General features: G+C 34.7%; 1 protein-coding gene across 1 annotated transcript; it reads left to right on the top strand.

The window, feature by feature from the left end:
- The first annotated feature begins 1,202 nt into the window (after nt 1–1,202).
- Nucleotides 1,203–52,227, top strand: LOC149529285 (uncharacterized). The gene is made up of 4 exons (XM_089809503.1): nt 1,203–2,006; nt 21,962–22,064; nt 38,767–39,208; nt 51,607–52,227. Exons 1-4 carry the CDS (start codon nt 1,707–1,709, stop codon nt 51,680–51,682), a joined length of 921 nt encoding a protein of 306 aa, XP_089665629.1. The 5' UTR covers nt 1,203–1,706; the 3' UTR covers nt 51,683–52,227.
- The last annotated feature ends 19,862 nt before the right edge of the window (nt 52,228–72,089 follow it).

Raw genomic sequence — 72,089 nt, forward strand, 5'->3', positions numbered from 1 at the left:
CTTGAAATGCTAGAATAAAGTGATTATGCCTTTGATTGATGATGCAATATTTTTTAGAAAAGTCATTTAAGTGTTGTTGCAATAACATGATAGATCATAAAAAATTCCATCACAAAAACAAATTTGGAGACACCTTCCTATAAGTCAATGCTCCTTGAACTTAGATATGGTCTTTGATAGAAAAATATTTTCTCTTGAACTGGAATGATAGTTTATCAAAGAATGAGATGACCATAGGAATGACACTCTTATACAGGGCTGTCAATGTTTTTTTCTTTTACATTTTGGCCAGCTAACAATAGTTACTTCCACAAATCAAGACATGAATTGATAATGATAAGATCAACAAATTGCTCTCCTTAAATTTTAGACCAAAAAAATAAGAGTATACCATAGAGATAATAGGACCCTAATATTGGATTTAGAATGACTCGTGGAATATTGACATTTAAGTTTGGAATAAAGTGTCTTCCAATTTGAAAGAGGAGAGAACCCCAAATAAGATTGAAATGATATGTGAAAGGAGATAGTGAAACAAGGAGATCAGAATGAAGTGTGAAATTGTAAGAGATTATTTAAGACACTACAAAGTTTATAACTATTATTTCAACTTTTGGATACTTAGGTCAAACACAAAAAACATTCATTATACATGCAAGGGTAAAAAAGTGGTTACTTCAAGGTGGCATGTGGTACATCCTCTCTTTTGCCTTGCTAATCATTTACTTTGACCACTATAAAATTTGGATAATTAAATCAATATTTAAGCACAAATAGCCCAACAATTGTACACTTTGAGTGCTAAGGAAGTTGCACAATTTATTTAATGAGTAATTTTTTTTCTCAACTAGTGAATATATAAAGAATGATTAAGCTCAAATATATTTCAACGAACAAACATTGAAACATAAATAATTATTAAACTTCTTCTCCCTCATATATTTCTTAATAGGAAAAAAATTAATTACATCCAAATTGTTAAAAGACTATAATTTAGGAATAATGTCTTATGGCTGGCTAATTATGGTAGCCATGTTATTATTTTGCATATTTTCTACATCCAGAGACAAGTGGGCCAAATTCCATATTTATTTAAATAATTAACTTCAAACTCCAAAAGATCATAAATATTAATACGATTTCTAATTTAATAACAAATTAAAATTAAATTGATAAAAAAGACATTACGCCGCTGCCGCTGTAGACACCAGACACCAGAGCAAATCTTCGATGTTGCTGGGAATGAAGTCGATCACTTTCTGCATGTACACAGTCCAGTATAAAGCTGAGGTTGAGGAAAGAAGGCAAGAGGGTTTTTTATGAGTAAATAACTCAGGAATCAATGTAGGCAGAGAAAAAATCGTGGGTTTAGGGCATAAACTACGATGCAATCGCGACATCCATTTCTTTCAGCGTTTTTATCTCGTTATAATGGTAAATTGTTGGAGATAAGGCAAAAATTCCCAGACAGATTTTATGGATAGATCGTGATATTTAGCTCCAAAAGTTATTTTGCAGATCGACTTTTCTTTGGCGAGTATTGTAATGTGGAAATATCCGATGGCTGGTTTACGAGGGTTAGCGTGTTAAATTTTGGGGACACGTTAGTAATCTGTCTCGTGACTTCTTCTTCTCTTACCCTTGAATGATGAACTAGTAAATAATACTGGTAATAAACAGGTGCTTTTATTAAAGAGCCGTTGATAATGGCAGAACCCGCAAACGAAGAAGATATGCTGCTTACTCAAGTGTCTCAAGTTTTCGGTGGTCAGGACACAAATATTTTGAAGACGACTGCCGTAGCAGATGCTCCAAAGGAACATGGGCAGGACAAAAATGGGAAAGATTTGAAACACCGGGGAGGGAAAAAAACAACTAGAAATATTTCTAATCGTCGCTGGTCGAGGTATAAAGCCCCAAAATGTTTGTCGACGCCGAACTCAATCGTTAAAGAAGTGAATAACGAAGCCGAAGCTTGGCTTGCATCCCGTACAGAAGCACAGTTGGTAAGTAAATATTCACAAGTGCTTGCTTCCATAAAAAAATCTACCTTGAGACATATTTTCTTTATTCTGATATTTCTATTTTTATTGCTTTGGTTTTTACTGTGTTACTAGGTTGTAGGATGGTATAAAAGGTTAAAAAAATGCAATGTCAGAAGACGTATGAACTGATCACAACAAAATAAACTATTTACATGATACGATAACAAATCAAACTATTTTCCTATCTTAGTGATCAACACCTAACATATCTAATACAAAAAAAAATGTATTTGTGCCTGTAATACACGATGCTGTGATTGTAAACTGTATCCACTATTGCTGCCGTATATAAATATGATCATCATATACAATAATGGTGGGTGAGTCAACTCATTACCAAATTTGTCTACCCATACCACCCAGCCAAGCTGTAGCTCAATCCATCTGATAATTTTATCATCACGTATCTGTTGCACATATGGGTGGAACACTCTCAGCCACAGGAAACTGTTGCGGGACTGGTGGATTGACATCAAGTGGGACAGCTAACACTGGATCTGGATCAGCTCTACCGTGCCTCTCTCTGCTGGTTCAGCTCGGCCAAGAAATTCTCAAATGCAATCTCAAACTGTGTTCTTTCTTCTGTGCACCTAATCCATGCGGGTTCATGAGCAATCTCCCAGTGACACGATCTGACCATTCCATGCTTCAGCAAGTCCTCAAACTTTTTCTTTTTCAATCTGATGGTAACAGAAAACTACAATTCAATGCTATATACAATGAGTCTCCTTTGAGGCTCAGTAAGAGCTCTAACCCTGCGGTTAAAGCACGAAATCTTTCCTATATTTACAAGTGATCCAAAGTACTTCAATAGAATGACAAGCCATGAAGAAATTACAATAGCTCCTAAGGCTTAGGACACATCCAGAAACCAACTCAAAAGCACTGATACTGCCATTGATCACAAAAACCAAACAGATTCCATGTTGCTTTAGCAAAGACACAGTAAAAAAATAGAAGTTTCACAGTCGCAGGGACTCTGCAAAGAGAGCAAGTGTTGAAGTCTTTAGTAAGCTTTTGAAGGGGAAGACTGTGGAGAAGTTTCCACAAAAAGCACTTCTTGGGCTCTACAGGTCTGCCCTGCAGTGTATCTAATAGTTTCTGCCAAGAAGAAAGGTCCATATTACCATCCAGCAGCATTTCAAATGTTCAATGATGTTCTCATTATCAGTCAAAAGGGAGTATATGTATTTAGCTTTAACATTGGGTAGGGGTGAACCATTAGGCGATGTGTAATTCAGCAGGTCATCATCATTTGAGATGCACTGTTGAGGGAGGGAAAGATGTTCACAGACATTTTTGGGAATTGAATATGTTCTCCACTAAGTTTGAGGAAGACTTGCTTGCTGACACATCTCTTCCCAATCAATTAATTGGCCATTACAGATAATATCTTCCATCTTATTGATACCCTTGGCTGCCCAGCTTTTAGCAGAGCAGCCCTAAGTAGAGAAACTGGTTTCCTTTCATTTAAAAGGTTCCAGCTCCATAAATTCTGTTGGTATTTGAAGCCACACTGTAATGTGAGATGAACTACCTAACCTGATACTACCCTTTCCATAATGCTTTAAACAAATTGGAGCCAAATACTTTAACAGGGAAGGGTCCAGCCGCAAGGTCGGATAGATGTGAGCCTTTCCAAGATGATCCTTTGCAGGGGCACCCCCGTGTAATATTGTCTGATTAGCACTTCACAAGGTTCTTGCTCCTGGAGTGCCTTAACCACCAATTTGAAGCAATCTCTCAATAAATAATAAAGCGCATCTGCTGCTATCACAAACAGGGCAAGGGCATGAGGGCCTTTGGATTGGCAGCCATTAACTTCTCTTGCATTGGCATCGGTCATTAGTACCTTAATCATCTATTGGAAATGAGAGGGAAAAACAAGGCAGTCCATCATTAGCCAAATAAATTCCCATTCAATCTTGTCATAAGCCTTTTCACTATCTATCAAGAGCATACTCATATCTTGTCCCAAGTCTTTGGCCCAATTCATTGACTCCCAGAGAGTGAGAAGATATTCAAGAATGTCCCTCTCCTTAACAGACCCAGTTTGCATTAGATTATTGATCTTAGAAAGGATGTCTTCAAATCTTTTGACGAGAATCTTAGCCAAGATCTTGTAGGAGACATTTAGCAGAGTGATTGGTCGCAAATTTTTGATAAGAGTTTTATCCCCTTCTTTAGGAATACGTTTAATAACTCCAACATCAATCTCTCTGCCTAGAGATCCTCTAGGCATAGCTTCACCATATACCTGCAGTAGTTCTTTCCCAGTACAGCTGCTGTTAACCTTATCGTAGGCAGCCCATCTGGCCTAGGCACCTTGTCCTGGCTAAGGGCTTTAATAGCAAAAATGATTTTCTGTACTGTAATATCTCTGATAAGAAATCCAACAGTGTCCTCACTGATTTTCCCAGGGATAATGTTTCTGATTTTCCTTCTATCTCTATCCATGTCTACATCCTCCTCTTTTGAGGAGAATAACTGTCTATAGAATTGGGAGAAGGCATGAAGGATCCCATCTTGGTTCGTAAGGTTGACACCACCTTCCCAAATACTGCCTGTCATTTCTTTAACCTCTTTACTTTTTAAAAGTTGAAAGAAGAATTTTAAACCTTTGTCACCATGGCTCACCCAGTTGCCTTTGCTCTGATTTTTGCCCCTTGAATCTTAATGTTTTGAAGCTTTCTGAATCAGTCTCTGGCTAATGAAATGGCTTCTAATGCAGTCTGATTATGAGGATCTTCCTGAATGTCATCTTCCGCTTACACCAGTCTATTGTGGAGGCCAATATTTGTGGCCCTTGCATCTTAGCTCTTTTTTAGCCGATAACCTGAAATAGATTTTTCCAAGTATTAATATTTTGATTGTCAATACTTAGCACTGTCATGTTTGCATGACCAAGTATTGAACTGGTTAACAATATGAATAATACTTTGATTGCCTCACCCTCCAAGAGGCTGGTATTCGATGCAAAGGAGGCCTTTTTGGGGTCCAACATTTTACATATTAGATTCTGCACTAATCAAAGTCATAATAGGATGGTGATCAGACAAAGTGTAGGGAGTAACCCTGATAACAGCCCCACTGTCATCCTTTTTGAACTTGAAGGAACTCTTATTGGCATAAAATCTATATAATCTACTATAAATTCTCTTACCACCTTTTTGAACTTCGCACCAAGTATACCATATGCCCTGATTGTCTCCTTTACCACTAGCAAGGGGGTCAAAATGATTGAGTTTGTTTACCATCTTGCACCAAAAGAATTGCTCTTCAAGATGCTGATGCTGAAAAATATTCAGCTCCTCGGGGAACTTTTCGGGAAAGTAAAAGACCCCAAAAGTTTGATGGTTATGTTGCTTTAATGTATAATTTCATTGACTCTGAACCTTCTTGCTTTGACTCAGCTATAGGACAACAGGTTTGGAAAGATGCTATGTTGGAGGAATATGAATCTATCATGAAAAATGATGTTTGGGAGATTGTCCCCCGTCCAAAAGGTAAATCAGATATCTCTTCTAAGTGGTTGTTCAAAATTGAAGATGCTGCTGATGAGAGAGTGGAGAAATTCAAAGCTAGATTTGCGGCAAGAGTTTTATCTAAAAAAGAAGGAATAGATTATGATGAGACATTCACTCCTGAAGCTAGACGCACTTCTATTAGAACTATCATTGCAATTGCAGCTGTTAAAAGATGAAAGCTACATCAAATGGATGTTAAGACAACCTTCCTTAATGGTGTGATTGATGAATTTTTTAATATAGAACAGCCTGAAGGGTTCATAATTCATGACAAAGAATCTCATGTAAGCAAGCTGAAAAAGACATTGTTTGGTCTCAAACAAGCTCCTTGGGCTTGTTATGAATGTATTGATGATTATCTTTTCAGCTTGGGCTTTTTGAAGAATGAGGCCGATCCAAATCTTTATTTCAAAAGGTATAAAGATCTTATTCCAATCCTAGTTCTTTATGTTGATGATCTCTTTATTATGTGGTGATGATGAGTTGATTGCCAAATGTAAGAAAGACTCGACTTCTGTATTTGAGATGAAACTTCTTGGTTTAATGTATTACTTTCTTGGTTTGGAAATTTGGCAGAAGTCATTCTTAGCCAAGTTAAGTATTTGGAAATTTGGTAGAAGTCTAATGAGATTATTCTTAGCCAAGGTAAGTATTTGGAAATTTGTTAGAAGTCTAATGATATTCTTAGCCAAGGTAAGTATTTGGAAATTTGATAGAAGTCTAATGAGATTATTCTTAGCCAAGGTGAGTATGTTGTAGACATTCTCAAGAGATTTGGTATGCTTGGTTGTAAACCAAATGTGATTCTTATGGAAAGAAAATTTGAAGAAACTACAAGAAGATGTTGCTGGTGCACTCTTTATAGACAGCCGATTGGTTCTCTCATGTATCTTGTCAACACAAGGCTTGACATATGTTATGCAGTTAACACCTTGAGTCAGTTTATGTGTGAGCCAAAGAAATTTTATCTCATTGTTGCCAAACATATTCTGAGATATATCTAGGAGACTCATATGGGTTGAAATTTTCTTGCTTTAAGGATCTTCAACTTCATGGGTTCTCTGACTTTGATTTGGCTGGTTGCATTTTGGACAGAAAGAGTACCTCAGGTTTTTGTGTCAATGTTGGATCTGCTATGGTTTCTTGGTGCAGCATGAAACAAAGATGTGTTGCTCAAAGCACAGCTGAAGCTGAATATGTGACAATTTGTACAACAGCCCGAGAGGCTGTATGGCTTCGCAAGCTTCTTGGTGAAATATTTGGAGAGTTTTGTATTTTACACTAATTTTTTGTGATATTCAAAGCTGCATTAAGCTTTCTATCAACCTTGTCTTTCATGACAAGTCCAAGCATATAGAAATCAAATATCATTTCTTAGGAGACATGGTGCCACGAAAGACTGTGGAGCTGAAATGCATCAACATTGATGAATGGACTGCTGATATTCTCACCAAGCCTTTACCAAAGGCGACGTTCTCTTATTTTAGAGACAAGCTAGGTATGGTTAACTTTGAGACTTAAATGGAATTAAGTCGTATTTTTGTTTTGTATATGTTTATTCTTGTGTGAATTAATAAGATTTTAAGATCAGCTATTATAACTCCTTCACTTTGAGGAAGTGAACATCATGTTGAGAGTCCATGATGACATCATGTTGAGAGATTTTGTGATGGGAGTTGAATGTTATGTTGAGAGATTCCATGACAATTCACGTTGAGAGAAAGTTTGTGATTAAAGGCTTTGCTGTGATTCTTATAAGTCTATCATGTTGAGTGATTCCACAATTTTTAATTATGAATAAAGTGTTCTTGTGTTGTCATGTTGAGTGAGTCCATGTCTAGTAGCTGATTTCATATTTGCTAAGAGGTTGTCAGATTTAATATCTTCATTATGAAACACTAAGTTTTACTGGTTGAACTTAGAGTCTGTTGCTATTCGTGCTTATGGAAATATTATTTCAGTATGTTTGATTTTTAACTCTAACGTGTTCATTGGTTTAGAACTCTTATTATATAATAGCTTCAGCTCAATATCACCCAGACAGGTGTGAGATAGTTTGTTTGAAATGAAACAACTCTAGCGCTGCTATGTTGGCATACTCTTCAATGTGCTCTACTAGGTGCGAATGCTAGTGTGGCATTCATGGTCACCTTAATGTAATAGTCAAGTATGCATTGGTCACCGCTAGGTTAGAAGCGTTACAATTGAAAGCCAATAGGTCGACAATATCAAAAGAATTGCTGCCACCATATGAGCTGGGGAGTTTTGGAAATGAAAGTTTTTTTCATATCTATTATTGTTGAGCGCGTGCCTCGCGTGTCAAGGACAGTAGATTATTGGTTCATTCAAAGGGAGAATCTACTCTGCCAGAAAATATATCTAATGTTTCTTTAGTGATCTAAGTAGTTTGTGTTTTTGGAAAAATATATTATTGTTTTAGTTATCACGACCTAGGTTTTTGGTTGGGAGGAGTATTGTTTTGATTTCAATCTGTTTTAGAGATTTCCTTCCTGAAGATTTTATATCTTTTATAATTGTATTCATTCGATCATATTGTGAATATAGATTGTACGAGTGTGTTGATGCGAGTTTTGTATCACTTACATAACATATTAGTAATTGGATATACGATACGGAGTATCAAACATACAATTCCTCTCTTGAAAAGTTATTGCTGATGGGATATGAGAATAACTCCAATGTTCCTTACACTTGTGGATACTCACTCAGTTTTATCGATGTGATTTGTTGGTAATCACGTAGGCGGCCTTACGTAAATTGTTGAGGATAACTTGGACTTTGGTGGGATGATGGAGACGGTGGTTCGGTGTGAATGCTAGATGATGTTGGTGGGAAAAGTGGTGGTAATGGAGGGTGAATGGTTCTTACGACTGGTATCTTTCTAACCTTCTTCTCCTAAATTCTAAGTCCTAAACTTCTTGCTATCCTACTCCTACTCCCATGGATGGAAGACTAGCAAATGGACTGGGATCGAATCTAATGAAGGTTAACCAGTGGCTCCACCTTCACAAATGCAATGATTCAAAGGAAAAATAGATTAGTTTGCCACGCAAGGCTTCCCAACAAGCTGCTAGGATGCTAGTGGTATAGTATTGATCCCTATCAAACATCTACTAATGCTACCATACAACTATCCATCTACTTTACTCTTACTTAACAACTTGAAATGCAACCAACTTCAACAACTTGAAAAGAAAATTTTACTCTAGCTATTTGGAAGTAGAAACCATGCAATAATACCAAAGGCTCTTAATCACCATGCAAGTCACAACAATGAGAAAGAAATAACGAATTTTGGCATTATCTTTGCAGCAATTTTCTTCGACCCTTACAAATGAGAGCAAATGGCCTTTTATAGATGCCAAAATTACAACCGACGGTAGAGATCAAAAGCAAAACTGACGATCCAGATTGAATCTTAGAAACCCTAATTAGGGTTGCCACCCCACCGGCCAATGAGAAGATGCCACCTCGTCAATTGACCAGTGAAAAAAGTGTAAAAGTGGCAACCAATGAGAAGGCACCAAAATGGCGGCCAATCAGAAATAGACACTTCTCCTATTCTAGAAGAAAGAGAAATTGTCACTTGGGCTTACATCAAATGATCTTCTAATATAACTCTTCCCTTCTCTTTCGTTCTTTTAGCTAAGGCAATGAACCTAGCTAGCCTTTCATTGACTTCTTCCAAGGGAGGACAAGGTGTGTGCTTCATCTTGAGTTCAGCTGATTTCACCATGTTGTTTGCTGCTTGTAGTGTCTTCTCATTATCTTTTTCATATTCCTTTGCAAATCCAATGAAAGCATTTAGGGAGGAAAGGGTGTTCAAATGTTTCTTCTTGATGACAACCTTTCCTAGCTCATCCAATCTCGATCCAAGTCTTGTCTCATTGATATCCTCTTCTCTGATGTCTTCAAAATCAAGCGCCATCCCGACGTCGCCCATCATGGTTGAAATGGAAGTGTTGACGCTTGGGCTGTGCTGTGCAACCGCCTTCTGTATATCTTTTTTGCCAAAGGGGATTGTCCTTCCTTTAGTTTGTCCTTTACTTGTATCATGTCTACTGTACTGATATTGGTGTCAGTTATTCGCTTCATTTTCGAGAAGAAAGGTGTTTTGGGCCTCATATCCTCTTTGTCTTTCTTAGTGTTTGTCCCCTTAGGATTCTTGCTTGTACTAACATCCTCCATCTTGTCGCCCTATTATGGGATGGTAAAGTGGTGGACAATTAGACAAGCAGAACCAAGGGAGGCAATCCTTAGACTAGAATGAAAGAAGGAAGTCAGCTTAAGGACCCCTTTCAACTCTAAATGATTAAAAATCACCTCTACTAATAGCCGGATCTTGACTCTTTAGGAATTTAGGATCAGACCTTGAGAATTTCAAATCCTCTTGCAAATCAGAAATTTAAACACTTGAAACTGTCCACCATTTGTCCATAAAAATCACACTTTCCTCATGTATCTCCTCCCAAATAAAGATCGCCTAGGTCTGATGTGAAAAAAACCAGTCCCCAAATGGAGAAAATCAGACCTCCATCATAGATTGCCTATGGTACAAAAATCAGGTCTACCCTCAAAAAATGCTAAGAGTGGAAAGTTCTGCCTTCAAACAGATCTGCCCAAGCATGGAAAGTCTCCAATTTGCCCTCCAAAGTCACCTAGGGCATAAATCACAGCCCTAATAGAAGGAGAAAAAATCTGCCTCCAAGAGAAATCACCAAGGACTGTAAATGCTTAATTGCAAGCAAAATTGCCCAAAAATGCAAAAAAAATCTGCCTCCCCAGAGAAATTGCCAAAGGAGGATAAGAGCTGCTCCAAGGTAACATTTGCCCAAAAAGAAGAGAGGACTGCCTTTGCTAAAATCGCCAATACCTTGAGGAGGATAAGTGAGAAGTGAGGAAATTAGAGGAAAAAGTTTCCTCTTATACCCAATTTGTTCATCCTCCCAAGCTGGCCAATTGGGACCCTAGGAGCATAAATAAATAAATTAGTGTACAAGATATGGCTCCCAATTAAATGCTAAGCACGAAATTAACTTTGCTAAAATGAAAATTGCCTTTTTTAAATTGCCAGCTAGTTCCAAATTGCAAAAAGAAATTAAATAATGCCTTGGAGATGTTAAATATTCCCATTTAATGAGGAGTTAGTAATTAATATGTCATTAAAACCAGATTTTGGCTAACCAAAAGCCATTTTCAATATTAAATTACCAATTTCATTAAAGGCTTAAAATTTTTTTCAAGGCAATTTTAATCCGTTAAAGCCAATTTTGCAATTTTTATCCAAATTGATTTTGCAATTTGACTTCATCTCCACAAAATTAATTTTTTTCACCAAAGAAAAATTTAAAATTTTCCAAAACTCAAATCTAACAAAATTTTCCTTTTGAAAATTATTCAAGTTTACACAGTTATATCCAAATTTTCAAAAGAAATCGTCTAAGTACAAATTTTACAACTTTATCTTGCCAAGTGTTACTCTTTGAAATTTATTCGGCCTAGGGATGAAATTGACCACTCTGGAAAATCAAATTAAAACCTGGGTGAAAATAGATCTAACCCTCTCCCCTTTGGCCTTGAAGGTGTCCTATCACTTAAAATTCTCAAAAATCGAATCAAATTTTTTTGGACAACTCAAAAATTTGCCAAGGCGATCGAGAAAAAAGGGGGTCCCCAAAAATTTTGGGGCGATGGTGTGAAAACCTCACAACAGAGTGTTCAATTGATATTAGTGTGCTAGTCTCTATCAATTCCTTTCGAGATATTGAAAAAATTTGATTTTGGAGCTCTATAATATTTATTTTAATAAAATTAGTTGGTTTTGTAGGCTGGGTTGTTTCCCTCTGCAAGAGGGTTTTCCCAGGGTAAATACTTTGTTAAGATTTTATTTCTGGTAGTATATTTAACAGTATCCATAGGGGCCTTAAAGCTTTTGTAGCATTTAGTCAGTGGGTCTTATTCTTCTTATCGTGTTTATTATTGGGGGATCCAAGGGGTCTACCTCTTTTCCTCTTAACTTTGAATATAAAAGATTGTTCAACCCTAAAGAAAGCCTAGGGTCTTTCTCGTCATTTGGGCGGTTCTTAATTCTGCATTTCTTCCTATTTTTAACAGTGTTGAGGGCTTCCAAGGCCTCTTTTTTGCAGTCACATCATCTGTTTTCTTTTCATATGACTCTATGGCCTAGTTCAGCTGTTTAGTCATATCTAGGGAGTTATTACTTAAACACATGGACTTCCTGTCTCAAGGCGGGGAGGGGGGGGGGGGGGGGCAGGGGATATATCACTAAAATGTGAGATCCTATGCTCATTGGAAGTCTTTAAATAGGAGTTCAAGTTGGTGGGGGGGGGGTGTTAACGACTGCCACTATAACAATTATAGAGTAATTTGATTTGTTGTCATCAGATTCATATGCATATTTGATGGCCTCTAGGGCCGTATCTCTTCTGCAGTAACATCACCAGTTTTTTGGTCAGGGGGTAGGTTCGTCCTCCTCAACAACAATTCCCACCTGGTCATTGTCAATGTTATAGGACCTCAACTTTCCAATGAGACATTCCCCAAGGAAGGGAAGGGTAGGGGGGTGATCCTTTGTGGTATTTTGGGAATCAAGTTGGATACATGATTAACTTTAGGGTCAGACATTTCCCTGAGCTTCGTAGTGGCCATCTGCTGGGCATTAAGGCTTCTGTGGTTGGGTCTAGAGTTAGGGAAGCTAGAGGGCCAAGGTTACTTTGGGCTTAGGAATGAGTGGGTAGATTTCCTTAGAGCCTCTTTTCAAATTCTTAAGCTTCTCACTCAACGATTGGGTGTAAATATTGTCCATTGGGGGATTGTTGGGCCAACAAGGCTTATCGAGAGGCTTTTTATTGACAACCATAGATTTCTCAGCAGGGGGGCACCATGTGTCTATTTATGTGGAGCCTCAACCCTAGGGTTGGAGGGAGGAGCCCTAACAGGGGCATTTCTGCTATTCAACAAAGGGCAATTTTCCCTTCGATGTACTTCTTTATGGAAAAGAATGGAAGCATTTATACCCCCTAGGATTTCAACAGGACAACTAATAGATTCAATTCCCATATCAACTCTCAAGAAGTCTCGAATTTCCGTGCTGGGATTAACAACCATTAAGAGTCTAGCATCCAAATGTGGTAGCAGGGTGTTAGATTCTTTATTTTTTTGAATAATTCCGCCTAAAACTTCCATAGATTTTGGAAGCAGGCCCCAAAGAAAGGGCGGTACATTCTTGACAGTGATCCATCTAGGGCTTGATAGAGCCAAAACATCACTTTCATTAGCTTTCACTGACCAGGCAAGTGCCGTAAAAGCACAAGAGCCAATATACTAGTACAGTCTTCTAACATCCTTTTTCTGGTTGATAGGGGGTTTGAAAAAAAATCAGAGATAAACCTCTTTGGATCATTCTACAATGTGTAGTGGAACTAACTTCTGTGACCAGACATTTAGCATCCAATCATTCATGAACTTGTGAGAAGGTAATCTAGAAATATCTTGAGCCACTAGGAACATTGCAATATTACTTAACCGTGCTTTCTCATTTTCAACAACTTCAAACATGAGCAAATTAGGTTTGACAAAACAAGCGGGGGAGTCTTACCTCCTCCACCATTGCAGTCTGTAGATTTGAAGTGCGGGAGAGCACCAACAACAAACTTGGCAAATACCGGTATCACGGCACCCACTCCAACAACGGCCTTCAAAAAGGTTTTGTTTTCAGTGTCACCACCACCAACAACGGATATAGCAGAAGAAACAACGGGTTGTATAGGACCACCAACATCCACTAATGAATTAGGCACAAGGATGGGCCTCCTCACATCCATTCGCAGGACAACTCACATGTGAGAGGCCGTTTTTTGATGGCTCTTTAAAAGTTGTTGAGCCCAAGCTGATTGGCGTCCAAAGTCACCTCCATTGTAGGATAGTTTTGATTACACCATCTCCCTTATGCTGCAGCATTAATGCAACTACATATTAGGCAAAATTTTCTTTCTAAGATAGGTCATAAACCACCTCTATTGGATGAGATATTCCCTAGTGCAAAATTCCTATCCAAGAAATTATGAAAACAAGATATGTTCAAGAACAAACTCATCACTGACTCTTGGGGATTTCTCCTTCTATTGATGATGCGATGCAACTAATGTGCTTAGATAGTTTATTCTCCAAATAAAATATGAATTTCTAGTGCCCTTAGTTGGCAAGTCTTATGATCAATGTTAATAGTCCTACTGTAAACTTTCTAATGTCTGTAACTGCTGTAGACCCTGGGTCTTTGAAATATAGAGATTATCTATTGAATCAATTTAAAATGATAAGAATCCAAGCCATAGAAAATGGATTCTGAATGCTTGCAATCCACCTCTTTCTTTTCGATCATAATGGTTGGACAAAGCATATTGAAATATCTGATTATATAAATCTGGAATAACAGAACTGCAGCATTGATGGTATATCATTTTGGGAAATACTTAAGGAGAGAAAATTTTCTTGACGAGTTATGAATGCTAACTGATGCCAAGAGAATCTCCTAACACAGTAGGTTCACTGCACTGAAAGGACACATAATATATAAAGATCCTTGCATACAACTTGCTTAGTACTAAACATGGGCTAATTTAACCCATGTGTTGCTATTTATTGCCAGTTTCACAATTTGAGGTTGCCTTTAATATCAATATAAAGACCTGTGCACACAACTTGTTCCATATGAAACATGGGTTAATTTAAGCTGTATGTTGCTATTTACTGCCAGTTTCACAATTTGAGCTTGTCTTTAATATTAAAATAATGAGAATTCTACAAAAATGAACAAAACTAGCAAACTTTTGAACCACTTGACATAGACATAAAACAAGTGAATATAAAACACACAGAACTTCTCCAAGGAACCCACAATTTTTTTAATGGATACTCAAGTTATTTATAATTAATACTGAAGCATATAATCTTCGGGCACTTGGACAATACTCTTTATTGTTGGATAAAACTTTAGCATTTCTTCTGAACATAGGGTTCTTTTGGTGGTGTGCCTTCCAAGTGTATTTCCGCTGAAGCATCATTTATATCCCAAAATATTTACTTAAAGTTACTAAGAGTAAGAAAAAGAAGTACAGTAGGTAGCAGGATAAAGCGTACAGTTTACAAAATGATCAACCTTATTCCAGTTTCACAGATCTCCAGGAAAATATCATCAAATATCATCTAGTGATGATCAAATAAATGAAGATGAGGCAGGAGGTTCCTACATTGTAATGGTGGTGATAACAATCCTTGTTTCATATGCCAGAGGGTAATGAAAAAATTACAAAATCAAGGTGAAGCAGTAACTAAAGGAGTAGATATTAAAGACCAACAATAATCACTTACATAATTTCTTCAAAGCTGAACAAGATCTAGGATTTTAGTTGAATCAAATCAGAAGAGATGATCTGGGAAGTTCATAAAGTGAGTCACATGCAAGACAGAAAACATTATCAAACCATTTAACTAGTAGCGAAGAAAGTACTATTACAATTGTCACTATTCTTAGAATTGTGTAACCTAATATCATAATTCATGATGGCACCTATCATTAACCTAATATCATGATTCATAATAGCACCTATCATTGAACTGCCTACCTTTTCATGTTGAATACAAATGGTGATCAACCTTCAGAATCATTGTTAAGATGGGGGATACAGTTTAAATTAACCAGTTCTGAGTTATGGTGGTCTAAAGGCATACTATTTACCAGAGAGGGAAAAACTTACTCTATCATTCATATTGAAGCTTCCTTGCAAGGACTTTGGCTCAAGGTTTTTTGCGTGATCAATGGTATTGGAGTCAGCAGGTACAGAAAGATAATATTATGAAAAGATCAACTGTCAAAAAAGGAGGCAGCAAAGGCTTGAGTGACAAGTTGTTTTTTAAGAATAATATGGAATGACATGCTAGTATATTATGTTGAGTGAAAAACCTATGTATGATTGCAGGAGCAGTAACTTAAAATGTGCTTATAATCAGAGTTCACTGGTCTAGAATAGCTGCTAGAATACATTAATGAGAGTATGTGAAAACAGAGATAAGAGAGCCACTGACATAAACACAGAATTATCAATTATGGGATTGCGCTTGCATGGACCATGGAGACTACTGAATTCAGTATTTGATAAATAGCACAATAGAGACTTTTAGTGTTTGTGAACTTGATTTGATCATTCAAATAAGGTCATGCATGCAAATTGACCAAGACTATGCAGGAAGCAACTCTGCAAGCTAGCTTTCAAAGAAGGATGGTTTCCCCATATCATTTTGAATCTACTGGGAGAATGTATTGGAAGAAATATTGATGCTTAACCTAATATGGTGTAGATTGTTCTATTATATTAGTTATTAAACATTATATAGTGATCAAGCTGGCAAATCTATAGTAAGTGGGTTGCAGAAAACCCTGCAAGACTTGGACTAAACAAGCTTTGCACTCCATAGTACATGCAATGATCTGATACCCTATCTGTAGCAATTCATCAATAATGAGATTCCAACTGTAGTTAGTGCATTGGATAGATCATAGATGCCATGCATCATTGCAGTAATCACTATAGAATCCCCTCTATCAAGCTTTCTATTGTAGCTTACAGTTATTTTGGAATAATAAAGAGTCTTGAGGCGAGGTTGAGGTATTTTCATCTTATCTTCTCATCTATAGGCTTTGTAGTGCTACTAAGGTCTTTGGACATCTGAAATGACATGCATGCAGAGACCATTCATACAAATTTTTCTTGAACCTCTTCAATATTGCTGCTGCATGATTAGAATCAGGTTGGTACCCAGCTTAGGGGCAACCATTTAATTGAGCAATGCTCCCATAAATACTATGAAGTTGAATTTTATCAATTTTAACTGATTCAACCTTGAGGACATTTGATGATACTCTGTTAAATGTGATGGGTGTCATCCCAAACTGCAAGCAATGTATCATCTTGGTACTAATGAAAATCTTGATGCATGCATATATGCTGCCTGTTCTTTTTTAATGGTGTAGCAAACAGGTATTGAGATCTATGTGCTCTAGGATATAAACTAGCAATCACACCTTAGTTTGCAATAGGTAAGCCATTTTTATTTGTAATACATCAATTTTACTAATTTTGTAATAGAACCCTCAAAGTATATATATATATATATATATATATATATATATATATATATATATATATATATATATATATATATATATATATATATATATATATATATATATATATATATATATATATATATATATATATATTTATTCAAATGATAAAGAAGATTTTTTTTCGATGCAAATAAAATTCTGAAAGTGTAATATCTAAATCATTGACCCATGTTCCATAGAAATCGTATGTTGATTTAACCAAATACTAGATGCTATTAGTATATCAACTTAAATTTGAGTTTCCAAGCACAATAGGGGGAAATCATATTTGTTATAGGAGGTAAAACCTAGTGGGTGAAAAATTCAAGTCATCAAGCCAAATACTGAAGAGGTAATGTTAAGGGGAACAGAAGTCATCCAAATGCGAATAAGATAATGTAGAAGAAGAAACCCACCCTCATAATCAAATTTAGTGGATGTAATTATATGGAAATGAAATATCCATTAGGAGACTGCCAACACTTTCAATAAGATGGAAAAGATTGTATCTATAATCCAACAAACCATCTGAGCATTAGATGCTTTCTAGTTTTCAGAGGCCTACTTTCCATAAGAGGTGTACTTTCTGGTATAGATCCACTAAAATTGTGTTTAAACTCATGTTAAGAAAATCAACCATTTAGGGCTTTAATTGGATTTTATCTCTAAGCATTACCCTTCAAACTCTAATAGAGAGACTCTTTGGAAACTGCTCGATACAATAAAAGGAAAAGTAGATGATGGAAACTGCACAAAATTTCAAGATACACAGTTATTAAAAATTTGGGAAGGCAAAGAACTCTGCATTTGGGCTTGGAAAACCTATGCCCCAATGTTTTTAAAACTATGGATTGCTGACACCACAAGAACCAACCCAAGAATTTGTTGAAACCAAACTAACTAAAAGCACCAAAAATTCAATCTATTGAATATATTCTATCTTCAATCAATGTTATCTGGAAAAACAATTTCATAGTTGATAATGCTCTCATTGCAATTACGTAATCAAACCAATTGTGAAAGATAGTTTTCAACAAGAAACAAAACCAATACAAACTCTTTGCTGAAATCAAATTAAATGAAATAACAAGAACTAGTTTAAATTATTTGTGGTGCAGGGTCACTTCCAATATCTACCATTGCAAACACATCAGGAGGATCAAACACAAAGGGTTAGGATAGGATTTGGATCTAGAATCCAATGCTAGAAATAATGTCCAAATTGTAAGGCAAGGAGACATTAGGTGTGTTATAAACCTGATTGTCTACCTTAGTCATTTTATGGACAATTTCTAGGTAGAATAAGGATAAGATAGTCTAGAAGGTTAAATAATGATTGTTTGTTGATTAAAACCTTCTTTGAATCCTAGGTAGGGTCTAGGATTAATGTTAGTAAAGTCTGGAGACATTTGACAAACTTTTGCAAAAAGTTGTCAAAGTTGTCGATGTTGCATAATGCAACTTTTGAATCCTAACGTTCACAGCCACCTTTATCAGTTGGAATTGTTCAGGAATGACATAAAGAAGGTTGAGAAACCTTTCTCAACATAGAAGAGAAGAATCTATTGTAATAATTGTTTCAAATCAATAAAATTCTGCTGTTTTTCTATTGGAACTGTCTGAGAAACTAGTCGTATGGATTCATATGCAATTCTCAAAGATTGGGAAAGTTGAAGAATGTTCTTATGAAGGATTGCAAGTGGTTTGAGACTTCGAAGACATATTGGTTAAGAGAAATCGAACTTTGATTGCTTGCTGGCCGCAGGAAGGCCTGAACTAGGGTTTTGAGAGAAAATTCTCTTTCCTCGAGATTCCACCATGAGAAAAAGATAAACCTCGGTGGAAAGAGGGGGGAGAGGATGTACATTAACATTATTTAGGACACAGAACAGGAAGTAGATGTTGGGAGAAAACACTAAATCCTTTGGACATGTATCTAAATGTAACTGTCCAGTTTTCGGTTTTTGAGGCACAACTTAGCCCAGGGGTGGAATAGAACCATAGGAACTTGGACTTAGATGTTTTGACATGTCTCTGAAGTATTCCAATAGGATTGGTTGGAAGATGTTTTGAATTTCTTGTACTTGCTTTGGAAAAGAGACCTAATTAGCCCTATTAGGCCTAGGAGAGTTTTGCAAACAACTTGAGTTGGGAGATTGGTCAAGAGTCCTAACTTGGCAGGGGTTGTTGATTTAAGGATTGGAGTGTTTGAAGGTGGTTAAGACTTTCTGTGGTGGAATTCCAAGAGGGTTGCCTTCACAAATCCTTAGTTTATCCTTGTAGTCTATTTGGAGTTTAGGCGAGTAAGTTGATTTCTGAAGTACACGGTTGATTTCCGAAGTTCATAGTTGATTTTCTGAAGTACATATTGGAGGGACTTGTGCATGAAAACATTTATAAACTACATCTAAGGTTGGAAGAAGCCCTATTTCATCCCTGGAAACCTCGGCTTGAAGTTTGTGTCATGCTAGGCCTTAAGGAGGTGCCTTAGACTTTGAATTTGATCTAGTCTAAAGAGTGTGGGTATTGGGAATCACATAGTGGAGTCCGGTCTTGTATGGTTGTGAAACATTTGTGCAACTATAAGGGACACACCTTGGGTATATAGAAGGGGACTCTGTTCCAATCTGTTAAAATCAAAATAACTGGAAACAACAATTTTTTTTAATCTAATATCTTCTGCCATCAATCAATATTATTATTAGATAAAGCCACTTCAAAGAATTCTATTGATATGAAGAATGATATTTTAAATTGTAGATGATGAAATAACAAGAAAGGTACAAAATTTTGTTAAATCATCCTAAGTGAAAGTGCCACAACTTTGTATCTATTAACCGTCATCTAACTTCAATCAATATTTGTAAAAATAAAGCTATTTCATGGATATTTATTGATATAGTGTATGATGTTCTTATTATAACTTTTTAATCAATTATTTCATGGAAGATAAAATCAAAAATTCAGCAATAATCTAAAGGGCTACTGATATTTTGAATAATTTTGAAATTAATAAGAAATTGTTTAGTCTAAATTTTCCAATTGAAAAATGCTTGCATAGAATTTTGCTTTGGATAAATTTGAATTGAAAATCGGGAATAAAGATTTTATATAAAGTACAAAGGAAAAAGTAGAGAATACGAAGTTACTCAATGGCAACTGCCGTGGCAGAGTGGGAGAAAGATCCCAATCATCCCCATTTTTTCATATTGATTGAGTCGGGTATCTATAAAAGGGTATGCCCATCATTTATTTATTTTTAGTTTGTTCACTTTTTTCCAGTAATGTGGATTAACTGGCATGCAAAAAGCCATGTAATGCCCATATAATTCAGGACCTACACCACATAGGCTGATCTAACTTGATAATGACAGCACAATACGGGGCTTAAATTAAATTGCAAAGGAGCATATAAAAAAGAATATGTAAAGAAGTGTACCGATGCAAAATCACACTATTATTAAAACAAAAATTCTTAGATTACACATTTTAACATAAAAATGCTTGTAACAATGTGATCACAAAATTGCTCAACATGAAATCCAAAAATACATTAAATTTTATTGAATCATATCAACAGAAATACCATAAAGTATATCGACAAACAACTGCACTGTTGGCACTGCGTAAAATTTGTAAACTAGGTATATCAACATAAAATTACCTGTAATGATTTCAACACAAAACTGCACTGTTATCGACGTGTAAATCTCTCAGATTCAATATAACAACACAAAAATAACCATCACTAGAGACTATAATTCTTAATTTAGATTGCACAGAAGCATATCAATGCAAGATTGGACGTCGTGAAAGCAAAAAATGTACAAAAACATATCAAATGTAATTTTCTCGTAGTAAAAAACCAAACCCATTAAATTAGATTGCACAGAAGCAAACCAATGGTAACATGAGAGTAGTAAAATGCTACTTTCTTTTTCTTTGGTCAAATTCTGCAACCTGAGACCCTAATTTCTAAAATTAATAGCACAGCAGCAATTTCAACATAAAATTGCAAGGTTGGATGTCTAAACTACCTAAAACAAATGTACTCACTTGCCACACTGCTAGGAGTACCGCTGAGGCATGTCGTTGAGTACAATGGTGGCTGCATTAACGCAGCTCAGATACACACGATGTCGCCGGTGGTATCCCTTCAAATAGCTGATGTCGGCCTCGTAACTCGACACTTGGAAATGTACGATGCTGACTTTGGCATGCTTGTGGCTCCCATCCTATTCTTCCTCCTCTTCATTTTCCTCCATTTCTGGACACCTGCACGACACTCTCCTGGCCAACAATTTCTCGCAGGTGAGCTGTGGATCCCTTTTGCGGATCTTGCTAGCTATTTCCTCCTCGGTAGCATCTTGCGAGTGATGATTCTCCTTGAGCTGATTTTGCACTTCTGGGAGTCTTAGGGTTTTGAGAGGGGCCAACAAGTGTTCGCTGAAATTGGCAGAAGGCTCATCAGAATGCTCGGGCAAAATGTTAGTAGAGACATCAGGGAAGTATAGAATGTTTTTCCAATCCCAAATTGTTGGGTCACCGGAAACCTACCATGAGGTTCAAACACTGAATCTCACCAGCTCAAAAGAGAGAAAAGGCACAGTTTTTTTCCCTTCTGTATTTGTAGATGTTGCGGCTTTGATATTGTTCAATTCAAAATTGTTTGAGGAAAAACACGCAGGTCAGCAATTAGATTCACGGCATCGAAGGAATGGAGTCTTCAAAACTTACAATTTCCTCTTCTTCATTTCTGCTCTGTTTTCTATAACAGCTTCAAGTGCCTCAAGTGTATCCATGCTAATGGCAGCTGCTTTTTCTTTCATGCATTTTCTGGTCTCCCTTGTGCTTCTCTTTTTGCTTTCCCATCCTTTTCAACTTACCTGCAAGCTGACTTTTACCTTTCAAACAATGAACGATGCCGATCTATTTCATGGTTGTCGAAGGCCTTTTAGCAAGACTCTAGCGTTGATTGGAAAAGTTAGCCTGCTTCTTTCTTATGGGAACGCCTACGACATAATAAGCAAGTCGTTGATGGGGTTTGACAATTATGTTGAAAATGTTTGTTTTTCGTTATTTCTATTGGCTGAGCAAACACTATAAGGAATCTTTCTTTTAGTTCATAAAGAAGCAATTTTTTTTCCCCACACATTTAAAAGAGATTGTGATGTTTATTGTAGGACTTGTTGATCAGCATAAAAAAAATGGCCATGGAGCGTGCTAAGACCGTTCAAGATAAGCGTGTTAATGAAATTTTCAATTTCAAAATACTTCGTACAATAGGTAACCAAGCTTCACTCTGCAAGATTCAGATGGTTTCTAGATTATTTTGTTTACTAGGCAGGTACACTGTTTGTACTTCCCAATACATTGTCCCTCCCTATTTCTTTGGAAGTGTCACAACTTCTTTCATGGGTGTACTGTTCCCTCATATTCTTCATACTTATCACCTTTTTGTTGTGTTGATCAGTTAATTCTGTCATAATTATGCTATTGCAATTATAACTGTTTTATGAAATGCTTAAAGTGTACTTCTCTTGCATGTGAGATATGTTATTGAATGTAAAACACACATGATATCATATAGTATGGATTCTCATTCTCAAACATGGTCTATTTTGATGAGAAATGGAAGAATAGTCTAGATTTTTATTGCATATTAGCATAGATTAAATGATTTCTTACTTTGTGTACTATAGAAAATTATGCGAGGGAATCTCTTGTGATTTTATTTGCTGCTGCTTTTTATTTAGATTCCGTAGCCAGAAAAAAACTGCAAAATGCTTAATTTTATCCCAATTTCTTGTTCCTCTTTTTACTTTGTCATTTTGATAATATATAGTATTACTGTTTACATAATATAATGTTTCTTTAATGATCATCTAAGTTAGTTTTGGTAGTTTCTCTTTCTGACTTCTATTTATGTTTGATTCTTTTAAAAACATCGAAATGCAATTGTCTATATATTGTAAACTCTGTTTTTAATATTGAATATACAATTACCATTACATTGGTATCAAAGTTGATCATCACAAATTTAAAAAATAAATCCTGGTCTGATCCTAAATATTATTTCTGAAAATTGTTTAGAAGTTCTTTGAACAATTATTTTAATAAAAAATTGGGGAATTTTTATCTATGAAAATTATGGATGGTTTGGATTTTGCTACCTGTGACTTTTGTATGTAAATTGTGTTTTTCACTTCAATGGCGGTTTGATCTTTGTCCTTTTTGTGTGAAGCCCACGTCACCTCTGGTTCATTTATCTAGGCACTAATTTTGCTATAAGGGTTTCAGAAGTAGCATTTGTGCAAGATTGCGATCTCTTCTGTCTTCTTTTAGCTGCGTGACACATTTCTTTGTGATTTTCTGCGTGCTAGGATTTTTCCTGCCAATCTGTCTTTATTCTTTCTTCTGCATTATCTCTGTATATATAGAGGCCTCACTGGTCCTGTACAATGGCTCATTTCTGTATTTCCCGTCGTTTCTCCATGATTTCTCTGTGAGTTGTGTGAAGTTTTTTTAGCTGTGAATTCTTTTGAGCCACAGTTAGGGTTTTGGTGTTTGTTTTGGTCAAAGATGGGTGTGATTTGCTCAATGTCTTCCATTATTGTCCTTCAAATCCTAAGAATGTTTGGGATTGATTATAACAGTTAGGTTTTGAAACAAATTTGTGGGCTCAAAATTTGGTTTGGGTTTTGTATTTGACTGATTCTTGGAACAAGGACTTCAGTCTTTCCTCAACAATGAATTTTTATATTCTGAGCGTGAGGACATGAAGGGTTTTCTGACTTTTTCAAAAAATAAAATAAAAATCATGGTAGGTTGCTCCCAGATTTTCATAATTGTGGCCTTCTGTTTTTTGCACAAAATTTTCAGAAAAAAAATGTGGCATCTTTCTTTGTAAGAGAGTTTGCTGTTTTTTTCCACAAAATAATCATGACTAATATTTCAGTGTTTTAGGTTTTTGATTGATTCTTCTTCTAAAACATTGTGTCTCGGTTTTGATTGTTTTTTCTCCTCAAATATCATATTTGATTTTTTTTCTGGGTTTTTTCAATTTTCTCGTTAAAAGTCGTTTCTGGGTTTTATAGTTTCTTTCCTCAAAATTATTGTTTAGGTTTTATATTTTTTTTGTCAAAAGGTTATTGTTGCTCTTTTTTCCTCCTATGAAATCAGGCGGTTTTTTGTGGGGGATCTCAGCATCACATCAAGGGTTTAGCGATTTTCCTCAAAATCGTGGCTTTAGTTTGAGAAGCTGTTCTAGATATCTCTAGTTATAGGGAAGGGGCAATTGTATTTCCCAACATCAGGTTGGAAGAATTTGGAAATATTTTGGTTATCTTGGCCATTTCTAGAAGTTTTGCAGCATCAGGGAGGGTCTTAGTAGCAAACTCATGTCGCAGAGTGTTATGAAGAGAAGGGACAGGCTTCTATGCATTCATGATTAGAGAGGGGCAGCTTTCTATGCAATTAATGACCAAAAGATCTATGGATTGTCTTCTTTAGGGTAGGTAGAAGTTAGAATGGTGACCATTAAGGGAGGGTATTTTTTTCTAATAAGATAGTTTAGCAAAGAATACATTATAGACTAAAACAACCAACCATCAAGAGGGAATATATCATTTTATAACCCCCTGAAGATATATACAATTACAAAATGGGGGGATGAACATTTTACAAGTATATGAATATTAGTGTATCAGTGTCAACATCTGTATGTTGTACAATTATAACATTAGTTGCAGAACACAAAACTATATAATCGGTGCCAAAAATAAGTTACAGGCAGACTAGTCCCAGCCATTCCCTTGATCAGGATGGTGTTCAAATAAGCTCGACACCTCCTGAGCATCATGAGATTGAGCCCCCATGTATCTGCAGTACTAGTGCCCTATGTAGTAATACTCATTACCTTGTATCTCTATTAATAGCATTTTCTTCAAGTTCGATATGGAACCTGTTCAGCAACTGTTTCAGATCATCAACCTCCCTAGTATTCAACAAGCTCTGGAAAGTATTAATATATCGAGCAGCAGGGACATCATCTTTAAGAATTTGCAAGGAATCTTCTTGTACTAGCATCGCAAACCTGTTGCCTTAGGGAAAGACAACAGGTGCCGCTGAAAAATGCAGGTGTCTCCTGTAAGATAAAGTGCGGGTGTGGGCTTTAGAAAAGCGTGGTAGGAGAAAAATCGCTTGGGCAGCTCCCAAATTTGCTGGAAAACCCTAGTTCGGGTTTTGCACTAGACTGCAATTTTGGAAAAAAACAATTTCAAATTTTCCCATAAAATACTTATTGATTTATTTTTCCTCACTTGTTTGGAAAACTTGGAAAACATGAATTTTAGAAAAATAAACTCCTAGAAAATTTGCTCTGATACCATGAAACTGTTAAAAACTGAACGAACAGAGAAAGCATAATGATAATTGCATTAACAATGACCTCTTAAATAGAGTTTGCAAGTGCTAATCATAGTGTAAACACAAAAAGCAAAGTTGTCTAAATAAAGACAACATCTAAGTAAAGAACAAACTAAAAATTAAGCCTAAATGACCATTAACTAGAATAAGCTTAATATAGCAATATACTAAAATTATTCTAATAGTACCATTTTTTCAGCCATGCCCATATGTAAGATATAGCATATTATATGGCTTAAATTCTTTCGTCATTTTAATGCCTACCCAATGTTATGAGGGGTGTCTTTGGCATCACCCGCCTTCCAAAAAAACATGCTCTTGCTTTGAGTACCAACCTTCACTATCACCAACATGATTAACAACCTCTTTGGCCTGAGTTCCTGCTGCTCCATCTTGCCTCTCCTTATTTTGTCCATGTAGAGATAATTATGGTGGCCCTTTTGGAGACTTTGATGAAATGTCTTCGCCAATCCTCACTTGCTCAAGGTCGTGGATTCAACTTCTTTATTTATCATACTTAAAAAGGAACATTTTGACCATTGTTTTACCTTATGGCGATTTTAGACAATTTCACAAGGCCAAATTATACATTGGATTTGATATTTGAAAGTCGCCACTTAAGGTGTTTTATTCCACTTTCTTATCTAGTAAGGTTACATCCTATCTAACCAAGTGAGTTTAAACAAAGTTTTGCTTTCTTTTAATGACATTGACAAGTTCAACTCAACATTTGACTCTTACCTTCTAGCTCTCATACTAATTTTGCCATTTTTCATCTTTTAGTACTTTGATTCCAAGAGGCTTTTGAACTATTCCCAATCTACCTACTACCTAAACCTACCAATGGAAGGCAAAAGAAGGGTTCCCCATTTGCAATGGGAAATGGTGTAAAAACCTCAGAACATTTTGTGACTCTAGTGGGAAATTTTCTAATGTAATATTGAGACTAAGACTCATAGATGGACTGAAAATGGAAGAAACACTAATTGAGCTAAGGGCCTTAATCCTCAATTACTCGCGTGTGCAGGTGTATTCATTCCTTGCTCAACAAGATCATTGAAAACCTCCCAAGATTCAACTTAACTAGTTAGTTGATGCATACTTTTAAAACACCCTATAACTTCTCCATGGACATTGCTCTACTTTCAATAAATTTATACCGAGTCACACAGGTAGAGGTGTTCGTATACCTATAAAGCCAAATTGTTTTGAACTTTCTTTCTTTTTTCATCACATATTGTATAATCTAGGTCCGAGAGATGAGTTGGGGATTCAGGATCAATGGGGAGCATACCTACCGCCCAAACCAACTCACTTCTCCTTTATACTCTATCAACTTTTGGCTTTTAAAGATTGGGGAGCTGCATCCAAAATCAATGAAGAGCACATGCAATGCCTATATCAACCTTCTTATGACATATTTTTTCCCATTGATAGTGCTTTGATTCTTGATGATACTTCCTTTTGGCTCATGAGCAGTGAAGCTCATAAATGGGTTTGGAGAAGCTACAATGGCTTGGAAGCAAGTGTGATATATTTTACTAGCTTGAGTTTCTCCTTGAAGACCCCAATGACTTACAACACTTAAGTGTGAATAAGATGTTGTAATTGAAAGACTTAGGTACTCCCAAACAAAATCTACATCTTCATTCCAAATCTAGGACAAATCCTTTTTGCATGATGAGGTTATTAGGAACAATCTCCATTTCCTGAGAATCATACAAAGAGATATCTAAGAAGTAAACCAAACAAATCTATATGGAGAACACTCGAGTGTGTTGTATGATACATTACCTTTCTCACTAGTTACGATCCCTTTAAAATAAGTTAACGAAAGCTGAAAACTAAACTAAAATGACTAAACTAAAGAAAACTAAGCCATTAGGATCAAATGATCCCAGGCAAACCTAAGACAACTAAATTATGATCAAACTACTAAACTACTTGAGTCAGGGGTCTCAAGACAAATCTATGATAGAATGAACAAACTAAACCAGTGACTACTACACTACAACAAGAGTCAGCAAAAAATCTTAAGTCAATAGGCTTAAGACAAACTAATCACTTGATTGCTAAATCACCTAATCTAAAACATGAAGGGAATCAATTCTAAGCTTGTTGAACCAAATGGTCCAAGACTAACCTACTCTAACTATGTACGTTCAAGAGAAACCTACTCTAACTATGTACAAGGTCTCGGAAGACCCAAAAGATGATGTTTGAGGAGTTGCTCTTTGATAGGGAATCAAACAAGCTCAACAATTAAGATCTTTCACTTGAGTGCATTATCTCCAAAAACTTTAGTGATTTGATATGAGATGTTCCATAATTTCTCAAACTTTTCATGTTTATCTCTTTTCTCATATGTCTCTTTGAGTTCACTTTCTTTCTCCCATGTTTTGTTCCGATGGTTCTCAACCTTTCAATGCTTTATATCATCACTCAAGCTTTTATCTTGTCCTTGTTCCAAATGATAAGGAGTGATCCTAAGGGCATTATGGACGAGAGTTTCCCCTTTACTAATAGTAAGTTTCAACTTCATGTACCAATCTTTTGAATTGTTGTTCAATAACTCTTTTAGGATGGTCAACGATTCAAAGGAATACCAATTTCACTTGTCCAATTTGAAAATTTAAGATAAAGTGCATGATCATCATATAGGAAACATAAGGACATTGAAAATTGATAATAATATTTTCCTTTAAGAGCTTGTTTAGGAGGAATCCATGTCGTGTAGAGGAAAATGGATTTGTTCATATTAGTGTGGCTCTGTTCCTTCTTCACAAAAGGTGCTACTTCGACCACTAATTGGAGTGGTTCAACACAATTCTTTTGATCAACAATTGGACTGGCAACCCACTTTGTACATTGTATTAATAGTGATTTTTCTTCTTGAAACTCTTTCACATCCTTACACATGTCACCCGTTTCGTGCAATGTATAGATTGATATTTCTATTGATGTTTCTCTTAGTTTATCTATTGTTATTATCATGCATAACTTCACATTTGTTTTCCTCCTTTAAGGGCATTTTAGCTCACATGCGATGTGCTTGTTCTCCTCCTTGAATCATTTGGAATTGACTTTGAGTGTAACTGTAGTTTCTTTGTGAAACTGAATCTTGCTTTGACTCAGGTTCATCTTTGTCATCCTTGGAATTGTAAAGTTTCTACAAATTTTGAACAACCAAATCCGATATGAAGTCTTTGTACTTTGCTGAAGATGGTTTTTATCAACACCAACCGGTATATGCAGTATCCTTTGACTGACGTATAATTCTTCAACTATATATATAATTTTGCTAGTAAGTCGAATGAGGCAGAGAATGCCAAAGGAACAAACTTCTTGTACTAAGGATATCAATGCTTTGCTAGATCCGTACGATCTGCAGTCTAGATCAGTTATGTTATCAGAGTTATTTAGGATTAACACTCTCTCTTAACTTGATAATCATACTGAGAGATAATCGTATCTAGCAACATCAATTACGATGAATAAACATAGATTGATACTCTATATCTATTTGAATCCTCTAAGCATGTGGTATCATTGAACACATGATACTATATCATATTACCATACCTATGATATGACTTATCACTTATACTTGTGATAACAGGATCGCATGTAATGCAATATATAGGATAAGATCTGGAGAATGACTAAATTCTTCCTTTATGCAAGTTGTGACTCATAGGTACTGGCAGGCCTATATCACAATATGATCCTGAGCTAAGATCTACCAATTCATAGGATAAACTTCAGAGAATGATTAAATTCTTTTTTTATCCAAGTTGTGACTCATAGGCATAGAAATGTCTACATCACAATGTGATCTTGGACTCATCTAGATCTGACAGTAGATCTCTACTGTTCACATTATCTAAGAGATCATCATCTCTCATAATGTCTTTTATACAAGTGTTCATTATCTTAGAGACCTTCACCTCTTAGATAATGAATACAAATGGTGAAACCCATAACAGTCAATTGCCTGACAATAATAATTTTAATTCAAAATTATTAATAATTAAAGAATACAAATGTATTATAATTCAACCATATCAAGTCTTTTCCTGAAGTGATCTATCTTCACTTGAGAGAGAGGTTTGGTAAGAATATCTGCTGTTTGATCTGCAGTGCAAATGTATTCTAAGTTTACAGTATCTCAGTCTACCATATCTCTTACATAATAGTAAGGAATTTCAATATGCTTGGACCTGTCATGAAAAACTGGATTCATAGAAAGCTTGATGGAACTCTGATTATCACAATGAATAATAGTAGGATTCATGAGTTGACCAAATAATCCCACAAGTAACTCTCTGAGCCAAATTGCTTCCCGAGAGGTCATTGCTGTGGCATTGTATTAAGCTTCTGTGGAACTCTATGCTACTGATGCTTGCTTTTTGCATATCCAAGATATCGTCACTGAGCCTAAACTGAAACAACATCCTGAAGTGTTTTTCCTATCAATAACATTTCTAGTCCAATCTGAGTCTGTGTACCCATGTAAGTCCAAGTCAACTTTCTCATACTTGGGCCCAAGGTTTAGAGTGCCTTGTAAGTATCTCATAATGTGTTTGACTGCAACTAGGTGAATCTCCTTTGGCTCACACATAAACTGACTTAAAGCATTAATAACATAGCAAATATTAGGTCTTGTATTTACCAAGTACATAAGAGACCCAATCATCTGTCTGTAAAGAGTAGAATCTATGGAGGGTGATTCTGCTGCTGTTTCCTTAAGTTTATGTAGATTAGTCTCCATTGGAAAAGACATAGGCCTGCAGTTCCACATTCCAAATCTTTTCAAGATTTTTAATGTATACTTTCTTTGATTAAATATGATGCTGTCAGAATTCTGCCATACTTCGAGTCCTAGGAAGTAATGAAGGAGTCCTAACTCTTTCATTTCAAACTCTCTAATTAGATCTTTTTTGCATTGATCTATAAGATGATCATCACCTGTTATTAGTAAATCATCAACATATAGTATCAATATTATCATACAAGTTGAGGTTAGGACCGCATCGAGGTCAAGATCATCCCCCTATCGCCCATAGAATTGTTAATAGAGATTTGGATCAGCTTCATTCTTGGAGAATCCTAAATTGGTGAGATACTTATCAATTCTTTCATACCATGCCCTTGGAGCTTGTGTAAGCCCATAGAGAGCTTTCTCGAGCCTACAGAGAAAAACTTTAGGGTTATGAGTTTCAAATCCTTTAGGTTGTTCCAAAATATACCTCTTCTGTAATCTTTCCATTCAGAAATGTTGTTTTTACATCCATCTAATGTACTTTCCATCCCTTCAATGCTGCAATAGCTAGGATTGCTCTTATAGAGGTGTATTTGGCAACTGGAGCAAAGGTTTCTTCATAATCAATTCCCTCCTTCTGAGAGAAATTTCTGGCTACGAATCCGGCTTTATATTTTTCAATGCTACCATCAGCAGCATGCTTAATTTTAAATATCCACTTAGAAGAAACAACTGATTTTCCTTCAGGTCTTGGAACAATTTCTCAAACATTATTCTTAATAATGGATTGGTATTCTTCTGTCATAACATCCTTCCAAGCTGTATGTTTAATAGCATCTGAAACATTGGTTGATTCTAATTTAGATAAATCACTCATGTTTGTTGCATAACTAGAAAATCGTTTGGGTCTTTTGCTTTCTCTGAAGGTTCCAGATGGTGTAGCGAAGTCTTGTGCTTCCTCTACTATCTTAATGGCCCAAAGTGGTCTTTTCTTTGGATTTTGATTTTCCTCAAGATTAAAATTTTGAATTTCATCTTCAATTTTTTCAATGTTCTCCTTCTAAAACTTAGATTCAATATTTTCTTCAAAATTAGGTAAGGGAGAGGGATATTCAGAACTTAGGGCTCTTTTGAATGCTAAATTTTCTTCAAATATTACATCCGTACTAAGTTCAATGTTTTTCTGACCAGGTATGAAAATCCTATATGCTTTAGATGTTTCACTATGCTCGACAAAAATACTTTCCTCCCGGAGGGTTCTAATTTAGTTCTCTTTTCTTTTGGAACATGTATATATATTGGGCACCCAAATATCCTAAAATGGCTTATATTAGGTTTAACCTTAGTAAAGACTTCTTCAGGAGTTTTATCTTTAAGGTGGGAGTGAGGACTTCTGTTCTGAATATAGATAGCAGTACAAGAGGCTTATGCCAAAAGATAATATTCTAAAATTTGATCAAATATCGTAGCTCTTGCTGTTTCTATAATTGTTTTATTCTTCCAATCTGCTACCCTGTTTTGTTGTGGGTTATAAGGAACAATATACTCCCTTTTAATTCTTGATTCTTTACAAAACCTTTTAAACAAATATGAAGAATATTCCCTTCCATTATTAGTCCTAAGAGTTTTAATTTTGTATCCCGATAAGTTTTCAATTAAAGTTTTGAATTTTTTAAATCTCTTAAGGATTTCTTCTGATTCATTACATTTTAAGAAGTAAATCTAAGTTGTCCTAGAGAAGTCATCTATAAAAAGCATATAGTACCAAAATCCTCCAAGAGAAGGAACAGACATAGGTCCACACAAATCTGAGTGGACTAATTCCAAAACATTGTTAGTTTTTTTAGTGCTATCTTGAAATGGACTTTTGGTATTGTTACCCAGAGCACATCCTTTACATATGTTTGAATGATCTTTATTCAACTTAGGTAAACCTGTAACCATCTAATCCATAGTCAACAGGGCTTTGAAATTTAGATGTCCTAGCCTTTTGTGCCATATTTTGTTTATATTGGTAGCTTCATGAATTAAGGCTTGAATAGGTTGACTAGGTTCTGTATTTAGTTCATACAAGAATCCCTTTCTTTGACCAATCATCTTTGATTTCTTAAATGAGGAGTTCTTAGAGCAGGTCATTACTTTACTGTCCATGAATGCAATATTATGTCCATCATCTTCAAGTGCTGTAACAGAGATTGGATTCCTCTTTATTCTTGGTACATAGAGTACTCTTTTGAGATGTAGAGAAATACCTGACTTTAGTTTCAAGGTGCAATTCCCAATTCCTTTGATTGAATGAGAGGAATTATCACCGATGCTAACTTCGCCATTAACTTCTTCTGATATAGAATCGAGTACTTTTTTGTATCCTGTAATGTGTCGAGATGATCCACTGTCAATTACCCATGCTTTGCTTGATACTTTATTTGATAGTGCATAATACAATACACGATTCTCAGGATCATAGTTTCTTTCTTTCCTGGTAACGTTTGTACAATTTACTTGCTGCTTTGTATTCTTAGGGCAATTAGATCTATAGTGTCCAAATTATTCACATCTAAAGCATTTTATTTTGGACAAATCTTTATTAGGTTTGTCATTTCTTTGATTACCCTTCTTCTTCTTGAAGTGCTTCTTCTTACCTTTATAGGAATTTGTGTTGAGAACATGAAGTTCTTCATCTTCAGTCTTCAATTTTCCTCCTTTCTTAAGTTTCCTGGATTCTTCTTGAAGGCAATCTCCTTTGAGTCTATTGAAGTCTAGAAGATTGTCTCTAGCACTTACTCCTTGTGAGAATGTTTCCCATGAATCCGGTAACCCATCTATAGCCATAAGTGATAGCTCTTTGTCTTCAATTATGGTCCCCATACTTGCAAGTTCTTCTCTTAGACTAGCCACCCTTAGGATTTATGAGTTTATAGATTCTCCCTTCTTTATCTGTATATGATTTAGTTGCCTTTTTAGTGCAAGGGTTCTAGTTGCATTGTTAACCTCATATGCATTTAATAATGCATTCATCATATGAAATGTTGTTTGATGTTTCACTAGCATAGGTACTATATCATTTTTGACTCCATCTAATATGATTTGCATGGCTTTCCTGTTCCCTTTAATCCATATAGTTTTATGAGTATCAACATCAGGTTGCTTGGATTCTTTATCAACAAACTGTATTACATCATTGTCTTCAAGAATCATTATAATTCTGAATTTCCTAGCAACATAGTGTTCTTTTCCATTAAACCTATTTTTCGGGTCTAATTGTGCTCACCATTGAAGGTATAAGGATTTGTTAGATATTTTAAATTTGATTGTCAATTTGTAGAGCGTAGGTTCAACTACCAAAGCTCTAATACCATGTAAAGTTTCTACAAATTCTGAACAACCAAATCTGATATGAAGTCTTTGTACTTTGCTAAAGATGGTTTTTATCAACACCAACTGGTATATGCAATATCCTTTGATTGACATATAATTCTGCTAGTAAGTTGAATGAGGCAGAGAATGCTAAAGGAACAGACTACTTGTACTTGTGTGTCCTTTATCCACATTCCTATCTCATACATGTAAGGCACCCAAGTGACATGTCCTAAGAAAGGACATGACTCTTCCTAAGTTGGCCCTACACAAACCAAAGAATATGTTGCCCAGATCGGCATCTCATGAATAAAAAATTTAATTAGTAAATATACTAACAATAACTATGCCATTTAGAACATTAATAAATGCTCCAAGAAGGACGCCGATTAGGTAAATACTATAAGGTATTTAATAGGTTAAATCCTTTACTAAGGATATCAATGCTTTGCTAGATCCATATGATCTGTAGTCCAGATCAGTTATGTTATAAGAGTTATTTAGGATTAATAGGAATCGTTCTAGCTACCTTCAAGTGCCTCCAAATCTTTGTCCTAGTGTTTTGGGGACTCACTCTTTCATCTCTTGTTTCTTACACCAACTGGGCAACAATTTTGGAATAGATGTGTAATCTCCTAGCCCAATTCCTTGTCTTAATCCTTTGCGAGAAATATTCTTGAAGTCTTTCAAAGTACTTTTTCTTTCTCCAAACAATGAATGGTGCAACATTTGCATTATAACCAGCTTGCTTGTGGGCATAAGAGGCATCAACGGGAGATGGCACTAGCTTATGAGGCCGCAACAAGGGAAGAGGATATGTTTATTGGGCCTGCATATGCTGCCTCCACCTTTGCTCCTAGCCTTTCTTCTGCCTCTATTGCAATCGTGCTAGCTTTCTGCCTTGCAACCTCCCGTGTCTTGCTTCTCCTGTGTTGAAGTGACCATAGGGCCCTTTACCAAGTTAGTCCAAGTCTTCATCTCCCCCTTGCAGGAGTTGTTGCTAATCACTACCGTGCCTGACATCTCACCTTTCCCTGCATTGGTGAACATACTGCACACCCAGGTGGTATCCAACGTAGTCCAGGCTCATCTTAGGGCCGCCGTACCGGCTTTCCTAATATTCTAAGAGCTAGTACAGTGGATTGAGGGTCTTCATCTCCATCCTTCAAAAGAAATTTGAGGATCTTGTCCCAAATTTCTGCCACCGTAAGTTTGCTTTGGCGGATCTACTTTTTGTCTCGTTCCTCGCAATATAGCAATCTTAGCCTCCCTCTCCATATGATCAAGAGGACAAGGACTTGTTGTGGCCAAACTGTGAGAGGTCTCCCTCTCCATATGATTAAGAGGACAAGGACTTGATGTGAACAAACTGTGAGAGTAAGTCCCATTTTTACATCATTAGATTAGAGCCTAGTTGCCTATGTTCCCTAGTGTCTAATAAAAAGTTCCTTCTTGGAGGGCCCTTTTACTCTGTTGGTACTTGGAAACGGGAAATACTCTACTGTGGACTTTCCTTTTTGTTGTTGTCTTATTCTTCTATTTGTCGTATCTTTGATTTTCGATGTTTGGAGAGATACCCCTTCAATGTTGACCCAAACTTTTGTTTTTGTTTGGCTTCATGTGCTATTCTTCAGATCTAGGCCATGGTTAGTAGTGATGAGATATCCCTTGAGAGCATGTTGCTCTTCTAGATTCTAATGCCAACCCAACATATTACCTTGTTTTTGTACAAATGTTGTGGAGATCATGTTTAACTCGACATTCCATGGGAAGTTGGCAACACCTAGCATTTTGACATGCCACAATGTCTTTTCTATCCTTAGAATGTTCCATGCTCCCCTTTGAGCAGCATGGCCTATTTTGGTTTGGGGGGGGGGGGGTTTGTTATACCTATGTCTGATTTTTCTTTTTTTTTATTTGACAATCACAGTGTCTCTGCATCACAGGTTTTTCTTCCAAAATTCAAAATATTTGTTCTTGGTGTCCACCTTTGTGGGGGCCAATCCACTATCTCCTTTGCTTGTTGTGGAGGCTAATCCGTTATCTCATCAAATCACCCCCTATCGTATGCCTATCTAGCTTTTGCTAGCTATGTTGATGCAATCTAAGTCGCTCTATTACATGCCTATTTAGCTTTAACTACACATGTTGGTGCTTGTTTAAGCCATTGTATCACATTCCTATCTAGCTTTTTTACGTACGTCGTCGTACCATCTAAAGCCTCCCTATCACATGTTTTTCTAACTTTTGCTATGTATGTCATTTGCCCTATTAAAATAGCCCTATCATATGGCAATCTAACATAACACAACTTGCCACCCATATTAACGTACCATCAATAGTCTTGTGTCTATAAGTTGTCTCCCTTGCCTAGCACACTTGCCTGCCACTTGTGTGCTAGATGTAGTTTGGTGAAAATTCAAGGCTTCCTAGCTAGAGGCAACCCCATGTAACCAAATCCCTGTATGTAAGTCAAAGTTCTCTTATTTTAGCTCACATCTCTCTCTCTCTCTCAATCTCACTCATATGATATGCTTGCTAAAGTAGTGGAAACATATAAGAAATTTGCACTTTATGTAATTTGCCATTTCACGATGTCCCTACCGTAGCCTAACACACAAAAATCCACGTCATCCATCCTTGCCTATTTAACTTTCCTTGCAATTACCTATTTGGAATCATGGCCATCTGGCTTAGGATGGCTTAGGATGTGTGTGCATTGTGGAGAAAGCTGCATGGCACACACTCGGCCCACGAATCTGCAGACATATAGTGTGATGTTGAGGTGTTACACACTATCAATGTGCATGGTAATGATTGATTGCTTCACCCTCTGATGCATAGATTCACCTCCTAACTGTTATATCTCCATTTTTGAGCTCCAGTTGCCTCTCTAGGCACTTCTTCACGATTTGGGCACTCCTCTTGATCTTTCCACAAACTTTTCACTTCATCTTCAAGCTAGTTATCACACTTTGGTGCCTTTCATCGCATTGGACACATATTGGCTCCCTGATCTCCTTCACTCAGCTTCTATTTCATTGAAGGAGTCTCCTTACTTGGCTTTGCTTGTTTTCTTAGTGGCATATCAATTTTATCAATCTATTTATATTATTACTATTGTGTCTATCATTTCCGTATGGTTATCAATCACGATTATGTGTCTCTTTGGCTGTTGTGGAGGTGGAAAAACCAAAGCAGGGAGCTGACTGAGGCAAGTCTATGACCAACCACCCAATATTTTTCTTCCATCTTCATGTCTGTAGTATCTAGAGTATACGGGAACTCAGTTATCAACTTCATCGATTTGAGATTATTGTGGTAAGATTATTATTTCCTTGTGTTTCCATAGAATAAGCATATCCTTTTTTATTCTGTTATTATACTCAGATTTCCTTTAGTTAGCTTACATGCATTCTGTTTGTTTTAGTTAATGTTTTTAGAATTCTGTTACTGTCTCTGTTCCCTTTCATATGGGATGAACACTTGCCGCACATTTGTCCCAAATCTGCATTGTCAACCTTGACTTGTGCCAGTGTTTGAGGTAGTGAACATGTAGTGTTCAAGGCTCTTTCTTCATAATTAGCTCTTTCCATTTTAGTAGTCAAAATATTATTTTTAGTAGTTGAAATATTTTTATCTGTCAATCTATTTAAGTCATTTACATTTTTCCATTTAGCATTCTAATTAGTTAGTCTATTTGCATTTAATATCTGAGTTCATCAAATTATCTTTATTACACTTAGCATCTTGATCCCCTGCTCACCAGAGGGCTGGTAGAAGTAAGGTGGTGCCAGGAAGGGTTCATCCTTTGAGACTTTAACCACTGTCGAGGTCACTGTACTTTTTCTGTTTCCACAGAGGGATAATGAATTAATCATTTTCCAATTCGTGTGAAATGCAATTATTAACTTTTTGTTTAATTACTATAATGTATCTTTCACGTTCATGGGAAAATGGAAATTAGTTGTTCAGTTAAAAAATTCATAAAAACATTTTCTTTGCAGAGAATTTTCTTTTATTTTCTATTTTTCAGAAGTTAATAGGATGGTGATCTTTCAGTTTGGCAAATATATGTCGAATCATGATATTGCTTTAGTTACAAAGTTTGGCAAGACCTCTAGATCTATGAGTTGGGTGAATTTTATGTTGAGACCAAGACTGCAGAAAGCCAGAACCCAACATTGTTAAAAGGTTTTTGCCAAAGTCGTGTGCTAGAGGTGAAGGATGTGGTTAATGATCTGTTAATTCCATTTAGAGCTGGCTTGCCCTCGAGTTGTAAGATTGCCTCTCTCTAGTTGCTTGGAAAATTTAATGTCCTACACTATGGCATAAAATTTGCCAAATGTATATCCAGTCATGATAGTCTTTTATTTATCAAGATTGGTAAGTTATCTAGATTTATAAATAGGGTGAATTTTATGTTTAGACCAAAACTGCAGAAAGCTAGGACAAAAAACCTTGTTAAACAATTTTGCCAAAGTTGTAGGCTAGAGGATCTACATCATATTTAATGAATTTAGAATGGAAGCTTTCACAATTTGATGCTTTTCTATTACATACTTCGGAGTAGCCCTCTTAATTGCACACAGAGTAAACAGTAGATGACGGTGGGGTGGGGACCACAAACAAAAATAGTATCAATGTGCACCAGAAACAAATAGAATCTGGTGTTTTCCTTTAGAAGAACTATAGAAAACTCCGTGGAGCAATCATGAAGCTCTCCTCTGTGCCTTGATCATGATTTGCTACTAGAATAGCACCTTAAGGTTATAAATGAATTCCAAATGTGTCTAAGATTGAGTCTAAATAAATTATGTTGACCCTTTGAAATAAAAAACACATTGATTCTGTTTTTCTACTATATCAATTATTAAATTCCCTATCAGTTTCAGATGCACCATTTATATAACCTAAATCGCATATATTATTCAATATTGGTTTTTAAATAATGGTCTTCCTATGCTCTATAAGAATCTGGTTCAACCACCTTTGGACTGGAGCATCTAACAATACCACCTTTGGACTGGAGCATCTAACAATACTCTTCTCCTTATACTGAAATAGTAAATCAACTAAATCGGAAATTAAACAAATGTTTTAGTCTATATAGGAGAGCTGGCTTTCCTGTCTCATAAGATTTATGCATCTACTGTTTCATTTCTTTAGTTTATTCTGTTGTCAGATAACGTCAAATATTCCTTCAGTTTTTTTTTTTTTTTTGATTTTTCTTTATAGATTTTGCAAAGGAACTTTTAGGTAACACTAAGAAGAAAAGTAGAGTTGCAATATGGTTGTCAATGGCAACAGGTGTTGGCGAGCTAATTCTATTAGTTTATAATAAACCTCATGATTACCAGGACTGTTGGCTATTAGTTTTGAGCATTTTTCTGTGTATGTGTTCTTCTTGTAGACACTGCAACTAATATTGAACCATTTCAGGTGTTCTCTTAGAGGAATTTGTCAAGGAGAGTTTGAAGAATACCCTTTTCTCAGGAGACATAGTTGATACTCCAATGGTTCAATCAGAGAAGGATAAGGAAAGAATTCCATTAGAAAAAGATAGAGAATGCAATCACATTAAACCAATTGTTAAAGTGGAATTGGAGGAGATGACAGCAATGGATGCGGTTCCAATGATTCCAGCAGAGAAGGATGAGGAAAGGATTCCATTAGAAAAAGCTAGAAAATGCAATCACATTAAACCAATTGTTAAAGTAGAATTGGAGGAGATGACAGCAACAGATGCTACTCCAGTGACTCCTTCAGAGAAGGGCGAGGGATGTATTCCATTAGAAAAAGCTAGAGAATTCAATCAGATTAAGCCAATTGTTAAAGTAGAATTGGAGGGGATGACAGCAACAGATGTGACAAAGCGAAAAAGGTACGTGCTTTGCAATATAGTGGTATTGTTAGAGTGATGTTTGTAAGGTTCATAATGAGAAGTGAAGGATGTTAGTAAATATCATGTATTTCATATTCCATATGAGTGATGAAAATAGTAATGTCCATCAGTCAGTAATCATAGTCGTCTGAAGCTTGAACATATTTTAATTGAGTTTTAATTGTTGCATTTTCTTTATGATTTTGAATTATTTTCATTTGTTCTAGTGGGATTTTTGGACTTTTTTTTCAAGTGGTGGAATGAACCTAGTTTTGATATTTGTTGGATTTGAAAAGTAGGCTAAATAAAACTGCGTCAGTTGGCCTGCATAAGATTACAAGTATTTTTGATATATGTTGTTGCAATGCTTATGTAATCAATGGATACTAACATGTTTATTTCTTAATTAGAGCTGAGGAATTTATCCTAAACATGCCTTGGAATTGATTTATTCCACATTTTATTAAGACAAACTTAGCATTTCACATTAGAAATGTTAATGTGGGTAAAATGCTGTACTTTACATAGCAGAATACTAAAATACACTTGTCGGTTGTCATATGGTGATGGTTACACCATGTATATAGGGTTTGGGTATGGCAGTACAACTATTTTAAATTCCTTGGGTATGGCAATGGTTTTGTTGGTGTGAAGAGGGCTGCTCCATAGCCAGTTTCCCTCTTTGTAGCCTGAACAAGGCACATTTTCTAACTAGATTTTGGGTCCACACTTTTCACTCATGTTCACATGTAAGTTCAGTTAGGACACTAGAAAGCTGTCTAGAATGTTTTAGCTGTCATATATCTTATCTTTAGTTGTCTCATTCCATTGATTAAGATGCTTGTCAAGATCTTGATCAGTCCTATCTCTCAACCTTGCCTATAGAAGTAAGGCATCATATGTACATTGATCATTCAATCGAATTCATTGCACCTATAATCAAGCATTACTTTTCTCTCGTTTCTCTCTTGTGGAAGGCATTATTATTTGGTTTTGTAGGTGATATTGGAAGATTGAGTCCATTGGTGAGTCTAACATGGTATGCAATCTTCTGATTTGCCAGCCCCTTTTCAAATTTAGAAGTTAATTAGGCTTGAGATTTTGCTCAGAAATGCTTAGGTACAATTTGGATCTTACCATTGGGTCAAAAAGGGCCAAACTTTATGGACTGATAGTAAACTTGATATTCTTTGGGGAAAGTTGGATATAGTGATTTTTTTATTTCCTTGCCTTGTCACACGACTTGCATCATTACTGACTTGCACTGGTGTTAGAAAATCTCTTTGCGCTATTTTACACATCTAGTAATATTTTTACAAAAATTCTTTTGAAAATTTAAAAAGTATCTATTTATGTATAAATCAAATAAAAAAAGTGTTTACGGATTTGTCATTCTACACTTTAGATAGGGGTGTTGGCAGCATGGGTGCCACTCTCCACAGCTTAAAAGGCTCTTAATACATACAGACAAGCACTATGCGCTTTGGTGCAATGATCAACAAAGTCATATGGGAGATCACTCCCTCCTCTAAGGGGGCTTATTGTACCCCCTTCCCTCATGCCCTAAATAGGGTTTTTTTCCCAGATTTTCATAACACTCAATCTCTCAAATCAAGACATCACAGGAACGCTGGGTTAATGAATTTCAAAGTTGCAGATGTTTTTTAGAAGTATAAAAACAAACTCAACAAACCTACCTGGGAAAGAAATTTTTTTTCTAAAACCAGTTGAGATCCTCTTGAAATCCCCACTCAAGTCTGCCTTCAATAGCTTGCGATCACCTAACAATGCCTCAGAGCCCTTTTTCTCTCCACTACTCAAACCTCCAAATGTTGAAACACAAACTGGTAAGCAAAAACCAACATTTTTGGCCTTAATGCAGCTGGGAAAACGTGGGCAAGTTGTTTGCAAGTAATCGCCGGCTCAAAACTTGACGATTTGTAGAAACTCGTCGATTATGCCAACTATGGTTCTGAGTCTTTGGATATTGATAGTCTGAATGAGGCTTAGTTTCACAGCCTGTTGTATTTTAATGTTTGAGATTTTTGGATATATATTTGAGACTTTTGGATACATGATTAAGATTTTTCGATATTGATATGGTTTTTGGATGTTGATGTTAAATATCAGAGTTAATTACAAGTAGAATGGACCTTGTTTATATTGATCTCAAATCCTTATAGCTATCAGAAGATATATGAATTTTTATTAATCGAAGTACAAAAGAAATATGGACTATCGATATAATGCAATAACCAATATAAATACTGCACGGACAATATAAAATTATTTGAACTGAAAAAGGTGAACCCACGGTGACTGACGGCAATGATATTATATGCTGAAGAGAATCTGCAACTTCCACGCTGAAGAATGAAGCAGGAAATATGTGTTCGTTTGTGTTTGTTGCAGATCCTTACAGTGGTATGTATTTATGTGTGTGTGTGTGTGTAAGGATGGGGAGTCAGTTGTTGATTTTCATGGATCGCTGCAAATGTACTAACATTGACATTGTTATAGGTGTGTTCCAAATGCAGATTTGAATCTCATATAAATATGAGAGGAGACATGTCTCTATGGTTTAATCATCATTTATTTAATAATAATTTATAAAGAAAGATTATATATATATATATATATATATATATATTTTTTTTAAAGGGGTAAACGCTTTGACCTGGAGCTATGAACCAGTGAGGCCACAAACGGGCGACCTCATCCCCATGAGATTTGAACCTTGATGGCAAGGATAACAACGCAACAACTTAACCATCACAACATGCCACTATTGGCAATATATATATATATATATATATATATATATATATATATATATATATATATATATATATATATATTATATACAATAATATATATTATTTAATATGGATAAGTATATATAGGAAATGATGATTTACCAATAACAATAATATATCTTAAATCGAATCAATCCGATAGAATCTACAACTTTAACACTCCCTCTTAGCTAGGGAGGATTTGTAGAACACATTATGCTCTCAAGTATATGAAGAGATATCATCTCAGTATGATATTCTTGGAATGACATAGTTAAGGATATCAACATAAATCCATCAACTTAGATGTTATCTTTCAACATAATCCAAAGTATGATTCAACAAGAAATATCAATCATATGATATTCATCATACGTATATTCTTTTGGTATGTGCATTGGCATCAAATCCTTGACGCCTACCAAAATAATGTTATACCTTAGAAGGATATGAGTTATCTGATTTCTGGCACTTTGGGACAATGACTTAACAAGAAATCACAATGTCATGTTCTCTATCATGACAAGTATCATGATCTCCAACACTCCGGGACAACAACTTAATGAAGTCTGATTATGATACGTTCGTTATCATGACTTCCAACACTCTTGAACAACAACTTAATGAAGTCTGTCATGATAACATGTCTAATATTTATAAGATCATCACCTTACAATGGTCACCTTCTGTTTATGTATGTTAATGAAAGATCATCACCTTTCATTACATATCATATGCGAAATAGTAACCACCATGAACCAAGTCAGAGGGTGGTACAAGGGCTTTCATCAATTCTCTCTCAGAGAGAATAATGCATTACAAGGAATTCCACTTTGAACTTTTTCCTTATAGAGAAGAGATCACGCTTCAAATTTCTCCCTCTGAACAACAATCTTGGGAAGTCAAATCCTCTAGTTACTCCCTTAGAGCTCTCTTTGCCAAAGGATGCTTGTCGAAGTCCCTTTGAATCTGATATCGATCTTCCAGACTTTTTGGTGATTAGTCATTACTTCCTCATTACATACACAAGAGTAGGCCCATCAAAATCATGCAGTCACACACATGTATTTCTAGACTCCCTCTGAGTATCAATCTTCTAAGCTCCTGTGTTGCCTTTGAAGAAGTGTCATACTCCCTCTTAATGTAGAAGGATACACATAATCTCAATCATCAAAGATATTTGCTTCAAGAACCTCACTTTATCTAGCCTAACCAAAACTTCTTTGAAGTTACTATCATAAGTTGCCTAATGTACCATTCTTCTTTTCTTGTAAGATGAACTTTAGATACAAATGAAAAAATCAAGGAAACTAACTCATATAGTACATATAAAAATGGAAATGATTGAGAGACTATAATGATTAGATAAATGCAATACTTAAGAATAATAAATACTAATCTGTACATCAACATCTTGATATTAATTTCTCCAATGAAGATCCATGTGCATCAAATTAGAAAATGCCTTCAACGGGAATGAAATATTGGTTAAGGTAAGTTATTCAACTCCCCACCCCCTATTCAACCCCCCACCCCCCCCCACAATGTAAAATTCCCACAAGCTTCACTTTTGCAGAGTTTTCAGGTTTTTTAGGGATCCATCATGAAAAGAGGTTAATGTTTTCTTCATAAATCTTTATCCCTTATAGTGAAACATGGGACAAAGATTCACAAGTGTATGACTATGGCATTCTCTTTATTGGTCCCTCTTTTATGTCCTCCTATAGATTCTAAGGCTCAGCAAGATGTCATGACGACACTGTTGAACATCTCTTTTAGCGACACCAATAAGGCTCTCATAATGTTTGTGTTGGGCATTACATTACTTCATACTGATGCTTCTTCCTCCAATTTCCATTGCATTTGAGATGTGTGTAGACAAAGTGTGAGTAGGTGTCTTTTACTTTTTCAACACAGAGTACAGTACTGGTGTCACCATTTTCATACGAAATTAAGGTAGTTGCGATTATTAACTCTACACCTGTCATTATATTCAACAAAAAAATCTTTATTTGCTTCTTGTTAGTTTCCGATGACACCAAATCCAACTCTCAGTTTGATCAAGGCTCATCAAAATCAGACTTTCATTGACTTACACCAATTTCGTGTGGTTACTTTCTTGTGAGCTAATCTTATTGCAAATTCATTCATAATGTGACAATCTATTGTTGTGATGATTTTTTTCAAGGTCCGAATGAACTCTCAACTTCTCATGCTTTAGAGAGTATCTTTGAGCATCAAATTGATTCACGTCTTTAGAGAATATTACTCATTCAACAAATTCTTACTTTCGAAGAATCAGAACACATGTTCCTTCAAAATTATTGTTATGAATGAATATAAGTCCTCATCTTGACTTCACCATTTCCAATAAGGCTCCTAGACTTTAGGCTAATATAGAAATGCCAATATAGATTTCTTCTAATGTCAAGCAAAAATTATTGATCCTATCTCTCTTATTGCTAATACTTGTATGTGCCGCCTTTGTACAACAAATTCTCTTTTTCATTTTTCTTGTTTATCTCTTTCTCATATACTATCTTCTTTCCACATAATATATTGGAAATTTTAGAAGTCGTTACTCCGAAGAAAATTATATTTCATGCCAAGAACTCCAATGGTGTGCACTTCTCCCCATCCAATGATGAAGAAGTTGAGGACTTGGTTAGAGGAGTCAACTAAGCTGGTCACACGAAGCAATGAATGTTGAAAACTAGTGAGGTGAAACTTCACTCTCGAACCAGCCAAGGCAGACAAACTATTTTTCTCTTCTTATATCAAATCACGTCAAAGCTTATGTTATTGAGACATTTAATTATTTGATTCTTGCAAGGTGAATGCAGGTGTTTGGTTGATATGTCATCTGGATATAGATGAAGTCTCTTGTCCTCTGATCTGCCAAAGAGGAATGAAGCTTTCTTTATATCTCCATGTCCTGTCTGACTTGCTTGCTGGTGTATGAAGCGTGAGCCTTCTGTCATGATGTGATGGAAGAGTGAGAATCTTTCCATGAATCTCCAAATCAAGGACCAAAGATGGTGCAGAGGAAGTCCATTTTGTCGAGCATGTCATGAACCCTTATTTAGCTCCAGTATGCTTTCAGTGTGTCACTGAATTAGATGGAGGTCTCCCAATTTTATTATGATAATAAAATACCCCCTTCGACTAATAATCTCCAATGATAAGTGGTTTGGAGAACATTAATTTAATTTATCTTTGTCTCATTATTTGTTGCAATCCCCTTATTTGCTATTTCTTTTGATATTACTATTACTCTATTCGATCACCATACTGTCACAAGTAATTCTTGATGTCTCTTAACACCTTATAACCATGTGCCCATCATCAACACTGTTTACAATAATTCAACATTCATTCGAGGAATCACCAATATTGGATATCAATGCCTCAGAGGAATCACATCGCCACTTGCAAACTTCATGACTAATGTTAAGGCTGTATTCCTCTTCAATAGTTACACCCCTGACATGGTCGCAGCAATCATAACTAATCTGCATAGTATCTCTTAATGGCTTATAAAAAAGGTTGGAGCTTTATAAAAAAATATTTCAATATTTACATCTGCATGACATATGTAAAACTTTAGCCAAACTCGTGCTAACTCCCATATTGCCAATAATAATCAAATTGACGCTAAATTTGGAAGCTTTGGCTGCAATCAAATATTTCTCACTAAAATTTATGTGATGCTAAACAATCTCTGAATTCTAGACCGAATTTTCAGAATAAAGATTTGCTTCAATATCTCCTCTTGAAATGTAACAGAAATATTTTTCGACAATATAGTTTCTCTTTATGCAATCTACTCCGTAATATATTTGTGATTTTTTTTTGTTCTTTCTTACATTTGCAGTTGGCTCTAATACCATGTTGATTTTCATGGATCGCTGCAAATGTACTAACATTGACATTGTTGTGTGTTCCAAATGCAGATTTGAATCTCATATAAATATGAGAGGAATGGTTTAATCATCATTTAATTAATAATATTATCTTAACAGAAATTATATATATATATTATATACTATTATATATATTATATACAATAATATTTATTATTTAACATGGATAAGTCTATATAGGGAATGATGATTTACCAATAACAATAATATATCTCAGATCGAATCAGTCCGACAGAAGCTACAACCTTAACAACATTCCCGATGGGAAGTGACTCCACTGTGGAGTCATGTCCCATCCGGTATGTGGCTCCCGGTGGGTATGATCAACAACCAAACAAAACTCAAAACTTCCTGTCGACCAATATACAAGCAATCGGTCAGTACAAGCAAGTAGACAGTCAAAGCTTAGTTTATTCAATTGGTCTTCATAACATATTATTATTATTGTGTAATATTTTATGTATTGTTTTAATTGATTATCTATATATAAATTACATTCTAATATATTATACAATAATAATAATACTACAATCTATTACACACACACATATATTAATTACATTCTAGTATATTATACAGTAATAATAATATTACAATCTTTTACACAAATATATATTTATATTTTCAATGATATTTCTATCCTGATTGAACTAAAACATCAACAGTTCAAACTGCTGTTATAATGCTATATCAAATTTTTAATGTTTTTATATTAATGCTTTCATGATATGTTTCAATATTGATATTGTTATTATATATACATGCATTTGTGCATACATATATATACTGCCAACCTCTACCATTCCCTAAAAATGGCCCTCTTGTGAACATCCTGGAAACGCATCTCCTGCCATCCCCTTGTCCCCAAGGGATTTTCTCCTAATATCTATGCTTAAGAAGACCCCAATGACCTCATTAAGTTCAGTGAGGAAGCATTACTATTGATTGTCACAATCAAAATTTCCCATGAATTAGGTAAGAACATAAAATCAAGATGCATATATACTCTCTTCTTTCTTGATTCCTATCGATGCTATTTGAATTAGAATCAAATTGAATATGTCAAGAATGATTGTTCATTAAATCTCTCTTTCATTATCAAGGAATGCAACTTTCTTTTGAATTGATACATGATTCCTATTTTTATCCACAATGAAAATGCAAAAGTCCCTTATTTTCACACATTGATTAACATGTAATTGTCTGTAGTGATACAAAGGAGGAAAAGAAATGACAAATCACTGTTAAAATGATCATTGAAGTAATCACAAATAGTAAAATTTTTTCCTAAAAATTTTAGGCACAAAAATGGAGATTAATCACATAAGTCGTAAAGGGTATAGAAAGGAAGTTGTTAGTAAGTGGTCAAGGCAGTGATTAAGATTAATGATGGCAACAAATTTAAACTTGGACTCATCTCATGATCTCACCACCCTTTACATCAAATTCTAAAGAGGATGAGTTACAATAAAATAAATCTGTGTTTCTTGAAAAGGCAAACTCCCATCATATCCTTAAGGATAGTTGGAGATAAAACAGAATGTTGCAAAATGTAACATCGTACAGATTGGAGCAGAGAGTAAATTTAAAATAGAAGTATACATGAGAGATGGAATGAATAGATTTATACTCAAAAGGAGGCTTATAACCAGAGTTTAAAAAGACCTATGAGTAGACTAAAGGGTGAAATGCATGACCAGACTTAAGGAAGATTTATGAGCAGACCTATGAGAGTGTATGAGTAGATATATAAGAAGAATTATGAGCAGATATGAGACAGGTTCCAATGCAGAATTGGGAAGAGTTTTTTGAGCAAATTAGAGATGAGTATATGCAAATTTGTGAAGGAGAATATATATGAATAAAGAGGCAGCTTTTGAAGTAATTAGATATGACCATGCATTGAAGTTGGAACATAATATTGTTTTGGAGGTTAGTACTTGCTAAAGGAGAGATTGGTGTCTCGCGCTAAGTTCGTGCTTATCTGTGAGGGTTGGTGCCACTATATTGAGGGGATTGGTGTCTCCTGTGGGTTAGTGCTTGCATTTAAAATAAAAAGAATCTATATGAGCAATATTTTGCTGCAGTTTTCTCCCAGTTCTATATATATTCATATTGTCATTTCCCTCTCCATTCCCAAGTGTAGACTCTTGGTTCCTCCATCACATCACTCTGAGACTACATTGAACTGTGGTTTTTCTTCACTTCCCACAACTGTGGATTTTTATCACTTTCCACATAATACACTCGGACAAATGCTTCGTCCAACTATTGCTGGTTAGTGACTCTTCTCCTTTCAATATGAGGAAGGAGTTCTTCAAGGTACTTCACTAGCATCTGCCCTTCTTCCAAGTCCGTGCTTGCTAATATGGTTTGTCTTTTGAGCTCTGTGGTGCAGTCCCACACACTTATCATTTTTTTCAAGAAATAACAATTAATCTTTTGGTCACTTTATGGTTTATGTGAGAGAAATTCTTTTGAACTAGTTCACAATTAGTCACATGATTTTACAATTGTACAAGAGCATGATCTATCATCTTGAGGCATGCAGAGTTAATTCTTTCTGCCCCATTAATTTGCAATCCCTAAAATAAATTTGTAATTATTTTAATCACGAATTCATCATTTCTGCATTCATTTCTCCAAGGTAAGCTGATTTTTTCTATGGAATTTGATCGACTCTTCTAAGAACTGGTCAATTGACATAACTTCCTACTCTTATGCCAAATTTTATGGGTAGAGAACTTACCAAATTAGTAAATTATCTGTCGAGGTTTGCCCATGCACCATCTTTATTTTCTGTCTTTGCATTTTGCTCTTGTTGTTGGCACAAATTTTGTTCAGTTTCCACAATTCCTTTCATGTAGTTGTCCAATGGAGTTACCTGTGCATTCATCTCCTCCATTTTGGCTTATTGTATACTTGTGACTGTCATATAGACTTTGTGCATAAGCCTCACAAGATGAAAATTGCTCAGATACCAAATTTATTTATGAGCTCTTACTTCGGAATCTATAAGCCATCACTTTAACATACTATGCTTCTTAAATTACAAATGATAGTTGTTAATAATTTAGAGAGACTGAATTATGGATCAATTAGAAAATAAACATTTTGCTCATAAGAATAGACACCAGATTTTATTTCGGACTCTCCAAAGAGAAAAGGTAATCTGAATTGTACTAGAAAATACCTACTACTATCAGTAGTTATAATAATCTACCAAGGATGGTAGCATGCTTGGATGCAAGCTGCTTCTCAGTTCTTTATAGGCTTTACTACTGTCTTAGCCTTAAAAAAAAGAAAACTATGCAAAGCTGGAGCTTCCCATTCTCGCTCATAACAATATTCTTTAAGTTAATTCGTCCCATGGCTTCTTACAATGTTCAATGAGATTAATGTTGATAACTTGTAGTCAGTATTACAGCAGAAGAAATATCATATAGAATCCAACGAAACAAATATATCTACATGATTACAAATGGGGGAGGGGGAGGAGTCGGGGGGTGGGGGAGGCTGCGTTTGAATAAGTTGTGAACAAATATTTTTAAATCCAAACTTATAAATGTGATTACCAACAATTAAAACATTGATGCACAACAAGAAGAAACCATACACCATAACACAATGATTCGTTGACTAGATAAACCTTTGATCAAAGGAAAAGCCTTGGTGGGGATGACACCCACAAGATAATGTACTAATTAATATGTTCCTTGTGAAAGGCTGTGACTCGTTAGGAGTCAAATACTGTTAATTTAGTATATGAGTCCTTGTTAGAGGACAAATCCCTGTTAGGAGGCTTTGAACCCTTGTTTGAAGGTTCTAACCCTAGTAAAGGATGAAAAGAACAAGTAGACCCATTGTCTAAGTGCTTCAACAAAAGTGAAAGATAATACTTTATGGGTTAACATGTCCAATGAACATGAACTGATTGATCTGCAACTTGCCAAAAAAAAAGTTCCTTTGAAGTCCACTCAATTATCCAACATTATCAGTTGTCTGCTCTGATAATCCAACATTTAAGGCTCGCATCATATGCATACCATACATCACATGCATATATTCCGTATCTTCCAATCAAGAAAAACAACTATCCTTTATAGTTTATACCCTTTACAAATAGTTAATTAGGTCGGCTTGTTAGAGCTTCACCAGTATACAATTAATTGCATAGGATCATGCTACGCCTTCATAAGCATCAATACAACCATTGCATTAAGTTTCCCACATGTTACAATGATAGTATTACATTTTCCAATGATTTAATCACATGCTAGAATAACACAGTTGGCTGCCAGTAAAATATATCACATGTTACACACTAGCGACCTTTCTAGAATAATCAAAATGGTTCTCACTTCCGTACATACATGCACGGACAAGTCTTCTACCATCTTCCATGCTCGCCAACAATAATTCCTGTTTGCCAATAAGATATAGCAAAAATGCCTGCAACTGTCTCTGTCACGATTTCCTGTATATTGGTCTGCAAGGAGTCTTTATTAAACAATTTGTAACTTGACCAGAACATTTTATAAAGTATACTGAACACAGACATGATGTCTATACTCATTCTACTACACACATGTAAGCTCACATATCTAACTTTGTCAACCACTATCCTCCCTGAACTGATGAATAGCCTGCGATATACAGAGTCTGAGTCTGTCATGAACATAAGAACATATGTTGTCACCAATGACAAAACCTGTCATCAATACAACATCTTTGCAACTCATCCAAGTACCAACAATATCCTCAATCTTTTGCCCCTATGTGTCATCAATCCAAAACAATCACAGGATAAACTGCTTCAACAGATTAATGAACTGCAATGTTTATTCTATGTTATTGTATACTGCCCTGAAGGCATCTACACCCATATTGGTGCGGCTCTAGTACTGGAATTGGTCCGGGAATCTTTCAGGTCATTCCATTATCATGTGGCAAGTCTGGTTGTCTCAAGGAGGACCAGGCAAAGCTGATTGTGAAACAATTGTTAAAAGAGTATTTAAAGTATTTATACCCAAATATAAAACAATGAAAATCGAAATCACAAAAACACTTTGAAACGCATAAAGCACATAGATAAATAATTTGATATTTTGCATTTACCAATTAACCTTGATGTTTTCCTTATTTTATGCATATAATATTGATATTATGGTTAATCTTGTTAATTTTGTTTACATTTAAACGTTTGTCAATCTTGTTAGTTTTTGCTTATTTTGTTTTGTACAACCTAAATCAGACAGAACCCCATGTCCCAAAAAAACCGTGGATTCCAAATCCTTACTTTTACCTCATCAACATAGGTAATATCTGCCCAAATGCTATGTGATATCATAGATGCTTGTTAAATTTGTTTCAGTTTGATCTTTTTGTAAATTTGTTATTTTTTGTCTATATTAATTGTACAAACCCTAACCACATTCAATCCTATGTCCCAAAAAGTAATAGGTTCTATATCCTTACTCTTACCTCATCAAACATAGAGAATATTTGAGCAAGTGCTACTTTCATGTCATAGATGCATAAATTTGGATACTTTTTGGAAATGATTTAATACAAATGGTTTTGCATTGATTTAGTGGCATGCAGTTAACTTTATATTTCTGAACCTGGCATTGCTAGTTGACTAATGATTTTTCACCATGACAAATGATGTTTCATACAGAAATTCATGTGAAGAAGAAGATGTCCACCTCAAGAAACAAAAGAAAAAGCGGAAATATATTGCTCCTTGGATTTGAAAGCACATATTTCTCCTCTCCCGATGATAATTGATGAAGTTTTGTCAGCATTCCTTCGGTGCTTATGTCTTGTTTTTTCAAAAATTTCACTAGTGGGAAAAATAATTATAGCAGAATACTGAGAATTTTTTGTAAAATGCAAACTGTTAACCCTGTCTGCTATTACCCACGGCTAAATACATAAAACAAATTGGAGTTATGCACAACTATGAATTTGAACGTTTAACAAAGTGATGGATAAAGATAGGCTGCATCTCTAAGGCTTTGGTTTGATAACAGATATCTTGGTAATTACACCATGGCTCATTTGTAGCCTTTCTTAATGCCATCACATCAGAACATTTTTGAAGGGATCGATGATTCTATTATGCGATCCCCAGGTTATATCTATGCAAGTGATGTTAGAAAATTTTTGGTAGATATTTGAAGAATTTGCATGATAATGTATTATTGGGAAGATTTATCTTTCTATACTGAAACCAAAATAACTATTGTAAAGAGCAATGCAAACTTTGATTAATTTAATTCTACACATAGCTCACGAACCCTAGTTTCAAAATTTGGCTTGGTTGACCATGTATATAACCTAGCATTACAATGTGATATTTATCTACTTCCATTAGCCTGTAGATGTCTAGGGAATGAGTAGAATTATCTGTGTTGAAGGTCCAGAAAGGATATAAATGTTTTGGGATGGATTAGGATATGGAGGCTCCAAATTTGAAACACTCACAGAAAGATCATTATTATTTTTACTTTGTAATATCGGGAAAGACTTTGAGCTAAGATTGTTTTCTCTAGTTCCGTTATTGTTTTTGTTTTTCAAATGCAAACTTGAAACCGTCAACGAGTTTAACATCAAAGGTAATCATATGATTACAAAGAAAATCCTATCGCCCATTTATGGCATTCTTGCTGAAAAATGCATGAAACCATGGGAGCAATCTATTATCTCTAACATGAAAACCTTGTTGTTTTCCTCTAGTTATGTATACCGTGTGGTATATGAATTGGATTATGGAATAAATGGCTTGTAGTGTGCATAATAATCTTAGTTCCCTACCAGCTTCAAGGTTCTCTCTCTTGTAAGCAACCCTAAGTAGGGGCCAATGTGTTGCCATAGCACATCTCGGCTCACAAAATTTCAATATTCAGCAACCTGCCACCATTTATCATTGTAGGTGTGTTTTGTTATTGCTGTTTTCCACAACTTCATTGTCTACACTATAGCCACAACATAACTTTCATAATATTTATTTGAAAAATATAGAAATATCATTATATTTTCATACACTTAAAAAATAACTACAAAATAAATAAATGAAAACAATACGGAATTTTCGGTAAGATCGACTCTTTGAACAACCCCAAAATATTAAACATAGTGATACAAATGTTTCCCATTTTGTTAAGCTACATTTGACATATATTTATATGTATTTTAAAGAATGGATCAGCATTGACTATTGTCATTTGAAAGATGATAGATTGCCATTGTAGGTGGTCAAAGAAGCAAGATGGTAGAAATAATAGTCTTTATCATAAAGATAAAAATAAGTTGGACCAATATTATCTACAACTAGTAAAGTTGAAAAAGTTAAAATATAGAATTCAGGTATAGATAGAAACCTTTTTTTGGGTGTTATTTGAAGTATTATATGACACAATGAGAGCTTTGTAGTAAAAGGTAAAAGTAAATTGGTTTGTGAATTGAAGAAATCTTTGTATAGCACCAAGAGAGGTTCTAGTTTGTACCAAAAATTTGATACAAATATGTTGAGTTTTGGATTTGAGTGTTCTAAATTAGATCATTTTGTTTACTATAAATTTGATGGGTGATCATTTCATTTACATTGCAATATATGTTGATGATATGCTATTCATTGGTAAAGGGAAATGCATGATTTAAGATTTGTTGCTAAATTTGCATTGAAAGATTTTGGTGTAGCTACTTAACACATTCTTAAGACAAACATTATTAGAGATAGAGTGAATATAAAGCTATGGCTAGATGAGAGTATGTGAACTCAGGGGATTGTAGACTATTATGTACTCCTTTTACAATTGGAACAAAGTTGTTTGACATCTCCATCAAAGGAGGAAGACATGAGTAAAGTACTTTACAAGGGTGCAATTAGAAGTTTGCCACAAAAAAATATTAAATCACATTCAAATTATTCCTAATCCTCAAAGAAGCATTTAAAATCAGATTTGCATAAAATATTATAAAATAAAATAAAATAAAATCATGCAACCTTAATAGTTGTGCTCCATTGTTTTTCTTTCCTCCAAATTTAATGTTGCTTTTTATGACAAGTGCATTAATACATATTTGAACATACTAGTATAAAAATAATTGTGTAATGAGGATACTTGAATTGTGGTTAACTAAATGAAGAAGAAATTAAATTAAATAGGAAACCAATTTGAAACTTGAAGTCACAAGATGAAATGACAAAAATCATATAATAAAATCTAATTGTGAATTTTTGTCTAAAACACAAAAGACACTTGAATACATTAAAATCTAAATGCAAAATAAAATGAGAGATCAAAATGATATTTTGAATTCTAACATTGTCAAATATGAAATGATAGACAAAAAAGAGAAAAATAAATTAAATTTATTTATTTGTAAGGGGACATAGGGATATTAATTAATTGATTAATCCTCTAGAGACAACATTAAGACACAATTTCTACTTTATTTTTTTGAATCATTTTTGTTATGAGAAAAGAATCTCCTTCCCTTACTACTTGGCAAATTCTCTCCTAACTAGGCTTAAAGCCCATAAGCATAAGGATTCTAGACCTATCATACATGAAGGTCTCGTCTTGCTTATCATTGAGTTTTGTCGAGACAATAACCCCGTTCACTCTGTTTCTACCAGCAAACCGGAAAGGAAAGTGGAAGTCACGACCAATAGCAAGGAAAATGTTGGTGACTCTTCATTGAAAAAAAAAGTAGCAACAAGTAGGCTTTGGCGATGGAAACAGACTCTGATTAGAGCTTCGAAGATTTGGAGGTTGTCGATGCTCCCTTGGATGATGACATGGCCCAGATTGTGAGTGACGGTTGTTCTTCTGAGAACAAGGATTTCACTTTCACCCTGGATGATATATCGACCCATGGTTCTCTGCTTTCTTCCCCTAGTACTGTCAGCAAGCGAGGTAAGCACTCTTCCAATAAGGGTAAAGTTATGGATAATGTCCCTTCCTCGAAGCATAAAAGAATAAAAAGAAACAATTCCAGTCTTGAGAATAAGGATGTTATCAAAAAAGAGGATAGTGGAAAGATGGTGAATAAGGAGGTCTTGCATGAAAACAAAATTTGGAAGGAGACCAATACTAATGACAAAGATGGGTTAATCAACTTGATTAAGCAGACACTGGACTTGGAGTGTGTTGAGATCTCCCTTGATAATACTAACCTTTCCCTTGATCTAGTGATTGCTACTGATTCTCTAGCCAAATGTGGTCATGGTGGTACTGATCCTAATACAGATAATGAGCCAAAGACCAAAACCCAGGACTTTAAGGAAAAGCCTCAACATATTGATGATTTTGAGGATGCCCAGGATTTAAAGGACGATGACAAAGTTCTAGAATATCTAAATAAAGCCAAAGCCAAAGCTAACATTGGGTTGGAGATGGATAATTGGATGTACAATGAAATTTAAATACTTCACTTATATGTTTCTTCCTTGTAGGAAAAGTCCCTTTTTTTACAAGTGAAGCTGGACGAGGAATGTAAGAAGCAGAGGGAGATGGAATCTCTGGTTCGGAACATCCTAACCAAACTCCAGGAGTATGAAGCTTCCCTTAAAAAAATGATTAAGGACAGTGAGATGGGTATGTAAGATGTTACTTCGTCCATCCTGGTTGTTGTTGCCTCTATTGGGAAAGTTTCTTTGAATGAAGCCAATTCGACCAGCCATGCTCCGTTGCTAGTTGGTGGTCTGAGCAGATGAACCAGACAGAGCACTAAGAAAGCTAACCTCTAGCTTCTTGTGAAGAATATTCACGATTCTGTCAAAGAGGTTGATGTCTTAGGCACTTATATTACTGGTGCTATAAAATACCTAATCTAAGTTTTTTATCTAGGTTTTTTCTAGACTTTTGGTTCCTGCTGTTTTGTTAACTTATGTTGGTTCCTGGTCCCTATAAAACCAGCTTGACCTGGTTGCTGGTCCTTGTATAACCAACCTTTGAATTTTACTTTGATATTTTGGGGGGTTGGTCCCTGTAAAACCAACTCTTGACCTTGGTTCTTTTTTGTTTGGGGTTTTGGGTCCCCTTCAAACATGCTTTTAACTAATCAAAACATCAAGACATGATTAAATGATTGTTAAATTATATAATTAGATATATAAAAAATGTGAGTCAATGACAATAATAATGCGAGAAAATGTCAGATAGATCACAATAATTTTAAATAAATGAAAATAACGTAAAATGACAAGAAATGAAAATAAATGGACAAAATTAGCGAATGACATAGAAGACAACTAAAAAAGGAGTTAGTGGGCTTCAAACATTTTTAGGTGTCTTCATCTTGCCCTTTTTTGAGACAACTTGATTATGAACATTGTTTTAAAAATAAAAATAAAAAAAATACCGAATTACAAGATTGACTCAAACACAAAAAACCCACGAGGGTGTCTGCTCAAAACATTAGGCAAAAGATATAAAAAGAACAAGCCAATTTTGTTGAAAATAAAGTCAAGAACACGTTTGTAAACCAAAATGATGTCTGTGTTGATAGATAAACTTTGTGATACTTAGACAATTTTCTAAGTCTTCAAGGAAAAACTTTGTCTTCATGATATGCTAACTTAATATAGATGACATGTTTCCATAAATGACAACCTTAATGCATTTCCATACTTACCTCTTAGCCATATTGCCAATATGCATATCTTGATGACATTATGATATTTCAGTAAAACTAAAGAAGAGCACCTTGAGCACATCAGAAAAGTATTACAGAGACTGAAGGAAGAAAAGCTATTGATTAACTTGAAGAATTTTTCTTTTATAAAGGAGGAGATTGTGTATCTTGGCTTTGTAATTTTAGATGATGGTTTGAAGATGGCTCCTGAAAAGGTAAAAGTTATTCTTGACTGGCCTATACCTGAGATCATTGGAGAAGTTAGATCATTACATGGATTGGAAAGTCTATAGGAAGTTCATCAATTTTTTTTAGTTCAATATGTAATGCTATGACATAAACCACGATAGGTGACAAAAATGATATCAAGTGGATGCATGGAGCACATAAGGGTTTTGAAACATTGAAACAAAGGGTAGCAAAATTGCCTATACTTTCTTTTCCTGATTTCAGTAAGGCTTTTCAAGTTGATTATGATGCTAGTAGAAGTATCATTGGAGTTGTTTTGAGTCAAGAAGGAAGACTTCTAGCTTTTTATACTGAGAAGTTGAATGATGCTAAGAAGAGATATTTATTTTAAGATAAGGAATTCTATACTATTGTTCAAACTTTGAAGAAATTGAGATATTATTTGATGCCTGAAGATTTTTTGTTGTACATTGGCCATAAAGATTTGCAGTATTTGGGATGTTAAAATAACTTGAATCAAACACACATGAAATGCGATGAATATTTGCATAAGTTTTCCTTTGTATTGAAATATAAAAGTGAACAGTCAAATAAGTTTGTTGATTCTTTGAGAAGAAGGAATTTACTGATAGAAATAAGAATTGAGGTACTTGGTTTTGACAATTTGAAGTATTTTCACATAATTGATCTTGATTTTGCAGAACCTTGGAAAGCTTGTAAGAATCAATTGATGAGTGAGTAGAATAAGTGGACTAATTATTTCATTCAAGAAGATCAAAGGAACTCAACTATACATACTAAGGGGATCTATGAGGGATAATATCATGGAGGAGAAAGATAGTGGAGGACTTGTTGGACACTTTGGAATTGATAAAATAGTGAAGTGCCTCAAATTCATAAGGATGAATAGAAGATGGTTAGATGTTGCAAAATTTGTCATACAAAAAAGGGAACTAGTTAGAATTTGGGATTGTATTCACCATTGCATGTACTTAATAAACCTTGTGAAGATATCAATGTGGGCTTTGTTCTTGGTTTGCCTAGAACTCAGAGAGATAATGATTCTATTCTGGTAGTAGACATATTTTAAAAAATGGCTCATTTCATACTTTGTAAAAGACATATGATGTTGTACATGTAGCCGAATTATTCTTTAAAGAGATGGTAATATTGCATGGATTTCCTATGACTATAGTTTCAGAAAGAGATACCATGTTTACTGGTAACTTTTGGAGGAAAATGGATACATAATTGAAGATTAGTTCTACATTTCATTCGTAAATCGATAAAAAATTGATTTTGTGAATAGAAGTTCGGGTAATTTACTGAGATGTTTGGTTGGGAATAAGCCTACTAATTGGGATTTGATCTTAGCTCAAGAAGAATTTGCATATCAAAATTCTGTGAATAGAAGTACCAAGAAGCCACCTTTTAAGATTGTCAATGGATTGAATTCTAAGGGAACTAATGAATAAAGAGATTTGACCACTAAAATGAAGAGAAGTACCGCAATAGAGTAATTTGCAGATTTTATGAAGACTTTACATGAAGAAATAAGGAAGAATCTAGAGGATAGTAACCTGGAATATAAACAAAGAGCGAATAAAGGGACGAGACATAAATATTTCAAGGTTGGAGATAAAGTGATGGTTCATTTGAAGAAAATGTTTCTAGTTGGTACCTATATTAATCTCAAGAGGAAGAAGTTTGGTCCTTGTAAAATTATAAGAAAGTTTGATAGTGGAGATGTCTTTGAAGTTGAATTATTTGAAGATATGGACATTTCACCCATATTCAATATTGTAGACATAATTTTGTATTTTGAAATAGACGAGGAATTAAATATAACTTGAATTATCCCAAGAAGAAGATTGACAACATTGAGAAGGTTTTAGATAGTAGAGTAAGAAAGAGTACTAGAATAAAAGGTTATATGGAATGCCTTGTTCAATGGAAAGATAAACCGAATGAAGAAAGTTCATGGATAACAGAAGATGAGTTGGATCTTTATGATTTTGGTCAGAACATCAGTATTTCCTAATGTGAATATTAGTTCTTTACTTATCCTAGGTGTCTGATGCAAGAAAGTCTTGGGTAATTAAGAAATTTTGCATCACCCAAAAGATTTCTTGTTTTCTGTACAAGTATTTTGTTCATGAAGTAGTCGTTGTTGTCTTGAGTTTTTTTTTTTGTGCACGATTAGCATCTTGTTTAGGACCTATTTATAATTGTCTCCCTAAGAGTGCAAAATTTGATGTTTTATTTTCTTCAAGTTATTTACTATACTTTTTGGTCTCTATTTCCCTACAATTTCATCTAGTAAGGCATGTTATTTCTTTTGGTGAGGTTTCCCATGATGATGTAGCATCTTGTGTAGTTGGGAGCTAAACTCCTTGATTGTGTTTGGACCTATCCTCAAGAGCACATGAACAATTGATGTCCATTACTCGGGTTATGGCTTACACCTCCAAGGTAAAACCTTTACTATAATTAAATGCCTAACTAGTTGACTTGTGGTCTAGTTGGCTATATAAGAAGCTTGGATTAGATGTAGGAAAGAGGAATGAAGTAGGTAGTAATTAAGGAGTAAGATACAAATTGCGAGCTTGAACTCTAATGTTGTAATTTCTTTACATGTGGTCGTAACCTAGAAGGCCTCACAACTAGGCATGTTGGTTGTTCTTTATCATCTGTAGTCAATCAATAAATCTATGAATTTTGTTGTCTTTTGCTACAATTATGTATTTTGTTCTTTGTGTACTCTTGGAAGATTTATTAGGTGATTGGAATTCCATCCTCTTATCTACTTCTCCTATGTCAACAATAGACACACCAACCATAAAAAGATAACCATGCACAATAACATTAGATATGTTAACTAGGGAAACCCCGGTGGGGATGATAACTAAAAAATGATGTACTAATATAAAAGTTTCTTGTTAGAGGATAGACCCTGTTACGAGTCAATGAAATACAATTATCACATGAGTCCTTATCAGGAGACTTTGAATCCCTGTTAGGAGATTCCAATTCTATTAGGAGTTATGCTAACCTTGTTAGGATTTGAAAGGAAGACCACTAATCCCACTATCCAAATAGCCTTTGTAGTATTCCTTTTGAATAATACAATGTGTAACAACAAATATCCAACCAACAAGTTGTCTTGCCAAATATAGTACCTTTTAAGCTCACCATGCCTCGAGTGCACCAAAATATACTATGATCTTTACAACTTTTCATACCAAGCTCACACAATATATATTACAAAGATATTACTATATACCATACATTACATATGATCTCACTAACAATTACAACCAAGGAAAAAATATTTCCTTTATACCAAGTCCTAAAAAAATTCATTGTGTCAGCCTTGAGGCTTTCCCAATGTACAATAATAATATAGAACCATCTTAAGAAATTACAATACACATTACATTATAATTTTACTCTTTATTCAAGATTATACAAACTATCAGCTCACAGTCTTCATAAATTTTCACTCGATGATCTTCAAATTATGCCCTTTGAGCTAAAGAATCTATAACATATCTTCAACCTCTTTCTTAGACTGCACAAGCCAATTCCATCTTTGTGAGAAGATAGAATCAAAACAACATTACCCACTTTCTAGAAATGTTGTCTAGAAGATGCCCTTAGTAAAATCTATGCAATTTTATACAATATTCATATTTCTCTACACACTTTTACTTTTATCATTTAGACATACTATAGAACATAACCTCAACTTAGCATGAGCTCATCTTCAATCCTTGAACTACACCAAATGCTTCTTACTCTATAACCCTGTCAATCTTTACATAATAACCTGTTTGTTGATATAAATAATAAACAATGTCATGAATGCAACACATAGGATTTGAATCATGTCTCCAATAATGCTAATATACTCCCCCACAGGGCTATCATTAGCATTCATGATAACATAGATACTAGTCAGTAAATGAAGAGGATGAAAGGTGATATAAATAAGAATAGTATTGACTGAGCATGACAAGTGTTAACCGAGCATATCTAGTGTTAACTGAGTTCACTATCAACTTTAGGAATATTATTTTCATAATTGTTTATCGCAAAATAAGCAATCTTACCCATTAGTCCATCAATGGAAACATTCTCAAAAGTTTTAATTCATGAATTGTAGAAACTCTAATAGCATAAATCAACAATAAGGTTCTAAAAATTTTAGTCACCATAGATTCATTATCTATTTTTTATTCTAGAAACAACTTCTTTCAACCTATGACCATATTGAGAAACATTTTCACCTTCTACCATCTTTATGTCATTATACTTCCCTTTCAAGCTTTCAACCCTAGATTTTTGAACATGAACATCTCCACAATGGACAAACTTGAGTTAAACCAAAATATCATGTGCATTATTAATCCTTGGAATATCAACAAAATTAACATTAGTTAAGGTACTTATAATTGCATTCAATATTAGTATAATTTTGGTCTCCACCTTTAATTAATTAGCATTGGGTGTCCCATTAGGTCCTGTATACTTGTTCTTCACACATGTCCAATTTTATGGCCCCATTCATCTAATGCATAGTTCCATCCTATCACACCAAACAAATAATTTCTCCTTAGGAAATTTCAAACCTTATTTGTTCATAAACTTGATCTATTTTGAAATATTTTAGGTTTTCCAACAAGAGGACCAAATATCTTATACCAATTGTAAACATGCTCTAAGGTCCTAGATTAATGGGTGGGAGGTGTGACTTAGCAATCAACTAGATTTCAACTTTAACTAATATTTCACAATATTTATTAACAAATATTAAATCCAAAACTTAACTATTCATTCATTCCATGTTAACTTTTGAAACCATTACGATAGCTAATAAAAATGTCAACACAAGTAACACAATAACACCAATATTTTTATTATGAAAACTGTTGGTCAAGGGAGAAAACTACAACAATGATTGATACCCACAAATCTTTTCACTTCTCTAAAATGTGCCCTGTTAGGAATCACTTGCTTAAGTTCCTTATTAGGAGATGTACCTTGTTAGGAGTAAGCTTGTTAAAGAATTTTCTAATAAAAAATAATGAGTGACCTTGTTAAAGGAATTAAATCTAAACGTATTAAGATACTGCTTACCCTATTAAAAAGTGACTTTTTTAGAGGCCTTTGAACTTGAGAACCTTTTAGGATTCACCAAGTAGAGTGATCTCTAATTATTACTTCATCATTTCTTTTATAGATCTCATTTATTTCACCATCTACATCTACTTACAGATATTTAGCTAGCATCTTGATCCTTCTAATCTTACTCACACTTTGAAAAAATAGTATTCTTCCTTATAAATAGACATATCAACATCAGGGTAATCCACTACCTTAACCTAAATGGGTTACATCTAGTTGACCAAAATGTATTACTAAACCCCACCCCATCATTGGCTAGTGTCACTCGATCGTCCCTTTGAATGCACATCGATCCAACAATGAGCATCATAGCTAATAATGTATAATAAATCCATGATAAACTATTTGTTCCACATTGTTAACAAACTTTATACTATAAAAGATCTATTGCAGATGGTCTACATGTTATTGATTAATGATCAAACACAAAAAATCAACTTGTTCTTCATTTTCTTCTTACACTTCCTTCAATCGATCCAAAATATGCCTTCCTAAAAACCAAATCATTCATATCACATAATCATACAAATATCTAAGTAAACATCATAAATCCTAAATTTTATCTCTTAAAAAATCATAGATCTGATAGATCAATCAAATCATTTACTATCTATCACAAATATTCAACCTAGTTGCATTATCTTTCTTTAATCAATCACAAATCTCTCCATACATATGTGCAGTACGTAAGATTTCATATAAAACATCTAGAGATATATTTGAGTCTCCCATATCAATTGTGCACTCTAACTCAACACAAAAATCAACCTCAAGCAAGAGTTTTATCATGTGAATAGTAGAACAATGCTTCTCAGTAACAAGCTTCAAGTTGACATCATGGAAAAAAATAACAGACCAAAAAATCATCAAATATATGTTGTAACAACCCTTTAAGAAAATCAATATTAGTCATGTAAACATATTTTTCTCATTAAGAAATATCCAATATAAATACCTTCATCAACTATTCTATGAAACTTTCTTAGATTATCTTCATCTCTCTAAATGTAGCAGATGCTATCAAAAATATTGAGATGTTTCACCATAAGTGTTCTTCTATTCCATATTGTTGGAAACTACAAATAGTGGAAAAATTGTTACGTTTTCATTGATGTTAAACCTTATTGGTGAGACAGTTCGCTATTTGATTTGAGTGTCATATCTATATGATTGATGAAGAGGATTTGAGAAGCTGGTCATAACAAAAGCACCTAGAGGAAAGGTTGATTCTTGAAGAAGAAACTTTAATGTACACTTGAAGTTAGAATTTGACAAGATAAAGTGATTGCTTAATCATACTACAAGAGAAGAAGACAGTTGTGTTGAAGCCTTGAAGAAGTGATCAAGATTGATCAAATCCATAGACATGTTTGAGCAATAGAGCAAAAGATTAAGGAACTTGCAATACATGTCGAGTGATGCTAGTGTCGAACCGAGCCACAATATGTGCCAAGAAGAAATAGTGTTGACTAAGCATCAATATTGATTGAGTGACAATATATGTGCTGAATAGAAAATTAGTAGTGACTAAGTAATCTAGTGATGACCAAATGTCAGAACACAATGTTGGTCGAGGGACAACATTTTAACAATTTATGAGAAATCATGATTTCCGGCTAACAAAGTTGATTTCTTAGAATATGTAAAACATGTTGAAGATAAGGATGGATGGTCACGAACATTTAAATCAAGGGAAACCATGTTTGCACATTTCTATGCAAGGATTCAAGGAGAAGTTTAGAGAAGTTTCTAGAACATAAAAGAATAAATGAAATGTTGGAAGAATTTAGTGAATTTGACCAAACCCTAAGATATATAGTGGTGTTTAAGTGGCAAAAGATCAAAAATACCTATTTAAGGAGGTATAAGGGCTAATCTAATAAGGTTGGAGTAGTTGTTGAAGCTATTGATTGGAGAACTTAAGAAGAAGACTGAGAAGATTTGAGAAGAGATGAAGAGTGATTGTTTGAAGGTCGCCAAGTGAATCAAAGATTGGAATGACAATGAAGGCCAATCAATGGATCAACATTTGAGCCAAACTAAGATCTGTATTTACAAAGTGAGTTGCGTTTGCCAGATCAAAACCTGTGGTTACTTTCTAACCATTGTATCATTTTGAAATCCTTTAATCAAGGTTGACCTAACAGTCATATGTAAATCCTTTAATCAAGGTGGCATTTTAATGGAATGTTCTAAAGTCCTCTAACAAGGCCACTCCTAATAGGGTGATTAAATATATTAACAAGGTCACATTTAACAAAGTTTTTTGTAACCATATTTTTAAAGTGTTATACACATTATTTTATCACAAGTCATATGATTAGAACAACCACTCTCAATCAACCACTCATTTCTATTTCTTCTAACATACTGAGAAGTCACAATATCATCATAAAGTTATAGACATGTGCTAGAATTATCAAATCTAGGTTTGTTTAATCTTCTTTATCATAAAATAAATAATATTATATTTCTAACTCATAATTTAATATGCTAGTATCTTCATTAACATAGTATGATTTCTTATTTAACTTCTCCATTTCTCCCTAGGACCTTTCTCTAGACATATAGTAGCCAAATGATGAATATTATCACAACTAAAACATTTGAGAGGTAACATACTTATGTATTTTCCATTACCTTTCTTTGGTTTCCTTGCACTATTTTCTTCAATTTCATCTGTTTCATTGTCACCATCAGGGTCTTCTATGTTTTTGTTAAGTCTCATCTTAGATGTACTTTTATATTTTCTAAAATTTCTCAATTGAAATGTGGCCAAAGTGACAAACAATTATTCTTTAGTAAACTTGTTTGAATCATAAATCTCCTCTATAGCTAACATCTTATTACCATAGTTATTTGGTAATGTCATCAAGATCTTCTCCATGACATGTTCATCAATTATATTGACTTATTGATTCTTGACTTCATTTATTGCATTTTTAGCTCTCTAAAAGTGGCTTATAATATATTTACCTTCGTCCAATATTAAAATTCTACAGTGATGCTTAGTTGTTAGCTTCTTAGATAACTTAACCCTATCATTTCCTTCATAAATTTCTTTCAACTTTTTCGAAACCTCTCAATGAAATAGCCTTAGCTAGTGTTTTCTTTAATGTAGAACAAGTGATGACATACCTTGATTTCACAATCTTCTTTTAGGGTGTGATTTCATTATGGGCATTAGGGCCATTCTAAGGTAATAAATACTTTGTCTCAATATGCTTCAAGGTTGGGTAACCGATTAAAATCATATATCCACCTATCTTCTCTTTCCTTGAGCTATTGTTGGATATGTAAAACATATGAATGTTTAGTTTGTGTGTCATTAGATCTATCTCAAGTGAGTTAAGATCTTCATGAAGGAACCAATATATTCTCTTCATTTACATTAAATGGAAAAATCATGTCAAGAATGAATTTATTCTTCACATCACCTTAGGATTAGTAGTTGATGTGCATCCACAAGTATACTAAGGCTAATGCTAGAGTTGTACCTTTAAAAGTCTTCACCTCGTCCTCTTTTTTAACTACAAAACTACCATAGAGATAAGTCAACAAATCCCCACTTTCAAATGTGCCTTATCTCAATGTTTGTCCAATATCTTTCCCTTTATTATTGTTCAAAGGTACTAGCCCCAAATGATAATGAAACCCAATTAAGAGATCAATTCTAAAAATATTTATGGATGATTCCTTTCTGAGTCTAAAATCTAGAATCTACATTATAAAACTCAAAGATCTAAAATCACTCTCAAATATTCTGACAATATATTTGAAATATAAATAGAAGTATAAGAAATGAGCAATACATATTGAAATGTTAGCTTACACTAAAAATGTTATATTAATAGATAATAAAAAATATACATTTTTTCATTAGGTGCACACCAAATATTGCATATGCAAAATAGTTTACATTGGGGAATTTCGAGCATTTGGTGTTCTCATCATTTTCTTTAAGATACCATGTTGCGAGTCACACTCAAAATTGGAGATTACAAAACTTTGGCTCTGCAATCAACCGATCCCTTATATACATAGTCATTCAAATATGCTCTGCTATCAGTTTTTTAAAAGTTTTAACAAATCTCCCCCGTGCTTTTACATTGATTTCCCATGTTTTCCCTTAAATTTCTCATGGAACAGGGATGCTCACAACATTTTCATTTTTTTAAAACACAACAATCTTGGGCTTTCGCTTAGATTTCAAACTAATAAAAACTATTGGAACATTACAAAAATGTTTGTATACCAAAGTGTAAATGCAGGTGCAGGCGAAATATGGTAATTTGGGCCAGTTAAATTATTCACCACAGATACCAGAAATTAGATGTTATTTCATCGATGATTAAGATATGTTAAAAATCCTTTTTAGAAACTTTGTTTCCTTGGTAGATCTTAAAGGGTCTATTGCGGAAGGAAGTAATAAAATTGAAAGAGTATAAGACAACCACTATCACTCCTTTTTTTTGGTAGAGGAAAACATTTAACAATTTCTATAATGTTGTCTTTTTTTTGGGTTTTGAATTGGCACATAATAGTGAAAAAGATGGGTGTGTGAAATGTGCATCGAGCTTACACACCATCTTAGATGTAGATAATTTATATATCGGTCATCGAGCACCTACATTTTTTCTAGATCACATTGTAGCCAATTTTTTTTTTGAATGTATATATTATTTCTTGGCCAAATTTACATTCTCTTTTACCTTTTAGACGAGCCTATACTCTTGTTCCAATCCATTTTGTAACACAAAAAAATTTGAATGTACAAATTATTTGACTACCTAATCTCTCTCTCTCTCTCTCTCTCTCTCTCTCTCTCTCTCTCTCTCTCTCTCTCTCTCTCTCTCTCTCTCTCTAAATTGCAGACATCCAGACACACATTTTTAGAATAGTAACAATCAAGAACCAATGTCTAATTCACCATACATGAGAAAAATTAGAAACTTGAACGAAGAAGGCAAAAAAAACTAGCTATATAGTTACACATTATCCATTTATTAAGGTTACTCTTGGGGAAATAAACTTTGGATGATTTGATAAACTATAGTGGAATTAAAGGAAGAAGAAAAGAAATATATGATAGGTGATATTGGTAGGAAAATTTCAATACAATATAGATTTAGAAGACTTTTGATTTGTTATCCATTTATTCAAACTCCTCTTGCGGACTCTTTCCTATTCTACTAAATCAACAATACATAACCTTTCTATATAGCTCAGCCTATTACATTTACTATATCATGCATATTCCTTATGGATATGAGTTGATCAGAGGAATCTAAATGCATATTAAAAGATAAGTCACAATAACTCCACTATTTCAAGCATATTTTGCTAGTATCAAATACAATTGAATTGAAGTCATACATGTAATATTGAACACCTCTATGTAAATGTTCCTTTGAAAACTCTATTTTATAAAATGGAGGGGTTTTTAAAATTATTTCTTATCTATTATAAAGCATTGCATTGAGAATATTAAAATTTAGGTGCACCTACTTCCAAAAATGTTGAATAGAACTTTGATCTTAACTTTAGTATAGTTCTTCTAATTAAAAAATATATTATATTTCAATATTTTTGAATGGATGAACTAAGCTTTAAGGTAAGAGTAATCGATATTAAAATTATATGTGTACAAATCATAGTGAAACATATTGTAAGCCTAATTAATTTTAAATTCAAATCTACTAGCCCCTAATATGGTTAGAGAATAAGATGAAACATTTTTATAGCATGGATATTCAATGCATTTGTCAACAAGCCTAGCCTATATTAATCAACAAACTTGTAATTGTTTGTTTTATTTTATTTTATCATAAGATTATATAGTGTACATATGTCAAAAGGATAGGTTGTCCATTTGATCTAAGAAATGTTATTTAGAGGGGTAGGAAGATATAGGGAGGGATAAGGGGAGAGAAGGCAAGATGAGCGAATATATAAATAACATAAAGAAAGAAAAGAGAAAGAGAGGTGAAAATATTGATATTGATAAAAAACATGGAGGGAAAACTGGCGAGAGAGAGAGAGAGTCTGCATGACAAAGATATATATGAAAAGGAAAGGAAAAGAAGAAGGAAGGAGGGAGATGAATATGGAGAAGAGAGAGGAGAGAAAGGAGAGTGAGGAGAGTGAGGAGATAAAGATATAGATTACATATATTTGAGGTGATATATAGTATATAGATGGATTATAGAGAAGATCAAAGAGAAATAAAGTAAATAGAATATAGACAGTGAGAGGAGAATGGTAAATAGAGGGGTAAGATAAGATAGAGATAGGGATGGAGAAAAGATCCTATGTGTGTATAAGAAAGATATAAAGGAAAGGATAGCGAAGTAGATAGGGAGAATGTATGATGTAGAGAGAGACACAAGGATATAAAACTAGAAAGGTATATAAATGTAGAGTAAGATGGAGAGGAAGAGATAGAGATGATGAGATAGAGACAATTATTGATTTCAAATAGCTAGGTTATCCATTTCATACATGAATAGAGGGATTTGTTGGAAATGTAAGGAAAACTAGGTGACTTAGATGGTGGGGGTGGGGGGTTGAATCCAGAACCACTTAATCTTCTTTTACTTAATCCGCTTTGTTAAGTTGTCTAATCTACTTGCATGCAAGAAACATAAAGCAGTAAAGAAGTAACACCATAACACAATATATGGTAACCCAGAAACCCTCCAAGTAGAAGGTAAAATTGGGGTGGCCATGACATCCACAACACTTCACTACTGTAGTAATAAAGTTGGCCTGTTAAGACTTACAATTGATCACTTCTGGTGATCTTACTCAGTTGAGAGTAATAAGGATTATTACATCCACTTTGTGAAAGGATTTATACAATACAATCAAGTATGTACTCTGTTAGGAGTTTTCGCAAAAGACTGTTAAGTCCATCTTGTTAAAGGATTTGGGACTGATGCACATGTTAGGATGAATTAGTGGATTGATCTATGATATGAAACTCTGATTTTTGATGAAGATCCTTTGAAGTAAATTGATCACCTAACTATGATAGATGAGTCTCTTCCTTTCCTTATGCTGATTGTAGCCTTCTAGATATCCTACTCTTCCATATTTGATGTTATTCAATGTTCTTCCACTTATACATCATTCTTTTGGTTAATCAAAATACCTTATATCCATCCAAATAATTTCATCATAGGTTGGCTAGCACATAATCAATTCCAAAAACAACGACCAAGTTGGCTTAGTGCCATAACTTGAGTCTTATGACTTACTTGGGCGATGTTGAAGACACCCAGGCAACACTGTCACCTTGGATAACTTTGGCACTCGGTTGATATTGGATGCTCAGTTCATACTGGTCACTCACTGGACACTTCTGACTCAGTTTGCACTACTCTGTCAGCTCGATTATCATCCTGGAATACTCTTCTAACTTGGTTCTCACTAGAGCTTGGTAGGATTGTCAACTTAGTTGACACTACAACTCGGTGGGAACTGCCAACTCGATTAACACTATAACTCGGTTGACATTGCTTACTATTTGCAAGGTTAATATTGATAGCTTGGTTACTTTATGAGCTTGGTTCACACTACAGACTGGTAAGTTAGTTACTATTGTCTTTCCATTATGACTAAGTGTTTTAACACTAATTGACAATACATCTTGCAATGAGATTAACAATCTCCCCCTTTGGCATTAGTAACAAAAATACTTATCATACACAAGATTTGAAATAAAAAATTCTTCAGTCAAACTCCCCCTTTGAGTATGCTCTATTTTGTAGCTCAGTTTGCACTAAAGACTTTGCAACTTGGTTTGAACTGAAAACTCTGTTTTTGATTTTTCAAAAATTGGTTTTTTTTTTTTGCTTTTTACATATCTTCCTTGCTGTACATATTTCCTCCTTCCAATACATATCTCCCTTTACATGTATATAAATATGTACATACTTTCTATACATTTTCCCCTCTATATACTTTCCTCCTTGTTTACATATGACAAAAATTTACAACGTTATTCCAAAATGAGAAAGAAAATCACGATCTACCTTCAAAATTACAAACAAATTCTTATCCCAATTATCTTGAAGCACCTTCAAAATGTGTAGATCAATTTGAAGCTATGCTGATAACTCATACATATGATCTGTAAATGATAGATTTGTATCCTTGACTAGTCTCCTTACACAATCCATTCTCTTTTGCATAATGTCCATGTGGGGAAGTATCATACTTTGTATATCAACTAATGTTGCCCTTATTTTGACTTCTTCCCTTAGCAGTTTTGCCTAAAGATCTATAAAAAATATGAGTTTTACAAAATGATTGGAACTGGAACTTGGATTGAGTGCCAGCTGATTTGCACTATCCTTCAAGTCCATGTTAATCTTAACCAATTTCTCTTTTATTTCCTTGGTAAAGTTAGTGGAATCACTCAAATTTATAAATAAAGATACAACATTATTTACAACATTTTCTAATGTAGAAATCAAAGTAGACAATTCTACTTGATCAAGGTCTATTTTCTGTGCTACATTCTCTAGCACTTTATTCTCAAACTTCCTTTCATCTTTCTTAAGGAGTTTGTCCTGCCCATCAATGTCCTCATTAAACTTGTGAACAATATAAATCAATTGATCAATTATACAAGATTTTTTATTTACCTCTATACATAGAGCACCCACAAATATTTCTTTTGTCTTCCAAAACTTCGCTTCTATCTCTTTCAACCCTAAGCATTCGTTTCTTTGCTCTTTTCTTCCATAGTTCTCCCAAAATATCCATTTTGTTGGCAGATAGATTGGATTGGTCCCAGTTTGGGATCATAATATCTTCATCCAGATCTATGTCATCAACTATCTTCTCTTTACCTTTGCTCTTGATAGCTAAAGAAGGAATGATCTCTTTGCCTTTGTCAATCGAGTCCTTCTGTTGCTGCTACTTGATCAAGACTATGGGAGCTAGTTAATTGGTTGCCTTTGGGAGAGAGCTTAGTTAGGTGTAATAGTCTTCACTTCACTGCTCGGTCGAATTGGGTTCAACTCAATGGATTGTTTTTCAGGTGCTGCCTTAGGTGGAGTGATAGGAAGTGATGTCATCACAACAATTTTCCTAGGATCAGACTCTTCAATTGTCTAAACCTCTGGTAGGTCTCCCTCTTCCTTGATATTAAAAATATTTTTTCACATATTTTTTGTGGACTGCACAACATCTTCGATCTTATTGGAAAAAACTTGAAAAGCTTTAAACCTAGGAGTCTGTCTACTTTCATGAGTAGACATTGCCTGCTTGATTTATTTGTCAGAGAGATTTGGCATGAGCTTTCTCAGAGTCTTCTCTCTAATGTCTTTCTTTGTTTTCACTGCATTAACCCAATGGTGAGAAATTGTCTTCAGTAGGGCTTCATGAGCTTTCCCTTCAAGTTTAGAAGGGTCATATTTCCGTCTTGCCATCTTCTCAACCATAGCATCCTCAATATGCTTCTGCTCCTCTTTGCTTCTAGAGTCATACTTGAAGTATTTAAATCTTGACATACCCCTTCCTTCCCTGATATTTTTCAATTGTTGCTCAAAGGTAGGGGGGATTTTTCAAATAAATAATTGGGGTGTTATCCTCATCTGCATAATCCTCATCCTCATCTTCTAGCCTTAGTTTCTTTCTTGGTTTCCTTGTCTTTGAGGTAGTAATCACATGAGTAGACCTTATTGGTCTCTTTGGTGGAGGATTGTATGGGGTCTTCACCTTCTTCTTGGGAGGTTCGTCTTCCTCTTCTTCTTCATCACTTTTCTCTCCACCTTCCTCTCCATCTTCCTCTTCTATATTATCACCCTTTCCTTTAATGAGCATAAGAGGTGAATCTGATTTTGCAAGTTTCTTCCCAATGTTTTCAAATCTCTTCGTTCCTCTCTTCAAAATTTGAGGGATCTAAATCTCAAGTGAGATTCTTGTCTTGAATTCCTCATATGTCCCAAAATAAGTAGCCTTGGGGTCCATAGGCTCATTGAAGAGAGCCTCATTAGTGTCTTTTGTTTCATCAATATTTACCATATATGCCAAAGGTTTTACCCATGCAATCCTAGGTCTGATTGCATGTATATGAACTCTGTCATAGTCAACCTGGAAGCATATATCCTGCTCATAATCATCTACAAG

Source organism: Cupressus sempervirens, chromosome 11, assembly GCF_028749045.1.
Source record: "Cupressus sempervirens isolate cs-2001-9-10 chromosome 11, ASM2874904v1, whole genome shotgun sequence".
NCBI classification, from domain to species: domain Eukaryota; kingdom Viridiplantae; phylum Streptophyta; class Pinopsida; order Cupressales; family Cupressaceae; genus Cupressus; species Cupressus sempervirens.

Coding starts and splice junctions, on each gene's coding strand:
- LOC149529285 (XM_089809503.1), top strand. CDS start 1,707: ATGGCAGAACCCGCAAACGAAGAAGATATGCTGCTTACTCAAGTGTCT. Junction 2,007..21,961: donor CCCGTACAGAAGCACAGTTG/GTAAGTAAATAT, acceptor TGTTTATTGTAG/GACTTGTTGATCAGCATAAA. Junction 39,209..51,606: donor GATGTGACAAAGCGAAAAAG/GTACGTGCTTTG, acceptor TGTTTCATACAG/AAATTCATGTGAAGAAGAAG.